At 43.6% G+C, this 72089-nt stretch overlaps 1 protein-coding gene across 1 annotated transcript; it reads right to left on the bottom strand.

The window, feature by feature from the left end:
- Window positions 1–15125: 15125 nt before the first annotated feature.
- On the bottom strand, window positions 15126–58863 carry LOC137431855 (glycerol-3-phosphate dehydrogenase 1-like protein). Its single transcript, XM_068123617.2, has 8 exons — window positions 58513–58863; window positions 49761–49938; window positions 45600–45740; window positions 39103–39241; window positions 31110–31222; window positions 27062–27295; window positions 21696–21802; window positions 15126–16151 (listed from the first exon to the last, which is right to left on the bottom strand). Exons 1-8 carry the CDS (start codon window positions 58554–58556, stop codon window positions 16055–16057), a joined length of 1053 nt encoding a protein of 350 aa, XP_067979718.2. The 5' UTR covers window positions 58557–58863; the 3' UTR covers window positions 15126–16054.
- Between the last annotated feature and the right edge of the window lie 13226 nt (window positions 58864–72089).

The following is a 72089-nucleotide window of genomic DNA, read 5'->3' as shown; positions in this document are numbered from 1 at the left end:
AGTATTTTAATGATTTTTTGTCGTTCTTGTGAAGACAGTTGAGTTTTACCTTTTTTTATTTCTTTGATTGCTTGTAATTTATGAGACTCCTTTTGAGCATCTTTTATACTCTTTATAGCACCCACAACTGAACCCACAGCAGAAGCAGTTGAACCAATTAGGTCTTTATGTTTAAGGAATAAGGATGGTTGAACCAATACCCATTAGAGTATCAATTATCCCATCTCCTTTATTTCGAAATTGATGACCTACACCTCGTTGTCTCTTAGGTTTATAGTATCCTCTACCCACATACCCACTACCCACCTCTACCCACTATAGTATGGTGAAAGGTACATGCCCTCCCCTGTAATTATTTTATATTTTCCCAACTCGTGTTTTCTCACAATAACCATTATTTATTTATTGAAAAACTTCACGTAGGTGAATTCTGATGGATATAATTTCATCATTAAAGGATATCATACGATTATCTTGGTCGGTTATCCTAGAATTTACTCTGTATATGGTTTTTCCTGACACAGGTAAATAGACAAGATTTTTTGGTTCCATATTAAATTTATAACCAATTGGGGTTGAGTATGCACTGAATGAAAATATTGTATTTGTTCTTATTCCATCGTTATAAGCACCATCAATCAAATCACAATGAATTAATACTGAATTTATACCGGAGGATATTTGGATAACATTATCACTGTAAAACGTCCCGTTATTTTCAATCTTTTTTGAAGAGAAACCCAATAGCTCTCTAAACGAATTTTCAATCGTGAAATCAACTTTATAATTATTTTTAAGTTTAATAGTTGATTTTGAAGTGTGTTTTTGAATATCTATTACCATATTTTTTGGTTCATCACCTTTTTATTTCATAAGGCGAGAGACTTCAGAAGATATTTGAGAAATCTCGTAAGCTCCGGGTGAAACGGTTATAGTTTTATATTCACTTCCTGGATTATAACTAAACTTGTTGTTTTTCTCTGTGATATTAAAAAGTGTATTATAAGTTTCCATCGACAATAAAGAAGCCTCATATGAGACAAGGGGGTCAAGTTGTAGTGGGTAAGGGAATGAAGCTGTGTAATCACTCGTTGTGAAATTAAAACTAAGAATTGTGCTTCTCATCTTATTTAATATCGAATAAAATATCTTTGTATTGACATTTATTAATTATTTTCATATTTATCAACTGATCTAAAATGGCAGATGCTTCATTAAAACAATTGTTGTTTCCAGCCTTCTTACTACCTAACAACAATAATAACCTATTAACTAATTGTGATGGGTCATTTGGAAGAAAGCTAACACCCGAACCAAGCTTACTTAAAGCATCAATAATGTTTCTCCTTCTCATTCTTCTTACTTTTACCAGCAACAGAAACTCTATAATCAAGTGCATTTAGTAAATCAATATATACCCTATCTTCCTCTCTTTCCATATCAAGTGGTTCCTCAAAATATTTTGAACCGCTGAATCCGGAGTTTGTTAGAAGAAACATTAATCCTGGAGTTAATTCAACATTTGGTTGAGCAGAACTTAAGAACACCAATTTATCATTAAATATCAATAACTTTTCTTTCACAAGATGGAACTGTGCTGGTTCTTCTGTTGGAATGAGACCTGCTCTGGTTTTTGAACCCGCCGAATACCCATTGTTTTGAAGAGCTTCCACAACATAATTAGGGGGTTCATTTACCTCCTCAAGTTTCCGAAATAATCCCTCGTCATCATATTCTAATTCACCAAGTTCTTGCTCTGTCATTTGACTAAAATCTTTGATCATTTGAAGTTTTTTTAGAGTAAATTCTACCGTGGGGACTGTAGGTGAGTGTTGAGTTTTCAAAAGTGGTTTAAAGAATTTCTCTTGTTTTCTTTCAAAGACTTCTTCGCCAGTCAGTTTTTGTCTCCGTTTCTTCTTATCCCTTCCTGTTGTTTAACAACTTTTGAAACTAATTGTTGATGTTCCTTAAACTTTCTTGCTCTTTCTTCGGCATTCATTTAGTATTGAAAAATATCATTTAATGAATTGTAAAGGTCAATGGGAAAATTTTCCTTTTCTTCATCATTATAGTAAATGTGTTGAAATAAATCCTTTTCTTTAAATATTTCATCAAATTCTTTAATGGTATTAATACAAGTTGTAATTTCTTCTTCACTAATACTTGTATCTCTGCTTTTCATACGTTTGCGTTGAGTCTCCTCATCGATATCAAAACCGAATGATAAAATCTTAACTCCATCACCACACAATTGTTTAATAATTTGTCTCATTCCTTCAGGATTAGTTTCTAAAATCCCAAGACCATTAGATTTTACTTTATTTAACTCACTCTTACAATGTGAATATTTTGTAGAACCAAGAGAGACCTCCTCAAATATTTGACCTTCGTTCCTCAATCGCATGTTCCTCCATTGAAATGTAGTAATAATCTTTCCCTTCTACTTCTCCTGGTCGCTTTGCTCTGGTTGTAGTACTCACAAAACGAATCATAGGGTGTTTTTAAAAAAAACTTACAATCTTTTCATTTTTACTATTCAAGAGTTTAGATTTATGAAAGTTCTTTCCTGAAGCAGATTTACCCACAAGATTAATAATAATAGTTATCATTTATATATGTAATTATGTTAAAAATAAAAATACATCCTTTAATATCTCATCTTGTTTCACAACAATATATTTATATTTTCCAATCGTGTGTTTCATATAATTTTCAAATTCTTTTTTACTACATAACGTAGAGCAATTATCTCTCCAAAAAATTATTTACATCTATTGAATTTAACTTAAATAAAATAAAAGTATTGGCATTGTTTCTTATTGAGCGTTGAGGGAGTTGAAAATATGACTGACTAAGATAAATACAATTACAAGAAGAATGTCTCCCTCTTGTATAGTAGCTGTCCATTACTGTTTGGTTTCTCTCATTAACACAATCATCAAAGATGATGTTCTCTTTTGATTTATCTAAATCTTGAGGTGAAGGTATATCATCCGTATTATCACTGAGAATACAAGTTATGGGTTTTGATTTTGATTTCTGTGTATCACAAAATAATTGTATTATATCTTCAATATTATAATCATTTAGTTTGTTTTGAAGTTTCAATAAACCGATAATGTCTTCCCTTTTTAAGACCTGCATTAAAACCCTGTGAGAGTAGTTGATACTCGGGTTGAAAACTTGACTTTGTAAAAATTATTAAATTATCATAATCTAAAAAATTAGGACCAAGGAGCATCTTTAAAAGTAAACAGGTTTTTCCACATCCACTTGAACCAACTATTAGACATCTCAATGAATTTGGAATGTTTTTATGGTTATTAAATTTTATCTTATTTTCCCAAACGGGTAAAAAATCATTCATTTATATATTTGGAAAACAAGTCATCTAACTTTTTTTGAGCTATTTTAGAAACTCTATATTTTATCCTGAGTTCGGGTTTAATTTCAAAATAATTCATTATTTTATTTATATAGTATCTTGTATTAACATTTCCATTAAAATTATTTTGAATAATAAATATCATTAAACCCTTATACATTTCCTCAAAACAAATAGTCTCTTCCCTTGAAAGAAATGGTGTATTATCATCACAATACTTAACATTCATCTCTCTTATTAATCTTGTAAAGTAATTCATTTTTAGTTCTAATTTAAAAGAGTTATATATATATTTTTATTATCATTAATTAAAATTAAATCACAGAAAATACATTGTTTATATGAACCCTCATTATTAAGCCCTATTCTATCACAAGCCGGACAATTCTCTAATTTATCATATGGAGAGTCTGGAAATTCTAAATATCCTTCAGAACTTATCATATTTATATGGTACATTTTTACTTAAACTAAACGCATGTTTATTCATTAATAAATACAATGTTTCAAAGCACAAAAGACAAATTTCAATCAATCTCTACTTCGGTGAAAGATATAGAAAAATATGTCAAAGATGTTAAATTGAACAAAGATAAATATGGAAATTTTTGGGTAAAACCAGTTATGAAAAATAACATGAGCCCCTCTATTTAATTTAAAGGAAGAGCTCTAACTATACCTGGAAAGACATCCATTAAAGTAAATCTAACAAAAGTTTCTCCTCTACTCCTGGCAATTTATTCAAAGCTTGAAAAAGTGATCGATCGCGATACTTTGAAAAAGAATGATAAGACCATCAACAATACTCATGGAGAAATTTGTATTTACTTTAATAATCCAAAGGGTGTAGATCTTAGTAAAATGAATGATGTTAATATTTCTGGTGAAATGTCATTTCATTCTATGATAGTTAGAGATTATTTAAAGATAACTTTTGATTTAAAAAATGTAGAGATTGAATCTGTTAATGAAAGAAAGTATATAGATATTGATGGGAATATTTTTCCTGCTAATTAAATATGAGTCATTACAGCAGTGAAGATTTTACTATTTTATTGAACTCGGACGATAGTGATGATAGTATTTCATTGAACTCGGACGATGGTGATGATAGTATTTCATTGAACTCAGATGATAGTTATAGTGCTAATAGTTTGTGCTCAAATGATAGTTATGAGAGTAGCTTTATTGATGACTCTGAGTATGATTCTGAGTACTCATGTGATAGTTATGACTCAGATGATTCTGAGTGAAAAAGTGTTTTAGTTTAAGTATAGTTTCATATATAAAAAGCCTGTAAAAAGGCACTTTCTTCTATACACAAAGAATTAAGTTAAGCACCCCTACACAACGAATTAAGGTAAGCACCCCCTAATATATATTCTTTGTGTATATGTATACATTGGCATATATTCTAAGGTATGTGAGATCAAATAATGATTGGTATGACATTAGCAATTATCCATTGATGAAATTGAGTGATCAAAGTGAAAAAAAGTGATTGGTTGAGTCAGTGATCCGATCACGTGGGTCCTACACACGTTATTGACGCAAAGATCGCTAGAGGTCTTCTCAGAACAATGACTGTACGTTAGAAAACATAAACGTCATCCACACTGTCCGTGATGGACCTATAGCTCCATACTTAAATTGAGGTGAAAATATGCCTAAAATTCCCAAAAAATTTCACCTTAAATTATTCAGAATAAAATATTGAAAACGGCATGATTGTTATGTTTTTATGTGACCATAATATCACTTCTCCAGAAAATATAGCAATATCATGGGTATATTACACTGTTTTGACGACAACAAACTTGTAATGTGCGAGGTTGTAAAAAAACGGGGGGGGTGCTTAACTTAATTCTTTGTGTATATAAGTGTTTTACTTTAAGCACAGTTTCATCTTTAAAAAAGCCTCTAAAAGGTGTTTTACTTTAAGTATAATTTTGCTATATAAATATGATCAAAGCAACGTATTGCGACGTTTGTGAACAAGAATATAAACTATACAAAAGACACCTTAAAACTAACAAACACATATTTAATCTACTTCACCTACTATCTCCTATTCAGATGGAAACAAAACACTGTTCTGCCTGTAATAAAAATACCCACAAGAAAGGCTTTGAAATACATCTTAAAACAAATCAACATTTATCAAATTTTATCACAACAAAAAACTCTGATGGTGCATTCAAAGGACATATTAAAATAAGTCTTTAACTTCAAACCTCCTGAACCAGAGTCTATAGTTGATGCTGTAGAAATAGTTAAACGTGCTGTTCAAACGTTGATTAAAAAAACACGAAAAGAAATGAAACCACTTAAATTTTATATGGGAGTAAAATTAGAAATGACAAAGGACGAAGGAGTTAAAGATACACCATACATGAGAACTGAGCCACACTTTATATCTTCATATCAAGATTTTAAAACATCAGGAGTCTATGATGAACTTATTAAACAAGAGCAAGATGTGGATAATTCAATCGTAGGAAGTGGATTCAATATAGGAAAAATTATTTACATAGACATTCATATTCTTAAATCAGATCCTCTAAAAGCTTCTTCTTACATTGATTTACCCAGTGTTATCAAAAATAGAAAAGCAGTTATCAATATCAAAAATAAAGACAATAAATGTTTTCTCTGGTCTATTCTAGCACACTTACATCCTCCATATTTTCATGATGAAAGAGTATCTCATTATAAAAAATATGAGAATACATTAAATACGAAAGATCTAAAGTTTCCGATGACTTTAAATGATATTCCTAAATTTGAAAAGTTGAATAATTTATCAGTTAATGTTTATGGTCTAACAGAAACAAACAACATTCAGGTTTTAAAGCTTTCTGACAATTGTAAACAAACTCATATTAATCTTCTATATTTTAATTCAGATGAAAATTCACATTATACATACATCAAAGATATTACAAAATTAATAAAACCACAAGTATGTAAAAGAACAAATAAAATATATATATTTGTATGCGTTGTCTTAACTTCTTCCATACACAAGAAAGATTAGATAAACATTCAAATTATTGTGGTGAACATAAATCAACGGTAATCAACATGCCTAAAAAAGGCTCAAATATCACATTCAAAGATGAAAAGAAAACAATAAAACATCCATTTGTTATATATGCTGATTTTGAAAGTATTTTAGAAAAAATTGATACTGCTTCTCCAGATCCAAAATAATCATACACAAATAAATATCAAAAACATACTCCTTGTGGTTTTTGTTGTTATATCAAATCATCAGTTTGTGATGAATATAACAAGTTAGAGGAGTATAGAGGCTCAAATACCCCAGAGGAGTTTGTGAAACGACTAGAAAAAGACTGTGAAAAACTTTGTTCTACACCAAAGAAAAGAAAAAGACTGTGTTACACTATTAACCAAGATAATGAGAGAAACCAATAAACCAATGTCCTTAACAAGTAAAGAAAAAAGAGAATTTAGACAGCCAAAGGTTGCCTGTCATATTTGTGAGAAGAAAATTGGTAAAGGTCTAAAGGTTAGAGACCATTGTCATCTCACTGGTAAATATAGAGGTCCGGCTCATCAAAGTTGTAATATTAATTATCAACTCCCCTCTTTCATTCCTGTTTTTCTTCATAACAATGCTCATTATGATACACATCTATTTATCAAGGAACTCTCAAAGACTTCTGGAAGTATCTCAGCAATTCCAAACACGGATCAGAAATACATTTCATTCACAAAAACAATTCACACATCTCCTATTACTCATATAAGATTTCTTGATACATTTAAATTCATGGCAAGTCCATTGGCTAACTTGGTTCAAAATCTAAAAGAGTTTCCATGTCTTTCAGAGTATTTTTCAGATAAAGATTTACTAACACAAAAGGGAATTTACCCCTATGACTATATGGACTCATTTGAGAGATTCAATGAAACACAACTTCCTTTAAAAGAAAATTTCTATAACAAATTAAATAATAGTCATATATCTGATAAAGATTATGTACACGCACAAAATGTTTGGAAAAAATATAACATTAAGAATCTTGGTGAGTATCACGATTTGTACCTCAAAACTGATGTGCTTTTGTTGGCTGATGTGTTTGAGGCTTTCAGAACAATCTGTCATTCTGGATATGGATTGGATCCTGCTTACTATTACACTGCTCCTGGATTGGCTTGGAGCGCGATGTTAAAAATGACAAAACAAGTTTGGATTTAATAACCGATGTTGATATGCTTTTGATGATTGAAAAGGCAAAGAGAGGAGGAATTTCACAAGTCTGTTCAAAGAGATATGCCAAAGCAAATAACAAGTACATTCCAAATTATGATCCATCGGTAGAGAGCTCCTACTTGATGTATTATGATGCGAACAACCTGTATGGCTGGGCAATGTCTCAGGCTCTTCCTTATGGAAAACTTAGATGGGTAAAGGAAAAAGATTACAAAAAGGTTTTACAAGATGTATGTATCTCTACACAAAAAGAATTGGATGATTCAAAGGTTGGTTATTATTTTGAGGTCGATTTGAAATATCCAGAGGAACTTCATAACCTACACAAAGATCTCCCATTTGCTTGTGAAAAGGAAAGTCCAAAGAAGGAGTGGTTAAGTGATTATCAACAATCATTTAATATAGGTGAATCAACAGAAAAATTACTTACTACATTATATAACAAGAAAAATTATGTTCTACACCAAAGAAATTTGCGACAATATTTATCAAAAGGTCTAAGAGTAGAGAAGATTCATAGGGTTCTAAAGTTCAATCAAAGTCATTGGTTAAAGGGGTACATTGATTTTAATACACAAAGAAGAACAGAGTCAAAAACAAATTTTGAGAAAGACTTTTATAAATTGATGAATAATGCGGTCTTTGGTAAGACCATGGAAAATGTGAGGAAAAGACAAAATATCAGACTATCAACATCTTGGAAACAAGCATCAAAATTAATTAATAGACCGAGTTTTACTAGAGCTGAGGTCTTTACTGAGAACTTTTGTGCGATCCATTTGATTAAAGAGAGTATTGAAATGGACAAACCTATTTATATTGGAACATCAATTCTTGATTTATCAAAGTCATTAATGTATGATTACTTTTATAATAACTTGAGGAATAAATATCAAAATGATGTTAATCTACTTTATATGGATACAGATAGTTTTATTTTACAAATTAATACTGATGATGTTTATTCAGACATGAAAAAGGACATTAATATCTATGACACTAGTAATTACAGTCCAGAGAGAGTTCTCTTATAAAAATAAAAAGGTGATTGGAAAGTTTAAGGATGAATTAGGAGGAAATGTCATGAGTGAATTTGTGGGATTGAGGTCTAAGGCTTATGCTTATAAATACATTGTGAATAACGTTGAAAAAACTGATAAGTTAAAAGGTGTAAAGAAAAATGTAATTAAAGAAACAATAAACTTTAAGGATTATTATAACTGTTTAACAACAAAGAAAGAAGAGTTTAGAAAGATTAATGGAATAAGAAGTTATAAACATAAATTATATTCAGAAGAGGTGAATAAGAAAGCATTGGGGGCTTTTGATGATGAGGTTTATTTTAGAAAATGGAATTGATAGTCTCCCTTATGGTTATACAAGTATATAAGTGATGAGTTTAAAAGGGGGGTTAGGGATTTTAAAGGGCTACCGCCACCTTTTTACTATTATATAAATGATAGAACCAAGTACCAACCAGACTAAAGAGTGGAGGTGTAATCAACCTTGGTATATAAATGGTAAACATAACGAATGTGAAAAATATCAAATAGGTATAATTGAAAAGACAACTGGTAAAAAAATTTACAAAACAAATAAGAGAATTAATTTAAATACCGGTGAATTGGGTAAAAAAGATGAAAATATTTTTGAGTGGACGGAAAACTTTGATGGTTGTCAGGAAAATATATACTTTAATTTAAAAATGGTATGTGGCACTGGAGGCGCTCAAACAAGAACATTGAGGGAGGTTTACCATTTTATCTTAGCTCAGTTAAAATATCTTAATAAAGAACCAAACTCAAACATCTTTTTTGTTAATATATTAGATGGTGAAGGGAGTGGCAAGATAATTAAATTATTTCCCACGCATAAACAAATATTTGTAGGATCTATGTTTGAGTGGTCTACTCGGGATCATTGATAGTAAGAGTACCATCAGACCAAGGGGGAATCATTGTTTGAGTGTCAAAAGGCTAAAAGGTTCGTAAAGAGGTGAGAAGAAAATTAACATGTAAGTGAATGGGTCGATGTTTGAGTGGGTCAAAGATAATCTGCCAAATGATATGTAAAAGAAGGATTATAGGTCTATAAGGGAAAACAAATATTTGTAGTGTTTGAGTGGTCTAATGAACAACATTAAGGATAGGTACTATAGACAAAAGGTTCATAAAGATTAGGGTGGGAGAAATAGAGGTGTTAATGGGCAATGAGGTTAAGAGGAAAATTAACATGTAAGTCAATGGGAAAATGAGTGTCCCAGAAGCAACATATATACACTACTCATGTTCCACTTGTTTGCCCAGTCTGATTTTGTCCAGGTCTGCAGAGAGTGAGGAGGCTGCAGACTGCCGATCTGAGGGATGAAGAATGGAGCGACAGAGAGTAGAGTCATCAGCAAAGAGATACAGAGGATTTTCAAGAGAGTCAGAGAGATCATTGATGAAGACCAGAAAAAGCACAGGGCCTAGAACACTGCCTTGTGGAACTCCAGCCTGAACAGGAAGAGGAGATGAGAGAAACCCATTCAGGGCCACACGTTGACTACGACTAGAGAGGAAGTCCGCCAGCCATGCATGGAGATTTCCATGGATACCAACAGAGGAGAGTTTGGTGAGCAGAGCGGGGTGCCAGACCGTATCGAAGGCACGTGATATGTCAAGGGAGACTGCTCTAATTTCCTGTTTGGCATTGAGGACCTCCATCCATTGTTGAGAAAGCAGAAGCAGCATGTCCAGAGTAGAGTGTCCAGGTCTGAAACCAAATTGATGATCAGAGATCAAGCCATTGGAGAAGAGGAAAGATTTCATATCTGAAGCAATGATGGATTCCATGACTTTGCTGATAATTGGGAGAAGGCTGATTGGTCTGTAGTTGCTGGGATCTGTTTTTACACCTTTTTTGTGCAAAGCGGTGATGTTGGCAGATTTCCAAGCAGATGGAAGATGACCTTGAGCAAAAGAGAGGGTGAAGAGAACAGAGAGAGGGAGTGAAAGAGCGGAAGAACAGGATTTTAGGACCCGTGGGCTGATGCCGTCAGGTCCAGTTGCAGAATCTGAGTCGAGGGTTGACAGAAACTTTTCCACCTTGTCAGGAGGAAAGGACACAGAGTCCAGTAGCAGCTGGGTATGACTGGGTACGGTGGGTACAGAGAGGGATGGGTTTGGGACACAAGATTTAGAGGCAAACACAGAGTTGAGGCATTCAGCTTTTTCACGTGCGGAGTCAGCCGTGTGGCCATTTCAGGTGAGGGAGCGAATGGAGGGGGAACAAACACCAGAAACAGATTTGACCAGACACCACCAGGATTTGGAAGAGGGAGACAGATAAGAGAGTTCGGTCCTGAGAACGAAGAGATATTGTTTCCTGGCTCTCCTGAGGGTGGACACACTTGTTTCGGGCTTTGTGAAAGGAAATGAGATTTCCTTCCGTTGGATTTGCTTTCCAGGAGACGAAAGCAAGTTGTTTCTGGGCAATAGCCTCACCACAGGATTCCGTGTACCATGGACGGGAGGAAGGGTATGACAACAGAAGACGAGATGGGATAAATCTGTGCATGAGAGAGAGCAGTTTGCTTTGGAAGAATTCCCAGGAAGAATTTATGTCAGAGGCAGTAGAGATGGGAGACCAGTCAGATGATTGATGGCTGCTTGAAGACCGTGCCAGTTGGCCTGAGTGAAATGCCAGGCTCGTCGACGCTGAGGCGGCTCTCTGAGAATGGTCAGAGAGATGTCCACTTAAAAAGCACATGATCAGAAGAGCCGATTGGAGCAGAAGAAGAGCAGCAGACATTTTCAGGGAAGTTAGTCATAACCAAGTCCAGAAGAGAAGATGCTCCGTTGACTGAAATCCAGGTCGGGAAATTGACAGATTGTGTCAGTCCCAGTGAGTCACAGAAGTCCTTTGCCTGAGAGCCATGGCTGGTGAGAGAGGTACCCACACCCAGCTAACTGGCATGGTGACAGTTGAAATCACCACATATGAGGAAGAGAGAGTTGGGATGGGTAGATAGAAGGTGGTCCATATTCTCAGACAGCGAGATGTAGATTGAGTCATCACTGTTTGGTGGACGGTACAACACACATATAAACAAAAGGTGGGAGCGAAGGGGAAGCCGTAGCCAAAGGTATTCCTGAGGGTGAGGTGGAGAGGGGGCAGTGCAGGGCGAGTGAGGAAGAGAGTTTTTTTATAAAGATAGCAACCCCACCTCCAGGACGAGGCTCAGGTCTATCATACCGGAGGAGGGAGTAACCTGGGAGAGATACCAAGGAATCAGAGACATCATGAAGGAGGAAAGTTTCTGTTAAGCAGATCACGTCTGGTTTGTCAGAAGCAACCTGTATGGGGAGATCAGACAAGTTTGAGCGAAGGCCCCGGATGTTTGAGGTCCATACTGTTAAGGAAGAAGAAGGGGGAGCATCGGATACAGAACAGGGGGGGGGGGGGGGAGGGAGCGGTAGGGTAAGGGTAAGATGTAGGGTAAGATGTGGAAGAGGAGGAAGAGGTAGGGAGAGGTGTTGAAGGTGTGTCGGAGATTACAGAATAGCTTGGAGAAAGGGAAGAATGGGGCAGACAAAAGGTTTGATGGTGATTGGGAGAGGCGCAGTGAGGTGTTATTTGACGAGGGGGAAGAGCGAGGCAGAAGGTTGAGGGAGATGAAGGTGAAAGTTGGAAGGGGGAAGAAGCGGGGAGGATGCTTTGAGGAGGAGGGGTGAGGGGAGTCTAGGAGGGGAGGAGCGAGGGAGAGTCTCGGAGGGGTGTGGGGGGAGATTTGAAAGGAATGGGTGATTGGGAAGATTTGGAGGGGAGGGGCAAGGGGGAAGATTTGAAAGAGATGGGTGATGGGGATGATTTGGAGGGGAGGGGCAAGGGGGTAGATTTAGAGGGGAGGGGTGATGGGAAATGGGATTTTGGGGTGATGGGATTTTGAAAAATGTACGATTAATGGGAAACGAACATTTATTGCAAAATGAGTTTCTTGAGACATTCGAGTCAAAAATACGTTTGAGGACGCTGGAGGGAGGATGGAGTGCTGGAGAGTTTAGGGAATGAATGAATGAAAGATGCACTATAAGAGATGGAATTTTTTTTTGGAATGAATAGATTTGGTGAGCAAGTCGAAAGCATCCTTTTATAGAAGAAGAAGAAAAAGGTGTTATAGAATATGACCGAATACAGGTCTTCAGGGGTCAGATGAGACATTTTTTTAACGTGCTCACGTGATCACAAACAACGTGGTCGAAGAACGAACGAACAAATAAGAACGAATAAACGAATAAGAACAGAAGGAAATGTTTTTTTTTTTTTTTTTTAGATTTTAAAACAAGGAAGTATGGGATGAAAAGACCGTGAAAAACAGAGACCAGAAAGTAATTGCAGCGCGATCGGAGAACCGCTGAGACAAAAAACAAAGCCTCAAGCCAAAGTCGGACATGGTAGCCTAGTACTACACTTAGGCCTCAGAATACGCGATAAGAAATACCGACGATTCTGTACCCAGGTATGAAAAACCAACGCCAAGAATACTATTAAAGACACCCCAATAGGTACATACACCGAGAGAAAGATACAGTATCGACCAAAACACAATTGTGAAAAGTTACTTAACTTCGAAAGCGAGCGCGCATGGACAGCTTTGAAGAGACGAGACCTCCAATCTTGGAGGTCTCGGTATATAAATATATAATTCAGCTTTGAAATATTAGAATTTGAATTCAGCTTGAATTTGAAATCAGCAAATTTGAAAAAATTTGAATTCAGCTTGGTATATAAATATTGTACTTGCTTCAGCTTTGAAAAGTCGGGCAAAAACCGAAAGGTCATTTTTATTAAAGACTTCACTATTTTCTTTCCTCGGAAATATGAGAATGTACCTTCATTGAAAGGTGTATGCTAGACCGCTGCCAGGATCGTTGCAAATCACAAACTTGCATTTCCTCGTTTCCTCTTCATGAGTTGGAATAAAAATGTACCTTTGTTACCTCAACACGTGTATGTTCATTTAATGATAAAAGGCACGTTGTTCAGTGTACAAATGTACACCAGAGGCCTGTGTGGCCTGTTCTAAGGTGAGGCATATTGGAGCAAGCCGAAATAAAATGGCGGCTTTTACGAGGTGACAGCTAGCTGATCAAGATGGTGCACCATCATCTTAGTAAGGCCTTTTTTAAAAATGATGAGCACCCATTAATTAATCTTCACAACGGTTGTTTAAATTTACCCAAATACCGAGTTTCATGCTTTTGAAATTATGGAGGAGACACACACGCATGCGCACACACTTTCTCTTTTATTGTTAAAGATATTGATATCCTTTAAATACTGGTGACGCCACGCATGTCTTCATGTTCATGCTTAGGCGTAACCACATGTTGGAAGAAGACTGTCGTGTACCACTTGGTCAGAAGCAGCGTTGATGGTACACGACTCAAACCTCTACTGTTGGAGATCATTCAGTGAGCGAAAGGAATTTGGCTTCAAGTCTACTCCATCGGTAGTGACACGGGAAGTGCTAATCACACCTTTCACAAAAGCTTTGGCATTGTGTGTTCGAAACACAGTATAGTCGTTCATAAGATCCCTCACCCTTTCGGAGATGGACCAGATATAACATGTCTTCTGTCATGGATCTCATATTCCATGATGGACCTCATATTCCATGATGGACCTCATATTCTATGATGGACCTCATATTCCATGATGGACCTCATATTCCATGATGGACCTCATATTCCATGATGGACCTCATATTCCATGATGGACCTCATATTCCATGTGCTGCACTTGGTAAATAATTTGAAACCAGCTCTGGCGAACAGTAGTGTCTTCTGTCTGAGTGAAGACATAGTTGTGAAGAAGGAACTGCCCTCAACTGTCGGGCTCACTGCCACAGTAAGTTGATTTACTTCAAGGTTAATCATGATTTGAAGCTCGCTCCAAGACTGACATATGACAAAGTTGGAGGCACTCCTTATTTTGATAAGATAAAGGTCTTCTGTGCATCGAATTTCCTCAGGTCAGTTACCTCAGGACTTCGCTATCTGTTGCAGCATGAGAGCTATGGTGCAGAACTTCTCACTGCAGCATGGTTCCTCGACCTCATCAACAAGTGGTTTGACTTCATGTCCAGTCGACATCCAGTAATGGCCCTGTCTTGGATCACTATGGAGATGTACGAACGTGCTGTAGCTCATCTGGAAACTACCATTGAACTATTCACCGACATGACGATCGGTAAGGCGGAGAAACCGTATCAAACTGGAGTGATCTTATCCACCGCTCCAATCCTTGATATACAACATGAGCTGATGGCAAGGGGACACACACACATTCTCACAGAAAGGCTTACGCAAGATTGCCTGGAGAACATCTTCTGCTCGTACCGTATGAAACATCCCATTCCGACAACTATAGAGTTTCAACAGGCACTGAAGTTCATCACAGTTGCACAATTCCTGAACATATCCAGATCAATAACGATTGTTATGCTTCAATGACAACTCGGCAGAAAAATCAAATTTTATTACCAATTGGTCTCATACAGTACAACAGTCCAGATTGTACAAGAACGCACAATACATTCACATTATGGAACTGGTTGAATACAAACAATTACATTGTGCATGTCGTGAGTAGCGTGCAGCTACAATGAGAAACTGGACTTACACCTGAGTATGGCTAACAGGTGAAGCAGATTATTATTTATTAGTCTACACAAACTTGTGCAAATAGTTGGTGGTCCCAGAAACAGCAAAACTTGGCATAAAAGGAAAACAACAAATGGAAAACGTTCATTCGAACAAACTGTGGCTCATCCCAAATCACATTCAGAAAGTCCCGCAAATGGTGACGTAAAGGTCAGATCTCTGAGGTCACGGTTGAGACAAGGACATTAATCAGTGTCCACTTTCACAAATTAAAAGGACACGAAATTAAAAGGAAAGTACTGATAAATCAACATGGTTAATTAAAAGGCCAAATAATGGGATTTGTACCTGGGATTTTACCATCAGAGAAAAAGTGGAAAAACCGATACAAATCTTACAAAGGGCTTTACTTTGATTAAACACAAATCATCGCATCAAAAAAAGGATGTCCAGGATAAAAGTAGTAATGTGGCAAATACCACCTATTTGTGCAAATATAATATATTGTTCCAAAGAGCAATTTCAAGAATATGAATCAACATGAACATGGATAGGTCAATCATAAATGGCATCAAACTGACAAAACTTCACATCAAGACAAAGGAAAAACAATGTTGAAGATGCTCTTGAAAAGATTATGATTTAAGAAAAAGTTAAAATAATTTCAGTCATGTGGGGAACATCAATGTAGCCGAAGTTGTCAAGGGCTCTGGCCGGAAGAAACCCAGGGATCGACGAGGGAAGCAGCATGTGTGAAACCTGCATGAAAGCGAGGCAAATGGCTCACATGTGCTCCGGATGGTTTTGCAAGCACAAGACAAAATCGTGCACGGATTTGTCCTCGTAACAGATCTCGTAGATCGCCGTGAACAGTGGGAATCTGCAAGAGGAGGGAATTTAGGGGTATCAGAAATCAAAAGGATGACGAAATGGTAAATTAGAATGAACTCTGTAGAGTGCATACCTCTACCAGGCTGAACAGTTTACGTTTTGTGTCTATCCCACTGATGTGCTGAGGCTGCATACGACCTCAACCTCCGATGGACCCGGTTGCCCAAAGAATGTCTTTGGGCCATGCATCCTGAGGTTAAAGGGGAACCCAAACGCTCAGACCATCTCAACGCTAATCTGCCCCTCGATACCCTAAAAAGTGGATATGATGTGTCTTTTTCTGATTTGCGGTTTATAAAGTTTGTAATTTTGCAATTAAAAGTCGATATCTTCTTTTTCACGAGTAGCAGTGACGTCACACCATGAAGTCGCCCGCCACTTCCATATTGTTCACGGGTTATAATGCGGTACGGGTTACATAGCGGTATTATTAAACTCAAACGGCAATTAATTTTTGAATTTCTGCAAATATGTCGGATCGATGCATCCTTGGTGGTTGTAGTAATACAAACCGAGACGGTTTCATGCTACACCAATGGCCGAAAGATCCCGAGGGATGCCAGAAATTGAATGAGGTTTGTCATAAAATACCAAAGTGTGGATTTGGCCTGCAAAATATTCGCTTTTGTGCTCGGAACATTTTACAGAGCACTGTTATGAAACAGAGATGGCTAGATCTAGTGGTTATCCCCCACGAATAAGTGGAAGAAACATCTGTCGCTCGAAACTGCAAGACCATCCAGCACCACTCTCACCTCCACAATCCCACATCAACCGTCACCCTAGCTAGCAATACCTACGACCACCCCATAATGCCACTCCCCTCTCCACCACACCCACCCCCCGACAATACCCACCACCATCCCACATCCCCCGCCTACCCTCTTTCCACAATCCTCCATAAACCGTCACCCAAGCTAACAATGCCCATGACCACCCGATACCTCCCCTCCACCATCCCCTCACATTCCCCCTACACTGGGGCGGTACATCAACACGACACAGCATGGACATGGCACACACAGCACAGCACGGTAACAGCACTGTACACACAGACACGACCAGACACAAATGGTGTCCCGGGAAAGTGTGAAACTGGAAGATCCTGTAACATACAGGACACAGGGACAGCCTGCAAAGGTGGGACAAAAGCATTTATCGCCCATTTGGAAGGCAGTGTCTGTGTGTGCTTGGGCAGTGTCCGCCCTGTGCCCATGTCATGTCGTATTTATTCTGGAGTAATATCACCAACTAGCGAGTTGCCCGTGCTATGCAAACAGAATGTGGAAAGGGTTAATGCTAAACCATGAATCAATAAATTCCACATTCCTGTGCCACCTTCAGTCGAACGTCAGTCATTGACAGCAGGTTCATGACGAACTTGGACAAAAAAAATATACTGCATCTGAATACAACAACAACAACAACAGGCATTTTAAGGCCATTTTCCCTGCAAGAGAGGGGGTTAGCCTTCCCCATGACAATCTTCTCCATTTTGCCCTACTTTCTGCATCTCCCCTTGTTAACCCCCTTGCCCGCATTTCTTAATCGACCATCTTTAGAAAAGTCTTTCTCGGTCTTCCCCGTCCTCTACTTCCTTCGACATTCATTTCCATCACTCTTCTCAACCAGTCACTTTCATCCTTCCTCAACACATGACCAAACCATGTCAAACTGTTTCTCTTCACAGCATCCATCACAGGCTCTATGACATCTTTCACAATTCGTCATTTGTCTTCCTCTCTCTCTCAATGATACTCCACACATCCACCGAACCATTCGCATTTCCACCCTTTCCAGCCTTCGTGGCTGCTCTACGTTCATTACTCATGTCTCACTCCCATAAATCACAACACTTCTCACACATGCAGCATACACCTTTCCCTTCAGCTTCAACGACACTCCCCTCCTCGTCAGCACGCCACTCAGTTCCCGAAACGTCTTCCATGCACATCTCACTCTCGCAACCGTTGCCGAGTCTGATCCACCTTCTCCATTCAGCATGTCTCCTAGGTAACAAAATGTTTTCACACCTTCCAGCTTCACGCCGTCTCCAAGATCCAACTCAACATTTCCTCCATCTGCAGCTCCCTCTGTGCACACCTTACACTTGAATGTAGCTGCCACACCGGTTAATGACCCTCTAAAAACCACTACATTTTTGATGAACCCACTCAGCGCACATTGGACATTGAATGGAATTCACTCCGACACCCTTCCTGCACACAGCACACGGTCACTTCCCAGTTATTTCCACCTCACCACATGCTTTACCACTTGCCATCACCTTCGTTTTTCCGATATTCACCTTCAGACCTTTTGTCTCCATAGATTCCTTCCACTTGTTCATCTTCTCCTTCAATCCATCCATACTTTCTGCAATCAACACCAGATCATCTGCATACAACAACTCCCACGGTAAACCCTCCTTTACGTTCCGAGCCAGCACCTCCATCACGGCTACAAATAGTAGTGGACTTAGTACTGACCCCTGATGCACTCCCACCTTCACCTCAAACTCACCACTGTTCCTGTCCTTCGTCCTTACAGCTGTGCGCACTCTTTTGTACATTGCCATCACGACTCTGATCAACCATTCCTCCACTCCTAACTTCCTCAATGCCCATGTCACTACTTCACGTGGTTCCCTATCGAATGCTTTCTCCAGATCAACAAACCCAGGAAACAACTTCTTCCACTTCTCCATGTACTTCTCCTGCAACTGCCTCACAATAAAAAGCGCATCTGTCGTTCCTCTTCCTGGCATAAATCCAAACTGCATTTCGTCAATCTTCACGTTCTTCCTTATCCTCCTCTCCAATACCCTTTCCAATACCTTCATTCCATGCTCCAATAACTTTATCGCTCGATACGAGCCACAGTCCAGAGGGTCACCTTTCCCCCTTGTAAAGAGGGACGAGGGTACTCAGTTCCCAATCCACTGGAATGCGGCCTTCTTTCACCACCAGATTGCAGATCTCTGTCATTCTCTTCACACCCCAATTTCCCGCTGCCTTCAACATATCTCCCACAACTCCCGTCGGCCCACCCGCTTTTCTACTCTTCATTGCTTTTATCGCTTCCTCAACCTCCTTCTCGGTTATCCTCTCTGCCGGTCCGAAAACTGGGTTACTCTCTATGTTGCCATCCCAATCATTCTCTGCATTCAACAGTATTTCCATATATCTCTTCCATCTTCCTTTAATTCCATCTGGGTCCACAACGATTTGTCCCACTTCATCCTTCAAGCAATTCACCCCCATCACATCACACCTCTCTTTCGGTATCTGCTTTGCAATCCTGAATACCGCTCACTGACCCTCTTCCGAACTCAAGCGTTCTCCGAACATTTTCCTACATGCCTCCTGCGCCTTTGCTACCTCTTTCTTTGCAGCCTTCTTGGCTGCCTTATAACTTTCATGCCCTGCCTTTTCTGCCCCCATACCCTTCGCCTTCTGCCACTCCTTGAACTTCTTCCTCTTCTCGTCAATCTTCTTTCAAACTTCATCATCCCACCACCATGTTTCCGAGTGCCTCGGTGGTCCTTTTGTCCATCCACATACCTCACCAATGGCTCCCAACAGACTATCTTTCATTGACATCCAACCACTTTCAAGCTCAACCACATCATCCTCTGCCATACTCAGCCTCTCTTTTAATGCCTCCCTCACTGTCACCTCTTTCAACCTCCACACCTTCATTCTCGGTTGGTACTTCAGCCGCCGAGCTCTCCTCGCACCTTTCACTCTCATGTCGCAGACAACCAAGTGGTGCTGTGAAACAGCCTCCTCCCCCGGGATCACCTTTGTGTCCCGGAGGTGCCCCCTATCTCGCCTACGCACCATCAGGTAGTCAACGGTTGTCGTCGACCCACCTGATGTGTATGTAACAAGCTTATTATCCTCTTTATGGAACTGAGTATTAAAAATCAACAAATCAGCTCCATCAGCAAACTCCAAAATCCTTTCACCTTCTCTATTTCTCACACCATATCCGTAACCCCCATGAACTCCCTCAAAACCGTCCATACTCCCTTCCCATATGTCCACTTAGGTCTCCTCCTACCACAACAACTTCCTCATCTTTCACGTTTTCCATCAGCTTCTCTATCGCACAGCAGAACTTGTCCTCTTCATCGCTCCGACCAACCTGCGGAGCATATCCCGAGATGACGTTCACCAAGAGCTTTCCAATCATCATTTTCACCATCATCAACCTTTCACTCACTCTAGTCACACTCACCACACTGTCTACAAACTCCTCAGAAAACAGGACACCAACCCCATTCACGCCTTCTGGGCACCCTTGCCACACAAACCTGTATTTCTGTTCCTGCCTATCCTTCACCATTCTCACACCGCTTCCCTTCCATCTCATCTCCTGCACACAACATCTGTCCACTCTTCTTCTGACCAAAACTTCCACCACTTCTCCTGATCTCCCTGTCATTGTCCCTACATTCCATGTCCCAAACCTCAGAAACCGATCTCCACGTTGGGCATCAGACGTTTCGTCATCAAAAATGGAGCGATTTCCACCCTTGCTTCGATCGGGTTCCCCACCTTGAGTTTTGACGAGAGGGAGTGGGGTCCCCCACGGGGTACTTCGGGCTGTACCCTGCCCATATGTAGTTGTAATTGTCATGGTTCTCTTTTTGAGGCAATGTTTTTATGGCCGGATGTCCTTCCTGACGCCAACCCTTTTAGTCACCTCTTACGACACGCAGGGATACGGTGTACCTATTCTAAACCGGGGTACACACCGGTATACTGCATCTGAATATATTATATTATTACAAAGACGATGTTACTGTATTAATAAACCGAGGCTAATTTGTCCGAAGTTGCCTGAAGGTGAGGCATGAAGCCTCGTTTGAAGATCCATAACGTCTATGCTTTCGATATTTGATGGTCATTTTAACAATCGGTTTGTTTGGGCACTGAATGAAAAACGTGAAGGTAGAGCCATGGCGGTTGTGATATATGACAACTTCGATGATACGTTCGGTCTGAACAGTATTAAAATCAAAATGGTGATGTGTTGAGTCAGCCGTTGTACGCATTAATGACATCACATCACTCCTGTCATGTGACCAGATCCCTGCTCCGATTGATGTACGTTTGTGAGGGACATACATACATACGGACAGCCAAACACTGGTCTAGACGTCTTTTCCCTACGGGCTATGCCGTAAAATAAAAATCTTCAAATCGGTGGCATTGAGATTAATAAGAATATTCTTCATACAAAACTTTTTTTTAAAATTCGAGATTTCAACTGCAGGTACCCGAATTGGAGAAAACCATTTCTGTTGTCCTGAGCACAGTTATTTTATACAATTAGGTCGAAGCATCAATTTCTTGCTTTCTCTACTTCAGGACAATTTGTAGCTTTTCATACCAATGAATCACTTGACCTTGTTTATTTTATTTACATGCATGTAAAATTCGAATATATGCTTCTCTAAAATTCAGTATTAAACTCTATCTCAGCATAAAATGGTGTCATGTCATAAGCTCCCGCCAACACTCACTTGTCCACCATCTGCTTGCGCTCGAGTATACGATGAACTTCGGCAGAAGATTGGGGCCCCTGCAACTTCTGCCCATTCAGCATTTCCTGCTCCAGTTCCTCAATTTTCTGCAGTCAGAAAACACCAAAGTTGACTGGACTTGAGTGCGATTTAAAAATAAAAACCACTTGTGGAGACTTGAGTGCGATTTAAAAATAACTAGAGCTTCCAGGGAAGCAGAACTGACCTGAACTGACTGGACAACTTTAAAGTAGGTCAGTTGTCTGTACTAGATTTGACTTAAATGAAAAGCCAACAACCTTGTGTAATAATTTTAAGGTCCTTGTATCCTTAGCCTTACACTTGTCCTTGTTTTACAATTGATACAATGTTACACGGAGCTGAAAACAATATGGCGGCCTATGGCGGCCATTTTGTGACGGATCAGGTTGGGATGCAATAGCAACCTACCTTGTGTGGTAAGGGTTGAACATTCTAAGTTTGATCAAAATCTGTTAACATTTGTGGACATTTAACACAAACATTTTTTTTTTTTTTTTTTTGTGGACGCTAGAGTGTTAATGTCGTTTTCATGACCAAAAACAAAATGGTCGCCTAAGTCCGCCATTTTTCAACGGATCGGGCTGAAATGTAATAACAACCTGGTCCTTGGGGAAAGGATGCTGCATGTCAGGTTTGATCAGAATCGGTTGATATTTGTGGACGCTGGAGTGTTAACGTCGAAAAGTTAACGGACGATAGACGACAGACGACGACGACAGACGGAGGGTTCAGTATGTGATGAACTCAACTGGACGGTAGTCCAGTTGAGTTAAAAACCACTTGTGGAGACATGGTCAAACGAGCTAACTATATATTACTTTATTTGTGATAACTGGGCATCACAGATGTACAAATATATTATCGAGATGAAAAATAAAATACTTGCAAGGAAACATGTCCAAGTACTGCTAAACAAAAGGTTCTTGGAAGCCCTAAGAAGTCGATTTGTGTTCTACAGTGTTAAAGGATACTGCTGCGGTTTTGCGAATAGAGGATAACCCCCCCTCGTAGGTAGTTGCACCACAACATGAAGCCTCGCTTAGTTCAGATATTTCTTATTGAATGTTAAGCATAGTCTCCTTTCCTGTGTTAGTATGCGTTGAGCAGGCCAGTAAGTGTAGGCCTCGATTGGGCTAGAATGCCACGTGCTAGGCCTGGAACAAGTCTGGAAGGCCCAAGGGAGGAGCTGCAGGGGAGTGGCCGGTAAGCGGCGAGCAGTCAATCGGAGCTCAAGGGGAGTGGCTAACAACAGCAGCCAGAGGAGGGGCTTGGAACATTCGGGTAAGACTCTGGGGTGGGGCTATAAAACCCTGCCCCGGGCCCCCCACACCAGTCAGAGCTGAGTGAGAGGTGTGGTTGAGAGTCAGAGTGAAAGAGTCAGAGTCGAAGGAGTGAGAGTGTCGGAGAGTCAGAGCTTCAGTCAGAGTCAGAGAGTGTCGGAGCGTCAGAGCCCCAGTCAGAGTTTTTGTCCAAGAGGTCTGTGAACGAACGCTCTCTGCCTCCAGCTCTCTCTGTGAACGAACTCTCCCTGTGTCCTGCGCTTGTTAATCGGCTTGCGAGGACGATCCCTCCCCGGGGCCACAGATGCACGATCTCCCTGCACACGTGCCGTGAACACTTGAGGGCCACGCCCGGCGAGCTGTCCGGAGTGAACGGCGCCAGGACGTGTTTGGAGCGCGTACTTTTCCTTCCTTCTTTTCCCTGCGTGAGTGAGTGAGCCCTTGTCCGGGGATTAAGTAAGATTGACTAAGTATCTGCTCTGTGTCTCTTCTCTTTACCCTGATCACTGTATAAATTGTAAATAAACCTGTGTTCTTCCTTCCATTTGACCGTGCACATCATTTCACACCATTGGCCTAGCATCGCACGAATAAAACTGCTCAATCAGGTTCAATAGGAATTAATGGCACGAGTCACATGACACGCAAACCGCTCGGCGTATCCGATTAGCGTGGCTCGTGCGAGGGCCAGTCCCCGTTCTCGTGGCGGCATGTGTACCGAAGGTACGTGGGGATTCGACCCGATACCCTTCCGCACGCTACGGGAGTGGTCGCTCGGCCTCGTGGACTCGAAGCTCGAAGGGGGAAGGGGGAAAAGGGTTTAACCCTCCTCTGTACGTCGACGGGCTCGAGAGATCCGCAACAATACAATCAGACTAAAATACGCCATTTGGTGTCTGTCTGTCTGTCTGTCTGTCATGATTTTTTGACTGTGATACATTCCGTCGTTACTTATCCAATCTCAACCAAACTTGACAGGAGGACTCAGGGTTACACAATGAAGGTTGTAGCGCATTCATTTGCCCCCCTCCCCAAGTGGGTTTTCTCCACCATGGCTGCCAATGGGGTTGCGTGTTGAGGTGTATATCCATGTTAAGTTAGCTTTACCGTGGCGTTTTTCCAAGGCCGCCTATAATAACAAAACTAACGATAATATTAGTTATTACAAAACAATATTAAGACTAATAATGTGTCACCTCCCCAAGGTGTTTTTACTCCTTGAACAAATGTCGTGTCAACGTTTTAGAAATAGATTATCATGGCATTTTCGTGGGAGCAACGGCCTCTAACAGAAGTAAAAATATTATAAACCACAAACACGTATGTATGATTAGCTTTTTAAACAGTCGCCAATGCTGTTCATAACACTAAATAAAGAAATTTGGAGGAATGCCAACATCCGAGAGGTAAGTTTTACTTTCAGAACTGAGCGAAGATCAACTGTGCTCTATATAGCACACAAGGGGGTTTTTTTTTTTTTGTATGGCTCGTGTAAGAGTTAACATTAATCACAAAAAAAAACAAAAAACTGAAACATAAAACATATGATAAAGGGAGCGGGAGACAAGATGGGGAGAGAGAGGGAAGCACACAAGTACAACAGTAGAGAACAGGGGCATCGGAAGATCTGTGGGAGGGAGAGGACTTGGAGGGAGGAGGCATGGGAAGGAGGGGTGGGGGTTAGGGGAGGGGGTGGGAGAGGTATAAAACACATGGACACTGCTAGGACTTCCAGGAAAGAAGTCGGTATTTCAAAAAAGTGGATCTGGCGTGAATTAACGGGGGTAGAAAAGATAAAGGTTTTCGATGGGGGAAGATAAGAGATGGTGGCGAACAGCTGTTTTAAAGACCTGGAGGGAGGAGTGGGATTGAAGAGAGTGAGGGAGTTTGTTCCAGAGGCGGGAGAAAAGAGGAATGAAGGAGTGAAGGTGAGCAGAAAGTCTTGATTTTGGTAGTTTCACCATAAGAGGGTTGCTGGCAGATCTTGTGCGACCTGTAGGAATATTTGGGGGACAGAGCACAGACAGAGCTGGGCGAGCTAGGCCAGAGAGAAGTCGGTAAAAGACAAAGACCACCAACCTGCCTGCGATGAGTGAGTGAAAGGCCATCGGAGTTAGCTTCATCACGGGAGATTCCAATGATTCTGAAAGCTTTGGTTTCAACAGCGTGACGCCGAGCTCGGTGTGAGGCAAGAGCACCAGCCCAGAGGGGAGAACAGTATTCCATTGAGCTGCGGATTAAAGCCTTGTATGTGGTGAGGAGCTCAGGTGTGCCAAGGAAGGACTTCGCACGACGAAGGATGCCCAGTCGGCGACTCGCTTTGGAGGCCAGCATGGAAATGTGGTTTTCCTAGGAAAGATCATGGCAGATAGCGAGACGCAAAAGATGACAGAACATCTTGGAGAGGATTGTTGAGAAAGTAGATGGGAGGATTGTCCAGTCGGTCTTTTCGGAGAGACATAGTAAGAGTGTGAGATTTGTCAGGATTGAAAGACACGTTCCACTTGTTTGACCAGTCTGATTTTGTCCAGGTCTGCAGAGAGTGAGGAGGCTGCAGACTGCCGATCTGAGGGATGAGGAATGGAGCGGCAGAGAGTGGAGTCATCAGCAAAGAGGGAGAGAGGATTTTCAAGAGAGTCAGAGAGATCATTGATCCAGAAAAAGCACAGGGCCCAGAACACTACCTTGGGGAACTCTAGCCTGAACAGGAAGGGGAGATGAGAGAAACCCATTCAGGGCCACACGTTGACTACAACCAGAGAGGAAGTCTGCAAGCCATGCGTGGAGGTAAGTTGGGTTAATAACATCACCCTTCCTGCTGCTAACATGACGTTTTTCGTAGCGAACTTTTGAAACTTGCTTGCTGTTTAACACGAAACTGAAAGGGAGGAAGACCAGGGTGTGCTCATTTTTCCTTAACGGGATTGAATGTAGTGCTTGCTCGAATGCTTAAAACCACTTGGTGATCTCTCCACAAGAAACTTGGTAAATTAACACACACCCAATGTTCTTGACACCCAATCATAGATCTACTGTAATCTATATACCCTAAAAAAGAGGATGACCCTGCCGTTCCCATAGTGAGTGGGTGTACTAGTTCAATTCAAATGAAATAAAGATTTTGAAAGTCATACAAATAAAATAATTCTGTAATTTAGCGCCGTTGACGCAGTGTCTATTACACAACCTTATCTAACACGTCACATTAGTTATTCGTGCCTGTTGTGTGTGTCATTTATAATGTCCATAAAACCAGTAAGTTCCCTGTTTGGCATGATTTTCAGTTTTCTTGAGAAATAAGAACATTGGAAAGTTACCCCCTCCATTTTTAAGCCAAGAGGTGTACCTTCTGGCAGCCTGTTTGGCAGCCCAAAAGATTAAAATCTCAGGTATTGTGAAAAAAGAAAATAGGTCTAAGTTGACCTAATTGAACCGTCCAACAACCAGGAAGTGTGGGAACTTCACCATATGTATAATTTCTGTATGTAAATATGCACAAAACACTTTTTTTTTGGACAAAGTGAGCTCGAGCGTTGCAACGCTGGGCGCCACAAAATTTACTTTGAATATCCATGTTCTTCCGCCGAAGGAGTGTGAGCGGCAAATTTGATTGGGCAAAACTGCGTACAAATTTTCCAACTTCAGAGCCAAAGTACTGCTCAACTGAAGTACAGTTTTTGGAAGTGATTTGTGTTCTAAATAAATAATTCAATTGATATCAAGTAGTTTTTCGATCTTAGAGTGACAGACTGGAGCAATTGCTTTCCACATTGCGCAACTGCGCATACTCACAGGGTAAATATAAATCAGTAAATATATATAAAGAAGCAAACAAAAAATTACAAGACAATGCACTTCTCGGAACTATATCGGACGTCTCCCTCAGGTATTTAAGAGACACAATGTTTAGAATTCATGAATGAGGACAGCTTTTAGAATCAGCACTTCATTTGGAAAGTTAGATTATGTCAACACCAAATGGCAAAATAACATCCAAATTACTACCCAGGTAAGACAACACAAAGATAGATCAGCATTTCCAACCTTGCCAGTGCGCACAAATGCCTCCGCAATGCGCCTGTTTCGACCGCCATAGCACGTCGTGATGAGATCTGCTACACCGCAGCTCTCCAGAAACGTGGCCGATGTAACATTGCCTGTGCAGAAAACCCGTGCAAATGCGATAATTTCCATAAGGCCAAGTCGGATGATCGCCGCCTTTGTGTTGTCCCCAAAGCCAAGGCCATCACAGAATCCCGCACCAACCGCTACGATGTTCTGGCACGAAAACAAGTCAGACAGAGGGTTAACGCCAAAAACATCAGTTTCGTCTTACTTCCCATGGCAGTTCACAGAACTCAATGTTCTGCCGATTTCATCCATAAACATTGGGTGAGTGCTGGAAATGACAAAGCTCGTTGAAATTTTCAATAAGGAGACCGAGTCGTGCATCAAGATGATGATAACCTTTTGGAAGGAAACATTAAGTGTTGGTAAACATATACGAGGGTGAATGTCATAAAGCCACAACACATTGTGCCATGGCATCTGGACATGGCCAGTGAATATCAAATATTATTCCAATATCAAATATTACTAGCCAAAACCCGTGGAACATCCACGGAAGGGAGGATGTGGTGTATGGCTAGAGTGTACCATTATGGATGGCATAGGGGATTTGCTTGTCCGAGTAAGAGGCGCGGTTGGAAGAAATTATGGTAAACCCACCTGATGAGGTTAGCGTACACCGCGATCGACGACACCAGCACAAATGCATGCTCTGGATTGTCCACTCAGTGGACGGCTTGCTTTCGCCTTCGCCTGTCCAATCAGCGGACGGCTTGCTTCGCCTTCACCCAGCAGACGCCAATACGATGGCGTCGTATCGGCAGTTAATCGGATGCTTTTGGGCCCCAAAGTCGACTAATTCAGATTTTTCGAGTATGGCTGTACGTGATAAACAAAGAGCGCGGTTGGAAGAAATTATGGGAAGCCCACCTGATGAGGTTAGCGTACACCGTGATCGACGACACCGGCACAAATGCATGCTCAGGATTGTCCACTCAGTGGACGGCTTGCTGTCGCCTTCGACTGTCCAATCAGTGGATGGCTTGCTTCGCCTTCACCCAGCAGACGCCAATAAGATGGCGTCGTATCGGCAGTTAATCGGATGCTTTTGGGCCCCAACGTCGGCTAATTCAGATTTTTCGAGTATGGCTGTACGTGATAAACAAAGAGCGCGGTTCGTAGATCGTAAATCCATTAGTGCCGTGGGCATTGGGTCACTGGGTGCGGCGTAAAAGGGATAACAAAGTCGAGTCCTTACGCTATTATTATATAGATTGATGACAACAAAATGTTCTCCCAATGGTAGAGCAGTCAGACACAGGATGTGTAGAAGCAGATATACAAGTTCAACACAAATTCATCACTGCAATTTAAGTCTGATGCCATGTAGCAGGTGGCATCACTTGTCACACACTTTTAGAGCGTTTCTGTAAGATAATAAGTGTCACATTGATGATATGAACTCGAGTGGATAAACCTCACAACAGTGATTTAACTTGCAAAAATGGCAAAAAATATGAAAGAGTATTCTTTACCCAAACCACCAGAGAAGCCTCACCACCACCAGCGAAACTTTAGGCAAAAGTGGCAAAAAATATATAAAAGAGTATTCTTTACCCAAACCACCAGAGAAGCATGTTAGGTTGAATAAAAATCCTCAGAATTTGTAAGTCATCTTCAATTACCAAAGACTTCTTCTTATTTTATATAAAGCACAAGGCTGCGGTGTAGCATCAATAACTGAGGGTGCAGCTGTGCTGTTGATGCAGTGCCCTCGGTGGGTTAGGGGAGGAATTTTGAATTTGTCAAGCGTGTGTCGGTGATAGCTCACCTACTTTTCACAAAGGACACCGTGGGAGATTTTTAAAGTCCATCAACCAATGCTGGCAAAAGAGACACCCAATTTAACATCCACCCAAAGGACGGCACACACATTGATGAATCACCCTGCATGTGAAACACCGGGATGAGAGTTTATAGCTTCGTCAGGATTCAATGGATGGATTTGGATTAAACTTGGTGGACAGTTTGGGTGTGTAGCAAGGAAGAATCGATTTGACTTTGGTGAAGATCCGAATCCTGATCAGAGAATTTTTAAAGTGATTCTTCACCGTTGAATGATAGGGCAAAAAAATGATATATAGCAGGAAATTTCAAAAACGTTATGGACGGATTCAGACAAAACTTGGTGGACAGGTCTGGTGTGCGGCAAGGCCAAATCAATTCGATTTTGGTTAAGATCTGAAACCGGATGCAAGAGTTTATAGGTTTTTAAAAAATCTTTAAGTGATTAATCACCATTGAGAGATGGGGTCAAAAACAATAAATAGCACGACATATCAAAAAGATGGAGACGAGTAATGACAAAACTAGGCGGATGAGTTGATTGGTTGACCAAATTATGCCGATTAGATTTTGGTTCAGGTCCGGATTCAGATCCGGCCTATCGGTGGAATACAAAACGTAAACTGTTCAGTCTGGTGGAGGTATGCGATCTACCGAGTGCCGTTATACTTTGTATTCTGTTAATGCATTGAATATTTCAGAAATACGAACATACCTCAGGCAAAATATACCAGATTTGCATGTTATGTTATACCACAGAACCATTCCAAGTTGTACTTTTTGCAGGATTAATCACCAGCTTCTGTCGCATGGATTGGAGTAAACTGTAATTAATATTTCCCCCTCATTTTCATAAATATTTGAAGTCAATAAATTATGCTCTCCATATATGAGGTGCATATGCCCTCCACAAATGTACTGGAGCGGTTCACTGGAATCACCCTCACTCACAGTGCAAAACCAGAGCATTTGCTGCCCCTTATGTTTTCTGCGCATTTCTTGACTTGGCAGACACTGGACTGTTAACACCATAATGTTTGCCCAGTGATGCTGCACGTTCTCATCTGACCAAGCTTATCCAAAACCTCCACCTTTTGTGTCAAAGACATCACTTTCCTTGACATTTTCGCAATTGGTTCACCACCAGCAACAGCTTACCTCTTGGGAGCCATGGATAAAACTCACCAAGGGAAATAATAACCAAAAACAAAGGAAGTGATTAGGATTCCATGGACCAGGCAGTGTTTGTATGTGGAGATAGGTACTGTATCTGCTGCGTGTCTCAGTTATCATTTGTACTGCAGCAACGCCACCGGTTTGCAATTACATTTGAAACAGCGTAAAGTACCAGCAGGGGTCCTCACATATTTTTGGTCTGAATGGATAGTGCCAGAAGCCATTAACACATAATTAGGAGTACATAGAATAGCCTGGTGTTGCTTGGTGAATAGCCTGGTGTTGGCTTAGCGGTTAGGGTGCCGGCTTGGGATCCTAGGATCCTGGGTTCGAATCCCGGTCGATCGCTGAATGAACGCCAGGGGGGTTGACTCAGCCTGTCGTCCTTCCGAGGTCGGCAAATTGAGTACCAGCTTGCTGGGTTGAATGATCACGGTGTGTACCCCGGTTAAGAATAGGTACACCGTATCCCTGCGCATCGTAAGAGGCGACCAAGGGTTGGCGTCAGGAAGGGCATCTGGCCATAAAAACATTGCCTCAAACAGGGAACCATGATTGTCATGGGGCCCGCAAGGCTAACCCCCGCTCGAGCGGGGAAAATGGCCTTCAAACGATCATTCATTCATTCATTCACATAGAATAGAAGAACATTAGAGGGAATTAACTACGGAACAATTAAGCAGCCAAATTAGCACTGTTTTATCAATCCATTGACGGTGGATTAGGATTAGCCCTGCAATTCTGCCCCCCAATAGTCTGCAATAACATTCAACTTCCACAACTTTTTGTCACTCGTCAATGCTGCCGTCCACAGCAATGACACGATTTGCATAACGGAGAATCCCTACAGGTAGGTAGGTCTGTATCTTAACACCCTGGATCAAGTAGTGGATGCCCAACTTTAGTTCCTGCGCATCCATTCCACTTCAATGACAGTTTTACAAAACGATTCCACAATCACCAGATAGAAAAACCTAAAAACAAACTACCAGGAGTTACAAACCTTCAGCGCGCCACAAATCTCCACTGTATGTGCTTCCTCCACCACGGTGATGCGGAAGCTTGGTTTTTGCAGGAGCTCTTTGAAAAGCAAACCATGTGCAAGGGTCTTGCTGCCTGTTGGAAAACAACTACATCAATACGGAAGCTGAGAACATTCCACACAGAATTCTCACACCTATATATTTTGATAGACACAAATATCTCAGGAAGTTCTTGACATATTGAAGTTTGTTTAGTGAACGGCAGACAGGAGATCGCTTAGCTCATTCATACAACTGATAAGACACTAATGCGTGTGTGTGTGTCGGTGATGTGGAGTTAAAAAAGAAAATTATATGTATCACTCGGTATACTATGATGGTCCATCTGTTGGCGTTTGGCCAGGATTTCCCACGATGCAAGGCGGCACAGATATGGATATTAGTTCCTCGCTTTGTTCTCGTGAAATAGTTTTACTCTGAACTGCACTGTTTAATATATTGTTGCGAATATGGAATTTGGCCTCCATATCCGCTTGTAAATATTCCCCTATTTTCTCCAATACTCCCCAACTTTCCCCAATCCCCCATTCCCTAGTCCCATTGCATGTAAATAACAATCAGTAGAGCCGACCTTCCCCTTCTTCCCCCATTAAATGTCGTGCCCAGGTCCACCGCACCACACGTAGACAACTTTCGGACATCTTCCTAGTTATTCTTAATCTATGTCAGTTAAGGCCTCGTTTCCATTAATTATGACTCTTCGTTGCACCAGAATGTGATTATATGGCATCAGTAGTGAGTTTAGGACCTTTCCCATACCTCCTTCCATCTTCTTCCCCAACAATTACAACAACAACAGAGGAGATGGCGGCGGAGCGGGGGAGGATGCGTCCTCCCACCGGCTCGATTAGCTCCAGACCATGCGCTCCACGGGGTTACCACGAAGGGGCTCCTTGTCAGCTCCTCGTCAAGGGCGGAGCCTGGTAAACCCCCCCGCACGCACCCAATGAGAAGCAACGTGCCGATTCCACGAGGCGGAGCTAACGAGCCGAGGGCGTGTCACTCCCCGCCGGATATACGCGGCCCCGCGCCGGATGTGACGTCAGATGCGCCTGAACTACGGAGAGCAGAGGAAGCCACCGCCACCCCCAGCGCGACGATACCTCCCCGCATCTTTGGACCGGACCGAACCGGGTCGATTCTGCCCTGAGCCCAGGTGCACCTGGAGCCATCGCTACCCGCCTGTCCTTTGCATCAATCCCCGTGTGAGTCAGCCGTTGTCCTGTTTACCTGTCGTCTGTTGGGAATAATATAAGATTGTGTCTAAGTGCTCGTCTTTCTATGCTGTCCCTCTTGTAGTTGTAATCTAACCTTCCGCCTTAATATAACCTCCTCCGGAGGTCTTGAGAACTGAACCCCTGGTGTCGTATTGTGTTATTGTAATCCAGCCGGGTGTCTTCTTTTTCTTATTGAGCCAGCATCGCGCGACTAGTCAACGTTCGGGCACAATCGGGTAACTTGTGCAGACGTGGTCATACCATAAAACCGCTCGGTAAATAACATCCAAGCCACGTCTGTAACAATTGGTGTCGAGGAGTGGAATTCGAACCCGGGACTAAATTTATTAGGCCCAAATTGGTAACAAGTAGAATCGATTCGGAGCGCGTTTCCCGCGCGAAATTATAACGGCGAAATTTGAATTTGTTTTACGAAAATAAAATAAAAAACCGAATTTTGAAAGTCGCGCTATGGCGGGTCAAGACAGCTGGGGTCCGGTAAAGGAGAGTGAGGTAGGGTCGATCCAGGACCAAATTGAGGGACAAGAGGAGAGCGAAGCAGTGAGGGCGGCAGGTTCGCAAAATAGCGCCGTCACGCACGAAGTAGCGGGCGCGCAAAAAGGCGCCTCGCTGGTCACCGTGCCCGCGACCGAAGTAGCGCCGCTGGGAAGATTGGAACTTTTTTTTATACAAATGACGGCCCTTATGGAAAAGAATAGTGAGCGATTGGAGGGCCAAATGGGGTCCAATAGCGAGAAATTGAGGGAGGACATGGGGGCGCAGATCGGGGGGTTAGGGAGTAGAATAGAGGGATTAGACAAGAAATTAGAGGGGTTAGACAATGGGATAAAAGAAGTAAAACATGGGTTAACGGGGGTAGAAAACAGAATGGCCGCTCAAGAGAATCAAATGGAAGGGATGCAAAGAGGGTTAGAGGGGTTAGAAAACAGTATGGAAGGCAAATTGAGGGACATGAGGGACCAAGCGGAAAGGGAAGTTAACCAAATGGGGCAGCAGATAGAGGGGGTCAGAATGGGGGTAGAAGCCAAACTGGATGCTCACAGGGAGGAAATGGAGCAGATGAGGGTGGCATCTGGGCAGGAGATGCAAGTGATGGGAGAAGAGATCAGAGGAGGAGTGAGTGAGGAGGTCGGAGGAGTGCGCGAGGAGGTGAGGCACTGTAAGGAGCACATGGAGAAGGAGGTGAGAAAGGGGACTGTAAAGTTACAAAGTGGCATAGAGGACCTGACGCAGGAGGTGGAGCAGCTGACGGTGGGACAAACGGAGTTAGTGGAGCAGGTTCAAAGGAACACTGCGGTATTAGGAGGGTTAAAAGCGACACAAAACGACATAAAAAACGACTTGATAGCGACAAAGAGGGAATGTCAGATGGTACGTGAGGGACTGACAACGAGGCTGGACGAGGTGATAGAGGTTATGGAGACGAAGGACCGGCAGGTGAGGACGCACATGGAAACGGTCAAGGTAGCCTTAGAGGATGAGCTTGAGGAGACGTACCGGGGAATAAAAGAGGTGAAGCACAAATTAGAAGAAGTGGAAGAAGGGATGAGCGAAATTAAGAAGCGACGGAGAGGGGATAAGAAAGAGATAAAAGAGGAGATAAAAGAATTGGTCCAAAGTCTGTGCTTGGATCGTGATGATGTGCTCATTAACCGGATGAGGGATTCGCAGGTGATGGAGGAGAAGCGAAGAGGAAGAGGACCCGGTGTAAGTGGTGACCAATATGGTCGTGCGTATGATGCGCCAGGGGATTTAATGAGCTTGGGGGTCGAGATGGACCCGGGTGTTCGTGAGAGGCCACTGGTGAAGTGTGCGAAAGGTCTGGTGTGCGAAAAAGGAGGTGTGCGAGAATGTCCGACCATGGGGTGTGTGAGGAAAAAGTGCACGCCGAGGAGTGAGTGTGCCGTCAGGAGTGAGCCGGTCGAAGCGCGTGTGCGAGGGGGTACATGGAAGCGCGGTGTGGTGAGTGTTACGGAGGAAGTAACGAGAGAGTGTACACCTGTGGTGAGTGTTACAGAGGGTGTAACGGGAGAGTGTGCGCGAGAAAGGTGTGTGACGGACAGGTGCATGAGGAAAGAGTGTGCTGTCAAGAGTAAGGATGAGTGCGCTGTCAGGAATGGAGGGGAGAGTAGTGAGAGTGACATGGAGCGTGAGTTAGTTGTGACAGGTGAGCGAGGATGTACACCTGGGATGGAAGGATGCACACCTGGAATGGTAGAGCGTGAGTGGGAATGCACGCTGGAGTTGGTGGTGAGGCACGTGGTTGGGTGTGCGAATGAGAGCACACCTGTGATTGTCACAGAGGAGGTGACCGAGGAGGGGGCGCGAAGCGGTGTATTGGTGAGGTGTGCGAGCAACGAATGTGTGCCAAAGTGTTCGGTGGTCAGGTGTGTGACCAAGGCTGTGAGTGGAATGGGTGTACCTGGGTGTGTAAGGAAGGGTACGAGGAGCATGGGCACAGCTGGATGTGTGAGAAAGGAGCGGGCTTCGGGGTGTAAGCATGCAGGTGAAGCATCGACGTTAGACGGGGTAGAGTTTAGAACGACTTATAGCCGAATCGGGCCCTCGGTGCGTGCCGGGCCTCGCTTTGAACGGCCGCGTCCGTGCTCCACTAGGCGGAGCGGGCGGCTGGATAGGAAGGGTCGTCATGGCGACCACGTTTTGTTGAGACGTGCCGGCAGGTCGAGATCGGGACATTGGATGGCTCCACGCCGAGGTGATGCGTGGGATCTCGGCCCGGGTAAGCCCCCGTCCCTGCCCCGAATGCCGGACGCATCCAGCCGCAGGCACAAAACAACCAGCATCCATTGCTTGGCTTTACGAAGCCGGGCTTTGGACAGGAATTGGCGCACCGAGAGGCAGTAGTGAGTAGACTGGGTGATGAGGTTAGTGTTTTGGCCCCGAAATTAGAAAAAGGCGAAATTTGATGATTGGCAAAGGATTGGCAGAGTGATGATTGGTAATGGTACAGTGATTGGCAGATGATTGGCAAATTTTTGATTTGTTGAAATTTGATGTGCAAAATTGGTAGTGAGAGACCCCCGATGTGGTGGGATGGCAAATCCACCATCCTTCCCATGTGGGGGCAAAGGAGCTATAGATTATGGGGTGTATGGCAGTGAAAACTAGCCCGGGTGGGTTAGGATATTGTGTGTAGGGATCTAGAAGATGACATTAGGTAACGTTAAGATTAGTTAGTGACTGATACCTGTAGTGGGGACGCAGGTAGATTAGCATGGATGATAATGACGAGGGAGCGCAATAGTTTAAAGGGACGACTGGGAAGCGCAAGTTTCAGAAGGGAGTAGTTAGCTGAGATGATGCCGTGTTTGTAAGAATTGAACAGGTGTGATTGCACAGGTGTGCAACTGGACAGGTGTGTGGAGCAGTGTATGAGTCGTGAGTGTGTGGATCAGCGCGAATGCGCTTGGGGAGAGAAGGGTGCAGGTGGCACCAGGTGTGAGAGCACAGGTGTGCAGGTACAGGTGTGTGGAGAGAGTTGGAGTGAGTGGTACGGAGTGGTGTGCATGGTGCGAAGGTGTGGATGGGGGAAGAGTGGACCCCTTTCACGAGCACCCGGGGCGGGTAGTGTAAGTGTTAGGTAGAGGGTGCAGGTAAATTGTGGTTGGATATTGGCATTTGTGGTGCGGTTGCAGAATGGTGTTGTGAATGGGTGCATTAGTGTTGTGGAAATGGCTGGGCGTGTAGCCTGTTAGTGTGTGTAGTTGGTTGGGCACTCCACCACTGTGAGGATGTCGGCCAGGTGAGGCCGCAGGTGGGCTCTGGGAGCCGGTAGTTGTGAGTGGGTGCCTGAGGATCCCGGGTGTGGATCGGGCAGCCCAGTGCCAGAGAGGGCACCGAGTGGGGAGAGTGCCAGAGGGCCTTCCCCAGGTAGTTAGGTTAGGGCAAGGAGCAGGTAAGCTCGGAGGCAACTGCAGTGGTGGAGGTGTGCAGGTGGGTAGACCCACTGGGAGAGGTACACGCCGCAGCCCAGAAATTGTGCGAGGGCACCGGGAGATGAATCGGGGGAGTGAGACCCCAAATTGAAGCGCACCACAGTCGGGCCAATGGGAATTGGTTTTTAGAACCCATAGTGTAAGGGGGCCAATGGTTTGGCCGGAGAAAGACCCCGGGTAGTGTAAAGTTGTTAAAGTCATTTAGGAAATAGTTAGGATTGAAGAACCTGTCGCACCATACGCAGCCACTTACCTGTGGTGATGATGATGACTCCACACCTGTGTTTTCTTTGTTTTGTTGCAGGAGATGAATCGCTGTGTGGATTTGTGAGACGCATCACGACGTGGATGAGACATTGGAGTGATTCCATCTCTCCCTCCCTAGGAGGGACTGATGATGAATTGGTGATGGCAAATTATGATGTTGAGTTGGAGATGGCAAATTTTGATGAGAGTTGAAAATGGCAAATTTGATTGGTTAGGAGGGAGAGAAGACGAATTTGGTATATGGGAGGAACGGGGAAGACAGTAGGGATGTTTGTTGATTTGTAAAGTAGATGTTTATGGGTAGTGTTGTGTTGTGTGGCTACAGTAAGGGGTAAGGGAGGGGCCATGTAGGTTACCTGGTGGGGGGGGGGCGTACGATAGGAACGTACCTGTCTCACCTGGTTCCCATGTGCCCCCAGTGTGCATCACCTTACATTGCGTGCACTTTTGCGCCCTTACCACCTTACTCACTTGTTTCTTCTTTTGTCTCCCACCTCCGAGGATCTGGCTTTGGGGTAGAGAGAGAGGAGAGAGAGGTGCTGGCTGCGCAGTTGTGGGCCTGCACTTTCGCTGTTTGCTGCCGGGATCGATACACCATATGGACCGCAATGTTTGTGGCCACCCACAATGGACCGCAGTTCGTTTGCGGCCAAGCACCACCCGGGGATGGACCTATGGGTCAACGTGGCACCTATGCCATAAAGGTGAACCACTGTTAATTAACACCAAGTGCACCACAAGAAGAGCAAGAGACACCTGCAGGGTTAGGGGTTGTCGAATTTATTTTTATTCCAATGAACAATGGTGACTGCACCGATTGGTGGTGGGGTGGTGCTGTTGATGCTCGGGAAGGGTGCTCTGCACGTTATTAAAGGCCGTCGGCCACAGAGCACTCGTGGGTTGGTGTATCGATGTTGGCAAGCGCGCTCTCTCTCTATGCATAACATCTGCATGTGTCCCTCCAAAAACAGGTCCTGGATCGTAGTGTAAATAGCAGCGTAGTCTTGTAAATAATGCTCCCTACCGGCTGTATGTTTAGTTTGAGAATTCTTTCCGGATTCGGTTATCCTGTGGGTGTGTTTCTGTGAGGAGAAGGGTGCAACGTCGCAGGGGGACATATTTACTCATTTGTGAATATCTGTAAAACTGTCGCACTCAGGGTAGAGTTAATAGTAGAGGGAACTACATTGCGTGCCACACTAAAGTAGGTAAAAATTTATCGGGTCGGGACGCCCCGAGGGTAGAGAAGGGTGCAATGTTGCGAATATGGAATTTGGCCTCCATATCCGCTTGTAAATATTCCCCTATTTTCTCCAATACTCCCCAACTTTCCCCAATCCCCCATTCCCTAGTCCCATTGCATGTAAATAACAATCAGTAGAGCCGACCTTCCCCTTCTTCCCCCATTAAATGTCGTGCCCAGGTCCACCGCACCACACGTAGACAACTTTCGGACATCTTCCTAGTTATTCTTAATCTATGTCAGTTAAGGCCTCGTTTCCATTAATTATGACTCTTCGTTGCACCAGAATGTGATTATATGGCATCAGTAGTGAGTTTAGGACCTTTCCCATACCTCCTTCCATCTTCTTCCCCAACAATTACAACAACAACAGAGGAGATGGCGGCGGAGCGGGGGAGGATGCGTCCTCCCACCGGCTCGATTAGCTCCAGACCATGCGCTCCACGGGGTTACCACGAAGGGGCTCCTTGTCAGCTCCTCGTCAAGGGCGGAGCCTGGTAAACCCCCCCGCACGCACCCAATGAGAAGCAACGTGCCGATTCCACGAGGCGGAGCTAACGAGCCGAGGGCGTGTCACTCCCCGCCGGATATACGCGGCCCCGCGCCGGATGTGACGTCAGATGCGCCTGAACTACGGAGAGCAGAGGAAGCCACCGCCACCCCCAGCGCGACGATACCTCCCCGCATCTTTGGACCGGACCGAACCGGGTCGATTCTGCCCTGAGCCCAGGTGCACCTGGAGCCATCGCTACCCGCCTGTCCTTTGCATCAATCCCCGTGTGAGTCAGCCGTTGTCCTGTTTACCTGTCGTCTGTTGGGAATAATATAAGATTGTGTCTAAGTGCTTGTCTTTCTATGCTGTCCCTCTTGTAGTTGTAATCTAACCTTCCGCCTTAATATAACCTCCTCCGGAGGTCTTGAGAACTGAACCCCTGGTGTCGTATTGTGTTATTGTAATCCAGCCGGGTGTCTTCTTTTTCTTATTGAGCCAGCATCGCGCGACTAGTCAACGTTCGGGCACAATCGGGTAACTTGTGCAGACGTGGTCATACCATAAAACCGCTCGGTAAATAACATCCAAGCCACGTCTGTAACAATATATAATTTTTGGTGTTGATAAACAAATCATTTAACTCAGAATTCATTTAGTGAGGGAATACTGTGTACATAATTTTTTTTAAACAAAATAAAAAACGGGAAAAAAAGGAAGACAGACAAGGACTTGTGAACGAACAATGGGTTTCAGTACCAATAGTTGTCTCGCAGAACTTGTCATCTGCAACTTCATTTGCGATGTTCGCACCCATGAGGACACTCATGTCAATATCTAGTTTCTCTCGAATTATGTCGGTGATGAGTCGTAAACCCGATGGTCCCTCATCTATACCCTGCACAAAACAGAGAAGTATGAGATAAATCAGCTAATTTCAAAACACACATCTTGTGGGCACCTGCACTTTACAAAACAGTTCATTTCCTCAAGAGCAGTTTCATCAAACACCCCGACATGATATGCAGTCCGTCCGTCATGCTATCTCCTCCCAACTTAAACGGTTGAACATAAATTCACCAAACTTGGTAGTTAAGATCACCACGTGGTAAGAAGATGCAAGAGCATTGTCATTTTGGCCCCGTCCCCATAGGTCAAATGTCAAAAAAATGCAATTGACGTATTTTAAACATTTTTACATTAAAACTTGTACAATGTACAGTATACACAATCAGCATTGGGGGATGCATGAAATATGCAATGATTTTTTGGATTTGACCCCCGGGTTAATGCCCCAAGGGGTGGGGACTCGAGCCACAGGGATCAATATGGGGAAAAGGTTTTACTCAGAATTTGGTATTGGATCATTCCAGGTGGAACTTTTCACCATCTTTAAACTTTGCTATAGGTAGGAAGCGTGGGGATTTGGGATGGCGTGCCATTGACTTCGCTCAGTGTATTTTCGATAACACAATGCAACATAGGATTTCATTTTCTTTTTTACAATATTTAAACAATGAAGGCAACACTTGAAAATTCAATGCAGAAACACATTTTCTTCGCTGACTCTTTCAACGTAGACCCTCGCCCTCCTCCGCCTCTCCCCTTCGTAGAATATACACTTTGTAGAACCAGGTGTAGTACCAGAAACGGTTTCTACACAAATTTTTACCCAAAGAGCGCTTAAGCAGAAATTACCTGGCCAACATAATTATGCTGTAATACGAGATGATCCATGTTTGTTGTGGTGTACAAAGGTATGGGATCATTCGTACGCCCCTGATATTTTCCCCACCACAATCTAGTGTCGTGTCTTGCACTTGAGATGTTTCACCATCCACAATTCAAAGGGAATGGACGACATTAAAAAGTAACAAATGGAATCAGACAGTCCAGTATGCTATCGGTCTAATATATAAAAATATTAACATTGTAAATATTAATTAATGGCTAATTTCCATTGCACAATCATAAAAAGATTGTTGCACGAAGGAAAAATTGAACGTACAATGCTTACAGCGTGGCGGGATGAGGAATCATGTGGTCGAACGGACAGTTACAACTACGCTGTAATGAATGAATGAATGAATGAATGATCGTTTTAAGGCCATTTTTCCCCACCAGAGTGGGGGTTAGCCTTACGGGCCCCATGACAATCATGGTTCTCTGTTTGAGGCAATGTTTTTATGGCCGGATGCCCTTCCTGATGCCAACCCTTGGTCGCGCTCTTACGATGCACAGGGATACGGTGTACCTATTCTAAACCGGGGTACACACCGGGATCATTCATCCCAGCAAGCTGGTACTCAATTTGCCGACCTCGGAAGGATGACAGGCTGAGTCAACCCCCCTGGCGTTAATTCAGCGATCGACCAGGATTCGAACCCAGGATCCTAGGATCCCAAGCCGGCACCCTAATCGCTAAGCCAACACCAGGCATTACAACTACGCTGTAATGCCGAGTTAAAATAAACCAAGCAAAGGTGGACACCTCGAGATGGGTGTTACAATACATTTAATCAGATACAGCCTCAAATTAAATGATTGGAGTTATTTTTAAATTGAAATTCACCCAAACCAAAGCTGAGAGCCACTAAATGTGAAGAGCTACAAAAAAAGAAGAGGAAAAACTGGCAAAACCTTCACCTAGTCCTGAAACAAGGAAACCTCTTCAAAGGACCACTATTGGAGAAGGGGTAACAAGACCAGGTGGAAAAATACATTTTCCAACCCAGATTGGGTGTTTTTTTTTTCACATATTTTTCCCTATTTAACATACTGTTGTATGTACCCTTGCCATGACCGTTAATCAGTCGGGTGGGGAAGTGGAAAAAACACAAGGTTGATCGCCTTACGGCCAGCTTATGGCTGAATGTACTACCGAGCACCTCGGCGGGTGTTGGACGCTCCAGGTATTAATGGGTGGATTTAAACATGCTCGTTATCAGGATTACAATTACTGAATTGAACACCGCAAGAAAAAGCCAATTTTTACAATTTACAGCATAGCATGGCAGGATGAGGAACCAGGTAGATGCGTGGTCTTTAGAGATATGAATAATAAATTAAAACTAAAAGGATACGGCACAAAACAAAAACACACAGGCAGACAATATTCATACAATAAATAAACAAAACGATTTTGAAAGATGGAAAAAAGCAAAGTTGAAAGATGGTAAAAAAAAGTTCCACCTGGAATGACCCAATACCAAATTCTGAGTAAAACCTTTTCTGTGATGCAAAGAAACAAAGATGCTTAGGCATGAACTGATTACGGAGGCATAAAAAGTTATGGACGAGTTATGACGAAACTTGGTGGATGAGTTGGTCAGGTGACAAGAACAAACGGATTCGATTTTGGTTCAGGTCCGAATCCAGATTCGGCCTATCAGTGGGATAGAAACCATAAACTATTCAGCCTGGCGGAGGTGTGCGCTCTGCCGAGTGCTGTTCTCGTTAAGTACCTAATTTCTCCAATCTTTGCAATATGTACTTGCATTCAGGTTTGATCTGAGCAATGCCTATATTTTCTAAATACACTTTTTTAATACAATATGACTCACGAGTGAGGTTATCGAGGGTAAAGAAGACAATGTTGACAGACGCCACATATGGACAAAACATGCCAGGAAATGAATGGAGATTAATGTAGTGTTGGATTAGGTAGGGTTAATGAGGCCAAAATGATTGCAGATCAGGATGGGGGATGATATGGAATGATCGTGCACCACCTGCTTGGAGCCATGAGAATGTGGGGGTTTAACCAAAATGGTGTTACTGGAAGAATACAGGTATCCTGAATTAAAAGTGTATTTCGATTAATTATCAAAGATTATCAAATCAAAGACAATTACAAGTAGTTGTCTTTGATTTACGTCAGTCTGATTTACATCTGGTTGTGGTCAACGTGTGGCCCTGAATGGATTTCTCTCATCTCCCCTTCCTGTTCTGGCTGGAGTTCCCCCAAGGTAGTGTTCTGGGCCCTGTGCTTTTTCTGGTCTTCATCAATGATCTCTCTGACTCTCTGGAAAATCCTCTCTATCTCTTTGCTGATGACTCCACTCTCTGCCGCTCCATACCTTCTGCGCTCCTCACCCTCCTGATCTCATCCTGAGATCCCTCAGATCAACAGTCTGCAGCCTCCTCACTCTCTGCAGACCTGGACAAAATCACAGACAAGTCAAACAAGTGGAACATGTCTTTCAATCTTGACAAATCTCACAATCTCACTATGTCTCTCCGAAAAGACCGGCTGGACAACCCTCCCATCTACTTTCTTTGAATTTGCAATCGCCCACGATGAAGCTAACTCTGAGGGCCTTTCACTCACTCACCGGAGGCAGGTTTGGTGGTCTTTCTGTCTTCTACTGACTCCTCTCCGGCCTAGCTCCCCAAGCTCTGTATGTGCTCTGTCCCCCAAATACTCCTTCAGGTCGTACAAGAGCCGCCTGCAACCCTCTTCTGGTGAAACTGCCAAAATCAAAACTCCTGCTCACCTTCACTCTTTCATTCCTCTTTTCTCCCACCGCTGGAACAAACTCCATCACTCTCTCTCTTCAATCCCACTCCTCCCTCCAGGTCTTTAAAACAGCTGTTCACCACCATCTCTTATCTTCCCCCTTCCAAAACCTTGATCTTTTCTACCCCTGTTAATTCACCCCAGATCCACTTTTTTGAAATCTCGACTTCTTTCTTTCCTGGAAGTTCCAGCAGTGTCCATGTGTTTTATACCCCTCTCCCACCCCCCCCCCCCCTTTCCCATGCCTCCTCCCCCCAAGCCCTCTCCCTCCCACAGATCTCCCGAATGACCCTGCTCTCTTATGTTGTACTTGTGTGCTTCCCTCTCTCACCCCATCTTGTCTCCCACTCCCTTTATTATATGTTTTATGTGTCCGTTTTTTTTGTGATTAATGTTAGCTCTTACACGAGCCTCGATCTTATATACAAAAAAAAAAAAAGAGTCCCTTGTTAAGATTTATTGGTCTCATATCAGTGTGGTCACAACCTTCACCGCAACCAACAGACATCAGGTTTTGTATTTGTGTGCAGCAGAATCGAGCAGCAGAATTGCTTCATGCAATGTAAAGACGGCAATTCAGTTTGGTTTTTTTTCCACTGAGTTCATAGGAGGGAACAGCAATGGGAAAATCGATCAATGGATGCTATTTCCATAGTTACCGATATTTACAGACGCTCCTGATGGAAAACTGATCACGGTAACGCTCTTGCAAGCTTTTGTACCCGACTAACTTCAACAAAAAAAATCCTCAAAATAACTACCATCGGAGTAATTCACATAATCGTGGTCATGATGCGTTAGCATTGCACCCCATTTCGATGATATGGGTTGAGACAAATCAGCATATTGGAATGGCACCTCAATTCCCTGTAATCACGGCAAGCTTTTCCGACGATGAAAATACGGAAACTTCCATATGGGTCGTTTCAAAAAAAATAAATATAGGTATACATCGTCACCTTCGTTCCATTCTTGCTCAAGTCGAAAAAAGCGTTTACGACAATCACAAAAAAAGTTTTTTTTTCAGAAATCTGGATCAGTACTGAATTTAAATTCTGTTAAGTGAAGAAAGCCTAGATCATTGCATGCAATTGTAGAGAAACATGTAACTCAGCTAAATTTATAAATAACAGATTATAAATCACCGTGAGCAATTTTGGCTTGGGCAAATCACCGTGAGCAATTTTGGCTTGGGCAAATCACCGTGAGCAATTTTGGCTTGGGCAAATCACCGTGAGCAATTTTGGCTTGGGCAAATCACCGTGAGCAATTTTGGCTTGGGCAAATCACCGTGAGCAATTTTGGCTTGGGCAAATCACCGTGAGCAATTTTGGCTTGGGCAAATCACCGTGAGCAATTTTGGCTTGGGCAAATCACCGTGAGCAATTTTGGCTTGGGCAAATCACCGTGAGCAATTTTGGCTTGGGCAAATCACCGTGAACAATTTTGGCTTGGGCAAATCACCGTGAGCAATTTTGGCTTGGGCAATTATGGCACGGAGAAGTGCTAGAGACAATATTGCTCACGGTTCTACCTAAATGCTGACGACCCTTTGGAACGAATAATTAATCAAGAAATTAATTTTTATGATACATTGACTTTGTTTTCATTGATACACTAGTTTTTTTTAGGTCATCTCCAACTGGGGTTATCGAGATGGGTTAGGGTTCGGTGAATTTAATGGGAGGAGTCATTATCTCGGTGATATACGATGAGCGGAAATGGCACGAACACTCGATAAGCAGAAATGGTACAGAATTGAACAAACACATTTTTTTCGGCGAAAAACACGTGTATAGACATTCTATTATGAATTGACAGTAACTAGACACAATATCCAATCACCGGATAACAAAATGTAATTTTCGATAAAATTCGACTTGAGCAAGAATGGCACGAAGGAGACGACATGTACTTCAATTTTAATAAAAATAATTATTTTAAAGTTGGTTTAAAAAAGATCCAGAAGTTCAGTGCTATGAAGCAGTCTTATACACCACCCTATAGAACAAGTACAAATGTTTCTTTCAAGAGTTTCTTGGAAGTATTCAGAAGGCGATTTGTGTTCTAGTGTTCAAGTACAGTATAATTAATTTTAAATAAAGGTTTAAAGAGGTTTAAATGTGTATAAATAAATTAATTCCAGGTTTTATCCAAAGTCTATTTCATCACCCTGTCCAACACACTGCATTCGTTATTCGTGCATGTTGTTTGTGCCCTTTATAACTTCCTTAAAAACGGAGTTTCCTCTCTTAAAATGATCTCACTCCTCTCTGCGCATGTGTGGTCAGGACGAATTCAGAGGCAAAAAAAACCTGTTAAACGGCAAACTTCAAAATTTAAATAAATTGCTCCTCGATCATAAACTGACAAGACAGACGGATGGATGGATGGATGGACATGAACAATTGCTTCACACTGCTTTTCGCTTCACGTGCGTGGGGTAAAATCCTGGAAAGGTTCTGCATTGCTAAATGTTTTCGTTATGTTTTTACAACTATGAATTCCCCCAAATTCCCTCAACTATCCAGAAACATGATACCAAATATCGATGCTGATATTCAATTTGACGCCCATTTTCTGTGCCGATATTGAAATAGTTTCTCGATGCATACAAATCATCCAAAAACTGACAATGTGACATCAAACATTTCTTTAAAGACAATGGAGCGTTTTCATGCATCTCTGGTTATATTGTGGCTCAACAAACAGCATGTTAAAGGTACTTTAGGCATACCTTTACTAGAGATATTCCGATTGCTCCATGCAAAACGTGATCCGCAATCTGGTCGCACAAACGCGAGATAAACTGGTGTGGCAACACGAAGATCAGAAGTTCAGCACCGTTGACTGCCTTTACTGCATCGGGCTCAGCCACCTACGTCAGACATCAGCAAAAACAAACTGCAATAGCGAAGTCAGTTTAGGTGACGCTTTCTCTTGCCCAATATATATATATATATATATATATAGATCGATTCAAATGTATGATCATGTAAATTAGAGATTTGCTCAATGTATCCTTTGTCGTATGCAGCATTGAAGGTTGTATACTATGTATACTACTTCGTATACTACTACGTATACTACTTCGTATACTACTACGTATACTACTATGTATACTACTACTACTACGTATACTACTACTACTACTACGTATACTACTACTACTACTACATATACTACTACTACTACTACTACTACTACGTATACTACTACTACGTATACCACTACTACTACGTATACTACTATGTATACTACTACTACTACGTATACTACTACTACGTATACAACTACTACTACGTATACTACTACTACGTATACAACTACTACTACGTATACCACTACTACTACGTATACCACTACTACTACGTATACCACTACTACTACGTATACCACTACTACTACGTATACTACTACTACATATACTACTACTACTACGTATACTACTACTACTACGTATACTACTACTACTACGTATACTACTACTACTACGTATACTACTACTACGTATACTACTACTACGTATACTACTACTACTACTACTACATATACTACTACTACTACGTATACTACTACTACTACGTATACTACTACTACACTATTACTATTCGAAGGTTCACTTAAGCGGCGGATGTGTCCAAACAGGGAATAGTGTCTCCTTGCTCTATCGAGTGTCATCGAGCCGAGTCTAGCGATCTCAGAAGGTTGTATCGGCCTGGCCAAGGTCATGCATTTTAAGTCGATTTTGTCTTGCTGATGGAAGTCTTAAAGAGCTACTTTCACTTATACTATATTGGGGGAAATTTATATCTGAATGAAAATGGTGTTTGTCTGAATGAAAATGCCCAAGTAATTTGTAAAATTCTTTAATTCTGATTTGATCAAAACTCACGCTCAGTCGATTGCCAATTTTAATTTGGTGGATAAGCCTGGTGGTATTGGCTTAATGGTTAAGGTAGCTGGCTTGAGATCTTATGGTCCCGAGCTTGAGCCCCTGTCATTCTGTTGAATTAACAACAGGTGGGTTTACTCAGCCTGTCATCCTTCTGAGGTCGGCAAAATGAGTACCAGATGACAGGTGATAGAGAGGCATTGCTTCAGCGGCAGCCACACCCCCAGAAAGATGATGCAACCGGCAGCATTCGTTGGTGGATATTAAAGATTCCATGGTGTCCTTCATGAAGAGTAGGTGACCTATCACCGACACCATGAACTATTTACAAATTCTTGCCCTAACCTTCATCAAACGTCAGGCCTAACCAGCCTGTTCGTGAAAGACTTGGTCCAAAACTTCACCCTGCCTGTAAAAAAACAAAAATGTGGCCGTTAAGGAAGAAGAGGAAGATTGCCATAACCGCTTGCCCCTTTCGATTTTCGCTGCCCCAAATAACCATCCATCTTCCTTGGAATAATCATCTCTACCACATCTGGCATATTATCCCACTCACTAAACAAAAAAACTTTTAAAATTTAAATACATAGTAGGTTTATTCCTTTTAATCTTCAAACTATCCATGGAACTTTACTTACTTGATAATTTCAAAATCATTTCTCAAATTAATCCTTTTGACCACGCCCACTGTTTATTCACCTTCATAAATTAAAATGTTAAAATTTCAAACATAAAATACATTTTAAACGTACTGTATCTTCCTCTCGCCAAGCCAGTCGCAAATCAATCTTGCAATCGTTGTAATAACTATGGACTGAACCAGAGTGCAATTATATTGCTACGGTTCTGAGATTTGTATATATGACATCATTAAAGGCTAAAGGTTTGCCCCCCATAGTTAGTCCACAAGCAACACGTAGGCCCACTTAGAGTATTAGTTGTCATAGTATGTGTAAGAGTAGGCCATTTCCCTAGTTACATCTGCGTTGTGTAAAGAAATGAGCTTAGGTCCTTTCATCTTTGCGCCACCCCCCAATTACTTCAGTGGGCATAATCGATCCCGCGCCCCATTTGGCATCCCTCAAGTTTGTTACGCTTTGGCTACCCGCAATTTGTTATGCTTTGGTTGCCAGCAGCGTTCGCTGCCTTTTGTTGGCTCGAAACTAGCCAAGTGACACGAGGTCGGCCTGAAAAGAGGGAGGGGCTCGAGGTCGGGGTGTGGCAGAGTCGAGGAGCACGTCAGAGGCGATGGCGGTAAGGGCTCCCAGCCAACCAGGGCTCGTAGGGCATGGCGTGATGAAGAACGTCTGGTGAGTTCCAGAGGGTTCCAAGGGCGTGGCAATAAAACCCTTTGCGCGAGGCCCCCACCTCAGTTGTGAGAAGGGAGAGGCAGGCGCTCGAGTCGAGGACTGATGAGAACTTATGAGAGAGGACTTGTTGGAGGACTGGCTGGAAGAGGACTTGTTGGAGAGCACTGATGAGGATTGGTTGTTGGAGAATTCACGAGGACGCGCGTGCACCCGACAGTATCGAGGACTTGGAAGCGCATTGTGACCGTATATTGAACTATTACATACGCAGCCACGCGAGTGATTAACCGCCAAAGCCAGCCCTACCGTTCGCCCTGTAATAATCCCGTGCGCGGCAACGACACGCGGAGAGCTCCTGGCCGCTGTATACCTCTTCTTCGCGGTGCGAGTTGGGGACCGGAGAGCGAGCTGCCTGGACGCCATCCCTGGACGTGCTGATTTTCGTCTGCAAACCCCGTGTGTGTGTCTGAGTGTGAACGGGCCCGTTTGTCCAGGGGATAAGTATAAGACCGTTTAAGGCTGCACTGTGTCTTCTTCTGCTGAACCATTGTACATTGTGTAAATAAATTATGTTCTTCCTTTCTTCCAAATTCGCCCGTTTCTGTGATTTCCATCATTGGGTAAGCGTGGCACGATTACGAACCGCTTGGATCGGGTCTAGTAATTGATAACGGCTCGGGTCACGGGTTCGCTACCGCTCGGCGTATCCACCAACACCGGTGATTCGGGCGGGGCTTGTTTCCTCGTTTCTGGGCGGCGCGAGTACTTAGGTATTAGCGATTAGTCCTACGACCCTACTTTGCGCTGTCCGGGAAGGACGTCATAGGTCCCGGGTCCCGTCGGCTAGTCAAAGACAAGGGGACTAATCCCCCCTTGGTAAGGGGAAAAGGCCGGTGCTGAGATCCGCAATAATATTATCCATGTAAATGCAACATGGTAACGGTTGCTGGACACTACAGTTGATGCAAAACAAATCGATTTCCACTGTATATTATGACGAAAAACATGAAATCCACATATGAAACTGATGCAATGAAAAGAAAAACAAACCTTGGTGTACTTGGGCTATCGTGAGTTTGTCGTTTGTCGAAGTTTTTGAATGCCCCTTGTGGCATCGTTTCGATCAAAGCTCATACAAGAAAGGGAATGACAATAAGTGTGTACTAAATCGACTGCACTTTGTACCACTCCATTCAACCTCCAGACCAACAGCAATTTACAGGGGCACATAGTCAAGCAGCATATTAAATCTTCTTCTTCCGTATGCAGCACGAGGCTGCGGAGTAGTGCCATTGGTTGAGGGCAGGGCTGTGCCGCCCATGCAGTGCCCTCTGTAGGTCAGGGCAGGAATTTGTAATTTGTTCATGGTGTCGGCGATAACTTGCCTACTCTTCACGAAGGACATTAATTGGATCTTATAGTCCACCAACTAATGTCAGCAGAAGGTAATATCAGACGTCCCGTCCAGTTTAACGACTATCCAAGGGACGACTCACACATTGAATCACCCTGCTTCGAAAATACCGGGACGAGGGTTTATAGCGGGGTCGGGATTCAAACCCAGGCAAGACATTTTAGAGGCGAGTGTTTGCACCTCTCGGGCCAAGGCCATTCTGTCGGCCCTAGCAAATGAAATGGATGACTGGCAGCCAGAATCATGGTTACAGTCCGAGAGTAGAAAAACATTACTTACCACATTGGTGGGAAGCTTGTGTCCTGGAAGATATTTGACATTCTCATGCTCGGTGTTGATAATCTGCGTCAGTTTTCGCCCGCCGATCATCTCTTCAAACACCCACATATTGATCGGCTCTGCAAACTTTGACGACTGTGCCACATTGTTTCCGATTATCTTGGCAATTGCAGAGCCCCTGGGCAGAAAAAAACAAAAACAAAACTAATTACACAGGAAAAAAACCATTGCCTTATCACTCATCGTCATTCCGTGTGCACCACATGGATGCCGACTTGTCGTGCAGGACTGTGTGGTTGATGCAGTATCCTCTGTAGGTTTTAGCAGGAATTTGCAGTTTGTTCAGGGTGTCAGTGTTAACTCACCACCTCCATAATAAAAATACACCATGGAACCTTTAACATTCACCAACGAATTTCACTCGATGGGACATCGGGTTTAACGTCCATCTGAAGGACGACACACACATTCATGGAACTCCGTACAGGATGACAGTTTATAGATGGACTGAGATTCCAACACAGGCTAGACAACTTAGAGCGGAGCGTGCCATCTATAAAATTGTGCGAGCGTGTCATCGTGCCCCCTCTAGGCCATCCTGCCAACCAAACTTACTAGAAGTGGTGCAATGGAGAAGTAGTGCAATGGAGAAGTAGTGCAATGGAGAAGTAGTGCAATGGAGTAGCACGTAGCAGTGCAATGGAGAAGCAGTGCAATGGAGATAACCCAACTTACTAAGAGAAGTAGTGCAATGGAGAAGTAGTGCAATGGAGTAGTAGTGCAATGGAGAAGCAGTGCAATGGAGATAATGCAACCTTCACATACACGGATTATTCTTACGAGTCCTTACGGATCGCCAACTCGTAGTCAATCACAAGCATCCGTAAATAACTCGCTGGTATCCGTAGATAACTCGTCACAACTCGCAACAACTTTTGACATGTCAAAAATCATCTTCCGTTATTTACGGATGCTTGCGATTGACTACGAGTTGGCGATCCGTAAGGACTCGTAAGAATAATCCGTGCATGTGAAGGCACCCTAACCCAACTTACTAGGAGAAGTAGTGCAATGGAGAAGTAGTGCAATGGAGAAGTAGTGCAATGGAGAAGTAGTGCAATGGAGAAGTAGTGCAATGGAGAAGCAGTGCAATGGAGATAAACCAACTTACTCGGAGAAGTAGTGCAATGGAGAAGCAGTGCAATGGAGATAACCCAACTTACTAGGAGAAGTAGTGCAATGGAGAAGTAGTGCAATGGAGAAGTAGTGCAATGGAGAAGTAGTGCAATGGAGAAGTAGTGCAATGGAGAAGTGCAATGGAGAAGTAGTGCAATGGAGAAGTAGTGCAATGGAGAAGTAGTGCAATGGAGAAGTAGTGCAATGGAGAAGTAGTGCAATGGAGAAGTAGTGCAATGGAGAAGTAGTGCAATGGAGTAGTGCAATGGAGAAGCAGTGCAATGGAGATAACCCAACTTACTAGGCGAAGCAGTGCAATGGATTGCCAAACACAAAGCTTATTTTACATTACTTCATTAACCCACGCATGCCAAACGAAAAACGGGGCTAAGAAATTGGTTCTGTCTGTCTGTCTGCAGAGTGCAGACACCAGTCTATTATCAAGGAAGTACTTCATTTCAATTGAATATTATATTTGGAACACTGAAGATCACGGATCAGAGCACAAACCTGCAGCTTAGCCGTACTTTGCCTCTGAATTTGGCAAATTGCATGGAATCTTGTCCTGATCGTGCATACGTAGAGTAACACAATTTATTGTACTCTGTGTGCCTGTCCAGCAGTCAAACAAAATTGACAAATCATTCCAAACTCGAAACTTACTGTTTTTAACGATATCATAAAGAACATAAACAACAGGCACAAAAAACCAACGTAACTTATGAAATAAGGTGGTGTAAAATACGGAGCATCAACGGTGGTAAACCCCTGAAAAAATTTTTTTTTTTTCTACAGCTTTTAAAACCTATATTTTGAAATATACTTGAACTTTTAAATAGAACACAAATCACCTTATTTCAACTTTCAAAAACCTTGCCTTTAGCAGTACATCGGACAAAATATTTAATCTGTCTCATGTTCCAAGGGCAGAGTAACTGAGATTCTGCATTCTTTTTTTTTATTTTTTATTTTTTGTATACAACATCGAGGCTCGTGAAAGAGCCAACATTAATCACACAGAAAGTCAAACCGACACATAAAACATATAATACGGGGAGCGGTAGACAAGATGGGGAAAGAGGGGGAAGGACACAAACACAACATTTGAGAGCAGGGACATAGAGAGATCTGTGGGAGGGAGAGGGCTTGGAAGGGGGGAGGCATGGGAAGGGGGGAGGGTGGGAGAGGTAGAAAACATATGGACACTGCAAGGACTTCCAGGAAAGAAGTTGGGATTTCAAAAAAGTGGATCTGGGGTGAATTAGTGGGGGTAGACAAGATCAAGGTTTTGGATTGGGGAAGATAAGAGATGGTAGTGAACAGCTATTTTAAAGACCTGGAGGGAGGAGTGGGATTGAAGGGAGTGGGGGTTTGTTCCAGAGGCGGGAGAAAAGAGGAATGAAAGAGTGAAGGTGAGCAGAGAGCCTAGATTTTGGCAGTTTAACCATAAGAGAGTTGCAGGCATATCTTGTGTGACCTGTAAGAATATTTGGTGGGACAGAGCACAGAGAGAGAGAGCTGGGGGAGCAAGGTCGGAGAGGAGTCGGTAAAAGACAGAAAGACCACCTACCTGCCTGCGGTGAGTGAGTGAAAAGCCCTCGGAGTTAGCTTCATCGCGGGAAATTCCAGTGATTCTGAAAGCTTTGGTTTCAACAGCGTGAAGCCGAGCTAGGTGTGAGGCAGGAGCACCAGCCCATAGGCGAGAACAGTATTCCATTGAGCTGCGGATGAAAGCCTTGTATGTGGCGAGGAGCTCAGGTGTGCCAAGGAAGGACTTCGCACGACGGAGGATGCCCAGTCGGCGACTGGCTTTGGAGGCCAGCTTGGAAATGTGGTTTTCCCAGAAAGATCCTGGCAGATAGTGAGACCCAAAAGCTTGAGTGACAGAACTTCTTGGAGAGGATTGTTGAGAAAGTAGATGGGAGGGTTGTCCAGTCGGTCTTTTCGGAGAGACATAGTAGGAATGTGAGATTTGTCAGGATTGAAAGACATGTTCCACTTGTTTGACCAGTCTGATTTTGTCCAGGTCTTCAAAGAGTGAGGAGGCTGCAGACTGCCGATCTGAGGGAAGAGGCATGGAGCGACAGAGAGTGGAGTCACATCATCACATGCCCTGAAGGCAGAGTAACTGAGATGCCCCATTCAAATCACCACATGCCCTGACGGCAGAGTAACTGAGATTCAGCATTCACATCATCACATGCTCTGAGGGCAGAGTAACTGAGATTCAGCATTCACATCATCACATGCCCTGAAAGCAGAGTAACTGAGATTCAGCATTCACATCATCACATGCCCTGAAAGCAGAGTAACTGAGATTCAGCATTCACATCATCACATGCTCTGTAAGCAGAGTAACTAAGATTCAGCATTCACATCATCACATGCTCTGAAAGCAGAGTAACTGAGATTCAGCATTCACATCATCACATGCCCTGAAAGCAGAGTAACTAAGATTCAGCATTCACATCATCACATGCTCTGTAAGCAGAGTAACTGAGATTCAGCATTCACATCATCACATGCCCTGAAAGCAGAGTAACTAAGTTTCAGCATTCACATCATCACATGCTCTGTAAGCAGAGTAACTAAGTTTCAGCATTCACATCATCACATGCCCTGAAAGCAGAGTAACTAAGATTCAGCATTCACATCATATCATGGCCTGAGGGCAGAGTAACTGAGATTCAGCATTCACATCATCACATGCTCTGAAAGCAGAGTAACTGAGATTCAGCATTCACATCATCGCATGCTCTGAAAGCAGAGTAACTCAGATTGAGCATTCACATCATATCATGGCCTGAGGGCAGGGTAACTGAGATTCGGCTTCACACTTATGCCCTGAGGGCAGAAGAACTATGAGATTCAGTATTCAGAAAAATATGGCAGCGCCTAGCACCAGTTGTTTTGTGCAAAACTCAAAGCAAGAGTTTTAAAGACAATTCCCATGTCCTTTTTCTCAAGACTGTACAGGGTAAATTGTTCTCTGAACTCTCTCGTTTCAAATAGAACTCCAACCTGTCTAACAGGGTGGTGCAGAGGTAGTGCACTTGCCTTCAACAAGTAATTTGATCCTAAGTCTAATTATAAACGATTATTCTGGCGTTTCTCAGCAGAGCACATAGTCACGAGAAAAAGTAAGTGCACCCCATGTAAAGTTTTGACTTTTTCAACGTATTTCAACATAAAGCTATTTGATCTTCATTTCAACAATATTGATAGATAAAGGTGATATAATATAACAAATATCATGAAACATTTACATTTTGTAGTCCATTGTATAATTTAAATAAACATAAATGCAAATTTCGCATGTGGAAAAAGTAAGTACAACCCCACATTTATCACTACTTCAAATACCTAAAATTAGAATCAGGTGCACCAGCTCAGGTGCAAATGATTAGAACATCGTTACAGAGGATTTTGGAGGAACCTGTCTTATTTAAACCTCAGACATTTCGTTTGGTTTGCTCTTTGTTGTTGAAGTGTGTGGCATCACCATGCTGAGATCAAAAGAGCTCTCTGAGGCCTTCAGAAAGAAGGTTATAGATGCCTACGAGTCTGGGAAGGGATTTAAAAAGATCTCCAAACAATTTGAAATCAATCATTCGACTGTCAGGAAGATCATCTACAAGTGGAGAAGATTCCAAACAACGGCCAACTTGTTCAGGCCAGGCCACCCCAGCAAGTTCAGCCCGAGAGCAGACCACAAGATGCTGAAAGAAGTCTCTAAGAACCCCAGAATGTCATCACGGGACCTACAGGTAACTCTTGCCACTGTTGTTGTCAAAGTGCACGAGTCTACCATTAGAAAGAGGCTGCACAAATTTGATCTACATGGGAGGTGTGCCAGGAGGAAACCTTTGCTGTCCAGAAAGAACACCAGGGCAAGACTAAAGTTTGCGAATGAACACCGAGGCAAAGACCAGCACTTCTGGAACAATGCGCTCTGGACAGATGAGTCAAAGGTAGAGCTATTTGGCCACAGTACCAGAAGACATGTTTGGCGAAAACCAAAGACAGCATTTGACCACAATAACCTGAAAACAACTGTAAAGCATGGTGGTGGAAATATTATGGTTTGGGGCAGATTTGCTGCATCAGGGCCTGGGCAGCTCACCATCATAGAATCCTCTATTAATTCTTCATTGTACCAGAGGGTGCTTGAGGATAATGTGAGGCCATCTGTCGGAAAGTTGAAGCTCAACCGTAGGTGGACCTTGCAACATGACAATGACCCTAAACATACCAGTAAATCCACCAAGGAATGGCTGAAAAGAAAGAAATGGAGGGTTCTGGAATGGCCAAGTCAAAGCCCGGATCTAAATCCCATCGAGATGTTGTGGGGGGATTTGAAACGAGGTGTGCATGCAAGAAACCCCTCAAACATCGCACAGCTGAAATAATTCTGCATGGAGGAGGGGGCAAAAATTTCTCCCAGTCGATGTCAGAGACTGGTAGACAGTTATAAGAAACGCCTACTTGAGGTTGTTTCTGCCAAAGGGGGCAATACCACCTATTAGAGCCAAGGGTGTACTTTCTTTTTCCACATGCAAAATTTGCATTTATGTTTATTTAAATTATACAATGGACTACAAAATGTAAATGTTTCATGGTATTTGTTAGGGTTAGCCCGAAAAAGGCCAACCCCCGCTTTGCGGGGAAAAAATGGCCTCTAAAGGTGTTTTTTTTTTTTTTTTTTAAGTGGATGAGTAGGTTAGGACCTAATTGTTAGGTGACAAGAACAAGGCAATTCGATTTTGGTTCAGGTCAGCAGATCCAGCCTATCAGTGGTCTGTAGGTGATGGGATCTGTTTTTGTGGCCTTGTTGTGGACATGGGGACCGCTAGTGTAGCAGGGAAAATGGCCTCTAAAGGTGGTTATATACACACATGAACATGCATGCTGCAAGTCTATACCAATGAACATAAAGCCTCGCTAGAGGATTTCAAACAGCAGAACTGGAAAACCCACCTCAACCGTAAAGATATTCGTCACAGCCTTTACCTTTTTATCTACCTGTTCAGACTCCACAGCAATCCGTACATGTACCCTATTTCCCAGATGACCGTTTTCCTTGCCTCATTTATGAAGGATGAGAGTGGGAAGGAAAGTATTTGTGGGACATAACAGGGAAATCGCCTTCTCCTGATGGCCTTGGAAGACGAAGAATCAAGGAATTAGAAAAGTCAACGTTATTTACAATCTATCCAATCAGCTCGATCTCAGAATGTACCTTGGCCTTACATGGGATTGTCGTTTCACGATTCAGAGTATAGTAGATCACTCACTCAACAATCACGTGGTACTACCATGCCTAAACTATTAAAGAGTTACTAGGCCATCCAAGAAGTTTATATTGATCTTGTAAACACCAATGGGAGATCGGGACAAACTATTTAAAGGCATTAAATCAACAATTTCGACAACTTCAACAAAGTAATTCTCTCTTAACATTTCATATCTAAAAGCAAAGGCAGCGTAAAAATGCACCTCATTTGAGCACATTATGTTTCGTTATTTTCATTTGAGCACATTATGTTTCGTGGTGAACAGAAGTTTTTAAATAATTATTCTCTGCACTACAAATCCTTCATTCTCCAACACAATGGCTGGCTGGCTGTCTGTCTGTCTGTTACCCACAAAAAAAATTGCATAAGGGGCCAACTATATGTTACAATACACACGGATTTTCAACACCCCACCCAACCCAACCCAACCCAAACCCAAACAGATGACCACACCCCCTGCACCTCCCCCACTTCCCTCAATCTCATCTCTGCCAAACTTCCCTTTCCTTTCCTTCTCTCCAAACACGTCTCAGTCGAATGTCCCTGATCTATTTGCTATTCTCAATAGAGCCCTTCCATTCTCCTAACCCAGGAGCACAGCTGGAATATTCCTTTGGAGTGGGCTCAGGTTACCTGCCAAGTAGCAGAAGTACAGAAAATATTACAGTCCAAAAATGAAGGCGTGCAGAGTGAGACTGTGATTATTAATTATTTCCTCCATGGGCTCATAACAAAGATTTGGTGAAGAGTTGATGAAAAAAAGCTCAAATCTATATAAATAAAACAATAAAACACAGTTTGTGTGTGTGTGTGTGTGTGTGTGTGTGTGTGTGTGTGTTTATGTTACCTATAGACTCCTAAACGGAGAGGCTCACATACTTGATTTTTGGCATAGACATGGCCATTGGGCCTGGGAAGGACATGGCCGACCTAAAAATGACCTCCGATGACGAGATCCATATTTTTTATTCATATTTAACTTAGCGCATTTCAGCGAGGAACATTATACACTGAATCTCAGCCTGTGCCAGAGCAGCTCGCTGATTCGCTCAGAGCGATCACGTGATGTTCCATCCTTGCCGCCAGACTCCACGCTGCCCTCCCTCCCCTCCCCTCCACTCCACTTCCCCCCCCTCCCCTTTCCTCCCCTCCCCCCTTCTCCCCCTGCCCAGCAACGCCAGGTATTTCTACTAGTGGTAAATAAAGTTATGTCCTGGATACACGGACACACACGAGTGCAAAACACAGAATCCCGCTGCATGGGCGGACGGGATAACAAAACTGCAATCAGGTATATGATTGGGAGTGGGGGGGGGGGGCTCGAGCCCCATAGCCTCCCCCTCTTTCATTGCGTCACTGTTGACCTCACCCTCCTCCCCACCACTATCTTGGTGCAGACTCAATAGACAGACGACCTCACCCAAATCCTGTAAGTGAACAACAATGTGAAAAATAAATAAATGTCTGTGAGCTCAATGGAGTACCGCTCTTCTCTATGGGCTGGAGCCCCAGCATCACACCTGTCCCTCCCGGATTATGTAGAGTCCAGAGCTCTCAACAATATTGGAATCTCGTCTGACGATGTCAAATAACAAGGATTGTTGCTTTCACATCGCAGGCAGGTTGGATTTTACAGACTCTTCTTCAATATAGCCCCCTCTACACTCGGTCCTCAGACCCTCCCCATCAACTGCAGGATGCACACCTTATTCCAGGAACCCTCTCCTGATTAAATTTCCATAATCCAGGTTCTAAATGGTTCTAAAAATGGCCTCTAAAGGTGGTTATTTTTGTTTTTATAATCCAGGTTGTTTTAGCAACAAAACAGCATGTCCCCAGGACTATGGACCTCCAAAACGAAGACATGACCCTGTTCCATCACAACATTTTACAACTGTTGACAGACAATTTAAGAGTTCAGAAATTATTTGAAAACCCCTGTGGTGCGTTCATTACGCACAATTTTGTTGCGTACGTAATAGGTAGATAGATTTGTACGACCTTGAACAAAATCAACGGGGAAATCGTTTTATTAGTGTCAATGAAACAATCTCTGGGTAGGCACAAGTCGTGACTCGGAGACATCGCATTCATGTAAAGTAGAAAATAACGAGGTGGGAACAACAACAACAACAACAACAAGGTACCGTAGTGAAAGTTGTGAACCTCAGTTCGGCACAACAGGTAACAAACGTTGCCCGATGACGTTAAACGAAGCAAACGTGAATTGGTTTACCCATTAATCCACGTGAATGGAAAAGCATCGAATCTTTCCAACTCACCAATTTCCCGATCCAAGAATCGCGATCTTTTTACGGCCAGACATGACACACCAATGGAGTAGCGCACACGACTACGGACTACCCCGACTCCGTAACTCCACACCACCACGCTCCCCAACTCGGATTCACACTTGGTTGGGACTCCCAGTGGGAGGGGTCAACAACTGAACTACGTCACTCCCTACGCTGTTATCGTTATTTAATTTCCCCTAATTTCTCATCAACGATATTTTACAAAACAATCCGCTTTTTGTGTGAGGTGAAATGGCCACACAGCGGTTACCTTCGTAACCGTTTGTTATCACAGTTAGAGTTACCATGTCAGCTAACGCCCTCTCACTTTTTCCTCATAAAGGCGGTTTTAATATTACCAATAATTTATGTATTCAAAATATAGACATTAAAACATGACTAAATACACTTTGTGTAATTCAAAGACAAAATAATTAAGATAGCGTCGAACTAATTTCTAAGGCTCTACTGCGACTCACACCGTCATGGCCACAATCACATGCAGTAAAATGAATCAAGAACATTAATTTAGAGAAAGTGAAAGCAAGTGATAGCTAGACTGGAGGCGCATCTAGAACTAATAAACATTAGAGGTATGAAGGTCGTTTAAAAAAAAATCTAATGGCCGTTTATACCCAAGGATAAACAAGGAACTTTGGTGTAGGAGGCCATTCGGCCCATCATGCCTGTGTTACACCAACACAAGATACCATCACTGATATGCACACACACAACCTACCTACAAGTCTTGCCAATATCCCTCTACTCCTCTATCTCCAATACATCTATGTACCTGTAGGCCTATCTAATTCCAATTGAAACCTATCTACCTCCTCTACTGCCATTACATTTCTAAGGGAGACCGCTCCATGCATTAACGATATATTGTCAGACGAAAACTAAAAGACCCCCTGCCTCAATATACCATCCTAACTCACATCTTATTTACCATCACGTTATGGTCCCTGGTCTTAAAAACCAAACTCATTTGATCTCTCCTGAAAAACTCCACTGCACCTATCTTGAATACATCCTTCATTATCTTAGACATCTCTGTGGGGGATACCCCATAGAGGCTGGGTTGGTCATAATTCACTGTCATGTTACCAATGGGATTATTGCACTGATCTCTAAACTAACTGGATTGGAGGCTCGATGCCAAATCAACGCTAATCGGTCCATTCGCTGTGAAGTCACCGGAAGTAGATTCGTCGCCATATTGGTTCCCCCAGAAAATCTCCGTCCGTTCATTGTCTTTATCAAATGACAAAAGACAAACAAACAAAACCCTCACCCAAAACACCCCAAAGACCCAAAACACCCCAAAGACCCAAAACACCCCAAAGACCCCAAAACACCCCAAAGACCCAAAACACCCCAAATACCCAAAACACCCCCAAATATCCAAAACACCCCGAAGACCCTAAATACCCTGAAGACCCTAAACACCCCGAAGACCCAAAACACCCCCGAAGACCCAAAAGGCCCAAAAGACCCAAAACACCCCAAAGACCCAAAACACCCCAAAGACCCAAAACACCCCAGAACATCCCAAAGACACAAAACACCCCAAAGACCCAAAACACCCCAAAGACCCAAAACACCCCAAAGACCCAAAACACCCCAAATACCCAAAACACCCCTGAAGACCCAAAAGACCCAGAGGGCCCAAAAGACCCAGAAGACTCAAAACATCCCAAAGACCCCAAAGACCCAAAACACCCCAAAGACCCAAAACACCCCGACGACCCAAAACACTCAAAAGCTTTTGCTCACAAAAGTACAGGAGGAAAAACGAAATAGTGTCGATTCACTTAGTTTAAAAATGTCAAAACCTATGTTGAAAAAATATTCACTAAAGGAAATAACCGGAGGATTTCTTCCCCTTCTAGCTCTAATCCCCTTAATTGCCGGTGCTGTAGGTGCAGCGGGGGCGGCGACGGGTGGTATTTCAGCAGCGGTAAAAGCCACCAACGAAAGGAAAGCTCAACTAGCAGCCAAAAAAGAATTGGAAAGACATAACAGGGTGTTGGAGAAAGAAGTTAGTGGAAGCGGTGTAATTGTAGATTTTGCTGAAAGGCTTGAAAGTCTGCCTGATAGGGCGAGATCGTTAGTAGGAGATATGCTTTCTTCTATCGCACAGGCAGGTGTAAAACGAACGAAAAGAGGTAATGGATATATATTTCTCCTAAATAAAAAGAAAATTTATTTTCGAAAATAACATGGAGGAGTGGTTTAAACATTTTGGAAAGAATACAACGTCAAATATAGAACTCGGGAAATATTGTAAACAGCTAAACCTCAATAATGTAAGTATTTGTATGAGGGATAAATTACCAAATTTGCCCAAAAATACAAAGAATATTGTTATGAATTTGGTAGAGCAACATCTAGAGCTAGGTAGATCTGAATAGGTAGGTATTCGGCTGTCGTGACAGGGACTCTACATGTAATAAGTTCTTGATGTTTAGGCGTTTGTCGGGGGAAGATGTATGATTGTGGACCTACCTGGAGGTTCGAGTGTTAAATAGTGAGGGATTAAAGGTAACGCCCCTGTGAGTCTCACCTAGTAGTCAAACCTTTGTCCATTATGGCACTGCAAACCACATAAACATTAGTTAGGTCCTTAGCGCAACATTAAATAATTCCTTTCCCTGACAATGACTTCGGAATAAATGGACAGGAAACCAGGCCAAAAACACCGCCACAATACACCGCCACCGTTTACACCTCCAAGGCCTACAAACCTCGCCTGGCACGTGTTATAACACAAGCACCGTGGGGTCGCGGACGGGAGATGTCAGGAGTAGCATGCCGCAGAGGGCGTGACCTGGGCGAGCCGGCGAGTTGGGAGGCTATGATTGGCTGAGGAGTGCGCCAATGTGACGTCATCGGCCAGAGATATTAGCGACGGTCGGACGCCATTTCGTGGAGTTGAGGCAGTTCGTTGAACAGTGGCACACGGAGCACACAGGGCACACAGGACTCAGCAGAGGCAGCATTTCGTGGGAGCAGTTCGTTGAACAGTTGGCACTGAACAGTTGGCACTGAACAGTTGGCACTTGGCTGCCAGCACTCCCGCAGAGAGTCGAGTCGAGTGGCTATCAAAGGAGTCCTTCCTGTCCCTGGTCAAGTGGAGTTTGTGCCCGCGTTGGAGGTCGTCGACGCATGGTGCTTTTTGGTGCGTAGTGCTCGGCCTTGTGGGACTTGGAGCGAGGGACCTCGTGGTGTGCGATCGGGCCGAAAGGAGCGGTGTTGGACGGCCGACACAAAGACGACGAAAGACAGATAAGCCCGCATCCGCGTACATTTTGAACGACGTGACGTATTCTTTTCGTAATTCATCTCCCTCGTTTTGTGTTTGCTGTCAGTCGTGTGGGGACGTCCCGATCTAGGATATTAGATTTACCGGCGGGCTTTTTCACTGGCTTTACTTTTCCATAATAAATCCTTGTATTATTTTCTGTATATATCTGAACGCAGTTTCCTGGGTGTTTGATTTTAATAGATAAGGCGGCGGGGGGGGGGGGGGGGGGGGGAGCTTCGCCGTGTCCGCCATTCCGCGCGTTTAACTTTGTGTTGAGCTTTAATCCGCCATTGAGTTTTCGCCTCGGGAGTTAAAGTCTCGCAAATCGGCCATCCGTAACTGTGGTGTTAATCACGGTTGCGTAACAAGTGGTGTCAGGAGTGTAGGATTTGAACCCGTCGGACAAATTTTTTTGTCCGCGGCGAGACATCGACACGGTCGGGCGTACATTGCGCCCGACGTTCGAACGCAAAATTTTTATAGGCGAGGCGGAGAAATTTAATAATCAATCGGGCAAACGGAGCGCGATATCGCGTCTTCGTCAAATTTAAATTGTGTTTTTGGAATTGAAATAAATACGCGCGCGGGGAACGACCTTCCGAAAAGCGGATGTCGGAGGTCGACGAAATGGAGGTGCGTAGCGAGGCCTCCGTCAGCGTCGGGAGTGAGCCGGAAATAGGGGAATTAGATGTCGAGGTGAGCCTTGGAACCTCCCCCGTCCCGAGCACCAACTTATCCCCCTCCCCCACCGGGGAGTCGGGAGCAGTAGGAACGGCCCCGACAACCGACCAGATGTTGGGTCAATTGCTTCGAAAAATTGAAGGGATGGAAAAGAACGGTGAGCGAAACCTTGCAGAAATTCGGGGAATGAGTGATCGATTGGAGGAACAAATTGAAGGGATGGAAAATAAAATGGAGTCGCAGGGGAAGGAATGTAGGGAAGGACTGAAGGACATGAGTGACCAAATTAATGGATTGAAAGGGGAAATGAATGCTCAGAACGAGCAATTGGAGAACAGAATTAATGCCCAAACAAAAAACATGGAGGGGCAAATGGATAGATTGAAGGAGGGTTTGAAAGAACAGATCGAAGGGATGGACAGCGAAATTGAGGGATTGGAGGGAAAAGTGAATGAACGAATGAATGAACAAATGAAAGAGAGGAATGAAAAATTGGAAGGAAAAATTGGGGAAATGGCACAACAGCTGGGGAAACGAATTGAGGGCATAGAAGGGAGTGTGCAAAACCAAATTACGGGCCGACTGGGGGAATTGGAGGATAAAGTAGAAACTAGAGGGGGGGAGATGGAAAAAGCCATAGGGGTGGCAAGTGAATCGATACGGACAGAATTAATGTCAAAAATAGAGGAGGGCGTGACCCAGGCTGTCCGGAGGGGGGAAGCGTTGGAGGGTCGAATTGATAAAGCAAATGGGGACCTGGAAGGCTATTGGGGTTGGGTGGATGCCAGAATGCTACAGCAGAGTGAGGAATGGGGACTGCTCAACCGACAGGGGGGCAAATTGGCCGAGGAGGTGAGGGGGTTGGAAACCCACATAAAAGAGCAGGAGCAAGGGTTAATTGAGAAAGGCCTGTGGGGGCCACTAATGGATAATGAAAGGGTGAGTGATTTTATGCAGGAGCGACTGGAGATCTGGGACAATACCATCAAGAAGGAGGTTGGCCGGGTTCAAGAGAGCCTGAAGGAAGAGGTGAGTAGGTCGGTTAAACATCTTCAGGACCAGATTAAGGTGACCCAGGAGACCCTCACCACGAGCCACATTTGGACACCAGAGGCTCCGAAACGGAATACCCAGTTGGGGGGGTGTTTTGGCCCCGGACTGGATTTGGACAGAGAGGAATCGGGGAATAGAGTCTCTGGAAAAACAATCCCCCTCGTACATTTTGACGGATCAGGGAGCCTCGAGGCTTTCCTGACACAATTTGAGTGCGTGTCTCAGCTCAATGGTTGGGGAGAGCGGGAGCGCATGGGGAATCTGGTGGCGACACTGCGGGGGTCAGCCGCCGACGTGTTAAACGTAGTCCCAGAGGGAATATTGACCAGCAAGGCCATTTGTGAGGCCTTGAATAACAGGTACGGGACAGGCGCAAGGTGCGACCTGGTCAGGGCACAGCTGCTGCATCGCAGGCAAAAGCCTAATGAGACGTTGCAGGAGCTGGCCCAGGATATATACCAATCTGTGAGGATAGCATACAGGGACCTACCAGCACAGGCGTGGGACAAGCTGGCGATAGAAAAATTTATGGCGGCTCTCCCTGATCCTGAGGTCCGGACGTTGGTGGAGTTACAGGACCCACCCACGGTGCACCGGGCAGCGGAATGCGCGGCGAGACTGACCTTTTTGAGAAGGTCGAACCGCGCATCGGAGAGGGCACCTGTGACGGTACGGCAGGCCGAGGTGCGGGATCAGGAAAAGCCAGGGGACGACATCGGGCGAATGTTAAGGGGAATCAGCCGCCAGCTGACAAATTTGATGGGGGGGCAATTTGCAGGGAGCGAGTCACGACAGGGTGGTCCAGGTTGGCCATCGGGATGGCCTGATTTTTATCGGGCTGGGCCGGGAGAAAGGGGGGCTCCGCCTGGCTACCAGAGGGGTCCGTTCTTGGGGACTCGTTTTAGATGTGGGAGAAGCGGGCACAGTCAGAGGAATTGTCGGCAACCATATGGGCCCCCACCTCCTGACAGGCTTCACAGTCCAGAAAGGAGGGGGCCCCCAGTAGGTCCACAGGTGCCAGACAGAGGACCACCACCTCCGCCTGGGCCAATAGCAATAGAGTGTGCAGGAAACTAGAACGAGCCGAGCATATGGGCCATGCTCGGCTGGCATGTGTATGGCAAAGCATCTTTCTTTGGTGAGGTTAGTAAAATGTGACAAATGGTTGGCATGGGTAATCTGTGGGTTAGATGGAAATTTAAGGGTGGATTTTGAAATGCCATGGTGGACACTGTACAGTGACGCCATTATTGATCCAGGTGTGTAGACCAAAGTGTTGGAGGCTGTGATGAAATTAATAGGGTAGCAAGACACAGCTTTCAACTGGTTGCGGGGGCAACTGTGCTGATATTTGGGACGCGGGATCATGGGGATGCAGTTGTGTGGTCTTTGGGTCAATGTGGTGCTGTGTGTGTCCGAGGTGTGTGGACCATGTCTTCTGGGTGGGTCTCCTGGTGGAGCATGGCTGTTGACTGAACCTTGGTGTGGTCAAGTGTGGGTGAGCACTGGGGGGCTGCAGTTCTGTAGTCGGACTGGGGGATGATGGGGAGGTGCAGGGGACGTGGCTGTAGGGATGCCACGCACTGCGACCGTGCCCCCCAGGGCCGAGGTTGTGTGTGTGGTAGTGTGTGTTGTGGCAGCAAGTGCTCACCACATTGGCCAGCTGGGGCTGCTGCAGCTGTGTTCCTCGCAGGGGGGCCGAAGGATGGATGGTGGGTCGCACCCTTATGGACACTCATGGGCCATGTTGGCGTTTTGACTGCTCACCTTGTCCCGGTGACCCTTGCACGGTAGAGGTGCAGAGCTGTCGTGGCCACAAGTAGTTGTGTAGTGATGATCACCGTTGGATGCGGATCCACATACCTGCCAGTGTAGTGGGGACAAAAGAGAAATTTGGAAGTATTTGGTAGGCCCAATGTGAAATTTTGGGATTGTGAAGGGTGGATGACGCTCTTGGACCCGACCAACCTGCAACTACCTGCACTTGAGGTGAGTGTTTTGAGGAGTACTGTCCCAGGCTTCAGGATTTGCTTTGGGAAATTGGGGACATGTAATTTGGAGTTGGGAGGCGGGTGAGAGTGATGACATGACATGGCCGGTGAGGGGATGGAATGGGAGCCACAGTGTCTTGTGGGTGGCGTATGTTTTTGTATTGTGGTTAGGTGTTTTGATGTGGTCGTGAGAGTGGAACCTGGAGAGTGAGTGATGATTATTGGAGATAATGAGGGGCGATACTTGTGCTTTTGGAAATGTGCTTTTGGAAATGTGTGATGGTTTAAATGTGAACTGGGGGATTTCACATGTGGCAGGCCATAACAAGCCTTGTAACACCTTTTACACCAAGAATTGTGCTGAATTGTGCTGAGTTGTGTGGAGAATTGAATGGCAGCGGGGGAGGAAGTGTGTTTTGGGGTCTTGTGGGTGGGGAAGGTGTGTGTGTCCGCAGGTACAGAGCAAGCTCTGAGGAGCGATGCCTGCGGGCCCCCCCTCTGCGGCAATTACCCCTGGTAGCCGGTGGTAACTGGAAATTGGAGCTCGTCGGTGGAGGGTCTGGTTGGGCGCCGCGGGGTGAGGAAGTCCCCCGGTGACCCGTGTTGCTGCGCGAAAGCAGGAGGCAAAGGAGCCTGGTGTGTGTGGAGACCCTCACCGGCGAGGTAACGGCGGAAAGGGGCTGTTGGGCTGTCACGGGGCCAAGAGGTAAAGGGGGGGGGGCAATGAACTTGTAAGTCGGTTGACTTGTTTTTGGGACTGCGGGCACCACAGCCTGATGCGCCCCCACCATCTTTTTGTGCGGTACCTCCCCGCTGCCTAGTTGAGGAATGCACACACACGTGAATGACATCAATGCCATGGTCCTGCAGGGGGTGTATTGAAATAAGTGCTTTGTTGATTTTTGAAATGCCTTGATGACCTATGGAATGAGAATGAGTGGTTAAGGGGTCTGTGTTGCATGAATGTGGGCGAAATCCACCGAGCCGTGTCACTCACCTGTAACATCTGGACAGGGCCCGTGGAAATTTAGGGGGGGATGCATTGGGGATGGCCCCGCAGGTAAGGTTGAGTCTTGTGGCATCCACCGGGGGACGCGGTCTGTAGACCGGGGTATGTACAAAGGTTAGAGTTTTGAGTTTTGGAAAGATGGTTAAGTTTTGTGGTTAAGTTAGTGTTGTGTGTTGTTGTTTCCTCCCTCCACAGGAACAACAAAGAAAATGTACATACTTGCATGATGGTTAAGGGGTTCAGCATGTTAAGGAAGTGTAGGTAGGTAGTCCGACTCACTTCCCACAGCCCTTCCTGATTTATTTCATAGGTTAATTAAGTGTGTGACAGTAAGTGTTAAGGCTGGAATGGTAGAGCCTGCGGTGAACCTTGCAGGAGCTACGGTTCCAGGGGGGGGGCTGTGTTATGAATTTGGTAGAGCAACATCTAGAGCTAGGTAGATCTGAATAGGTAGGTATTCGGCTGTCGTGACAGGGACTCTACATGTAATAAGTTCTTGATGTTTAGGCGTTTGTCGGGGGAAGATGTATGATTGTGGACCTACCTGGAGGTTCGAGTGTTAAATAGTGAGGGATTAAAGGTAACGCCCCTGTGAGTCTCACCTAGTAGTCAAACCTTTGTCCATTATGGCACTGCAAACCACATAAACATTAGTTAGGTCCTTAGCGCAACATTAAATAATTCCTTTCCCTGACAATGACTTCGGAATAAATGGACAGGAAACCAGGCCAAAAACACCGCCACAATACACCGCCACCGTTTACACCTCCAAGGCCTACAAACCTCGCCTGGCACGTGTTATAACACAAGCACCGTGGGGTCGCGGACGGGAGATGTCAGGAGTAGCATGCCGCAGAGGGCGTGACCTGGGCGAGCCGGCGAGTTGGGAGGCTATGATTGGCTGAGGAGTGCGCCAATGTGACGTCATCGGCCAGAGATATTAGCGACGGTCGGACGCCATTTCGTGGAGTTGAGGCAGTTCGTTGAACAGTGGCACACGGAGCACACAGGGCACACAGGACTCAGCAGAGGCAGCATTTCGTGGGAGCAGTTCGTTGAACAGTTGGCACTGAACAGTTGGCACTGAACAGTTGGCACTTGGCTGCCAGCACTCCCGCAGAGAGTCGAGTCGAGTGGCTATCAAAGGAGTCCTTCCTGTCCCTGGTCAAGTGGAGATTGTGCCCGCGTTGGAGGTCGTCGACGCATGGTGCTTTTTGGTGCGTAGTGCTCGGCCTTGTGGGACTTGGAGCGAGGGACCTCGTGGTGTGCGATCGGGCCGAAAGGAGCGGTGTTGGACGGCCGCCACAAAGACGACGAAAGACAGATAAGCCCGCATCCGCGTACATTTTGAACGACGTGACGTATTCTTTTCGTAATTCATCTCCCTCGTTTTGTGTTTGCTGTCAGTCGTGTGGGGACGTCCCGATCTAGGATATTAGATTTACCGGCGGGCTTTTTCACTGGCTTTACTTTTCCATAATAAATCCTTGTATTATTTTCTGTATATATCTGAACGCAGTTTCCTGGGTGTTTGATTTTAATAGATAAGGCGGTGGGGGGGGGGAGCTTCGCCGTGTCCGCCATTCCGCGCGTTTAACTTTGTGTTGAGCTTTAATCCGCCATTGAGTTTTCGCCTCGGGAGTTAAAGTCTCGCAAATCGGCCATCCGTAACTGTGGTGTTAATCACGGTTGCGTAACAATATTATTATGAATGTAAAAGATAATAGTGGGAATGGATCTCATTGGACTTGTATTTATAATGGTGGGGGTAAATATTATTTCGATAGCTATGGACTTTGTCAGGGAAGTTGTGAGACTCAAGACGCCAATGGTCGGAAACAGGTTTTACAAAAGGTCATGACTTTATTATTAACTGGTTATTCACTTCATTCCATTACCAAATAATATCGTTTAACTCAATGGACCAGGTTAACTCTATCCGCATAGTCCTTCTTGTTCGGCTGCAGCGCCGAACTCGTGGTACGCGTTCATTCCGTCGTGCAGGGCTTCTGAGGATGAGTGCTCTCTTGGCTCAAAGTCCCTCCTGTTTATATCGGCACACTTCATTTAATCCTCTGTCCGCTGAAATCGTAATCCCTTCTCCGCTGCTTACTCAGTCGCCTCACCAGCACCAGCTCACTCCCCTCCTGCTGCGAGTTCCATTTACCAAACAATAGGGGGGTGCTCCAGCCTGGGGCTGTGACCAGGTGGACAAGAGATTACCATGTTCGTGCACATTCTTGGCATTCATTTACGAAATCGTCTATCTGCTTCGTTACCAGTCTTAATCAATGAGTTACCAGTGCCAATCAATAAGTTACACTGAGTTACACTTCCACAATTCCCTCATCTTTTTGTTTTTGTTTATATTAACCATTAATCTAAACATCAATATAAGTAAACAATCAATCACTACAAGTAAACATCAATACAAGTATAAGTAAATAATCAATCACTGCAAGTAAACATCATTACAAGTATAAGTAAATAATCAATCACTGCAAGTAAACATCATTACAAGTATAAGTAAATAATCATAACTTTGGTAATCAAATTCCCTTAGGCATACACCGTCATCCTGCAAGAATCACAAAACATTTCGTTGGTCATGGCTCCTTCCATATTGTTCAATCTATTGCATTTGCATCACAAATATCTTTTCAAAACAACACTTCACCATCACCAAGATACAACAATTTCACTTCATTTTCAAGTTTTGTAAAGCATCTGCACCATCTGGCAAAAACGTTTGCCTCCACACAAATGTTGACTTTGTTTGAAAGGAAGGGCTGATCACTTGTGTTTGAATCCAGGTATGAAACATTTTTCTCCTAATGTCTTCATAGCTCCTGCACTACTTCGTGTAGGATTTCGCTGTTGTGGTAACATTGCGGAGTCATAGACTGACCCTGCTCTCCTTGTAGCATTCTTGCCACTTTTTGCTGTAAACCATAGTAATTCCTGAACAAGGCCTTCACCCAGTTGTAGTCGACTTGCCTCCTCCCTCATTGTGAGTGGGCAGCAAGTATTGGTGTGACGTTGATTGGCCAGCAAGATGTGGAACAGGGATGCCGGATGCATCCACAATGATGTTGGGACCATGGTGTTCAGGTCATCCATGGTCCATACCAGGAGTGGCCCGCAGAATCGTGCACAGCTGTTGTAAAAAGGCACAGCCATTGGTTTGCAGCTCCATGCTGGCTCCCCGGAAGTTGGTGAAGTAATAACATATGTCCCCGCATTTCACAGAGGTTGCAGGTAAAATGTCGTTGTCCTGCAACTTCTGATGTGATGAATGTTCGAAGCCTTCGAACAAGAGTAAGTGATCGCCTTTCTTTCATATGTTGCAGTGTGATCCAGGCAAATGGTCACATAAATTTCCTTGGTGAAGGTAAGCATTCATCTCCAAGTTACCCGGGAGAATGTCTTCATCATTCTTTGAGAAAGAGGGTGTATGCCACGATTAACTTCATTTTTTTAGCCACAAATTTTCTTTCTCGAACTTCTTCCCAATTCCGTTAGCACTCCCTTCAAAATGTGATCTCGTCTTATCCTTATGCTCAGTCACATCTGAATCTGCTTTCCACACACTGAATCAGATAGGGTACATCTTACCATGAAATCAGCATAATCATGTATATCTTCCGACAGTTTCACATTCAACAATTTGTTGTTTTCCCTTACAACATTCAAAAAGTTATATTCATTTATATGCGTCACACAAATAATATTCAATCAGGTATGTATTTTACAACTAAACTAAGAATAGCATCCACAATTGCTTTCAGGTTAATATAGTTCAAAAATTAACTTGTGCAGGTATTTTAGCACTACTCTAAGAAAATAAATTGTATATGATTACAATCACAAACAGGAATATCTAATTCCAAACAAAAATTTTCCCAAACCAACAAATTAAGCATAATGTATTATTACCATAATTCCTCTCCACTTTTTCTTTTCCCCTTTTTTTTTTCTTTTTTCTAACAGTGTGTCACTCGTGGTGATATGAGTTCACTGATATTGTAATTGACACAACTCATAACATTGTCGTTATGCCATTATCTTGATTCTACTGTATTCATTTGCAACATCACTTGATTTAATCTTTTAATCTCAGTATTTATGTCGCCATAAAAGTCTTCCTTTTCTGGTTCCACATTTCTTTCCTCATTTGTCACTTCATGCGTTATCATCGTGTTGTTGGTTACCTTATTCAAACACACCATCACTAAGGCTTTCAAGCAAGCCACCACTAAAACAATTGCCAATATAACTACTAAACCAACAAACAAGTCTGCTACTCCTTGTATATATTCATACCTATGACATAATTATATGTCGATGACATTCAACATTATATACCAAACTAACAAGCTTCCTAAAAGGTAAATAAAGAAAATCCCTTAATATGTAACATAAATCAGATTATTTGTCTTACCCTGATCCCCCTATCTCCCGGGGTTGAACTCAATCCCCTGATCATGAGTGTAGTTGTGATACATTTTTCACTCATGTTGTATTAATATCAGCAGGTAATTGTATGTCATGTAGGCAAATAAATGTCACTATCCCAAGTAGGAATATCACATGTTGAAAATGTAATGTTTATCAATGCAAGGGGTGTTAAAATGTAATTCAAATGACTGTAAATCACGACTATCATTTATCTGCCACTGAATGTTCTGCTGGGCTGCTAGGTGCAGCCTCATTTTCTGTGGGATCGTCCACCTTAGCCCCATGTGCTTGCTTGCAATGAGAGGCATGAATCCAACTTTCTATTTTGGGTCCATATTTGTTTCTATTCTTATCAATCTCCTATGGTTTATCATTTCATTCCAAGATACCGCAACCAAAGGTTTTAACCAAAGCTCTACCAAACTATTTCCAATTTGAACAAAAAAATGCCAGTGAAACAATGATTCGAAGAATTAACTTCAAGGGGTCAATAAATTTATTCTATAGCCAGATCTAATTTTCCCATCCAATAGTTTGCCTTGCCACATGTCATATTATAACACTTTAATAAACCTTCGAAAAATGTTTCCCATCTCAACAAATTTCCTTTTTACAAATAGCCATGTGTAACTTACGTATTTAACTACAATTTCCTCTCAATTTGTTTGGCCTAGCTGGCCGCAAAAGTGGCTGCCAGCATGCAGTACCGTTCTTTATCTACCAAGGAAGTGCTCGTCCACACAAGACCTCTACCAAAATGTTGTTTGTAAAAACAAATCTGGGATTTCTGATTACATGGATGCACACTCTCAGGACATTTTCAGGCTGCTGTTAACAATCCACTACGATGAATTAATTCCTTTACCCACAATCAAATAATTAGTACAAATTGAGGATATTATCCCTATCACATTCTTTTATAGATTCATTATGTTGGATCTAATTTTTTCCCAATAATTTTCCACTGCTGTAAGGAAGAACAATAGCTCTCATACGTCTTAGTAATATCGTACTTAATTTGCCCAGCATCGAATAATTTATTTACTATCCTTTCTCATCTGTTAAC

This window comes from Myxine glutinosa, chromosome 7 (genome assembly GCF_964187855.1).
Source record: "Myxine glutinosa chromosome 7, kmMyxGlut1.1, whole genome shotgun sequence".
Taxonomy (NCBI): Eukaryota; Metazoa; Chordata; class Myxini; order Myxiniformes; family Myxinidae; genus Myxine; species Myxine glutinosa.
Note: the sequence above shows the minus strand (reverse complement) of the source record. Positions and strands in the feature narration are given on the sequence as shown.

What these genes read in the sequence shown, in the direction of transcription:
- LOC137431855 (XM_068123617.2), bottom strand. Translation starts at nt 58,556, where the DNA reads ATGTCTGGCCGTAAAAAGATCGCGATTCTTGGATCGGGAAATTG. An exon ending in AGATTTGTGGCGCGCTGAAG is followed by an intron (nt 27,296 to 31,109) that starts GTTTGTAACTCC and finishes TTTTCGTGCCAG; the next exon opens with AACATCGTAGCGGTTGGTGC. An exon ending in CATTTGTGCGCACTGGCAAG is followed by an intron (nt 21,803 to 27,061) that starts GTTGGAAATGCT and finishes TTCTGACTGCAG; the next exon opens with AAAATTGAGGAACTGGAGCA.